General features: G+C 31.3%; 2 protein-coding genes and 1 pseudogene across 2 annotated transcripts; 2 read left to right on the forward strand and 1 right to left on the reverse strand.

Moving 5' to 3' along the window:
• The first annotated feature begins 17180 nt into the window (after window positions 1-17180).
• On the forward strand, window positions 17181-19848 carry LOC114746464 (probable glucan endo-1,3-beta-glucosidase A6). Its single transcript, XM_028934681.1, has 3 exons — window positions 17181-18016; window positions 18113-19411; window positions 19599-19848. Exons 1-3 carry the CDS (start codon window positions 17962-17964, stop codon window positions 19637-19639), a joined length of 1395 nt encoding a protein of 464 aa, XP_028790514.1. The 5' UTR covers window positions 17181-17961; the 3' UTR covers window positions 19640-19848.
• A 12093-nt stretch (window positions 19849-31941) lies between these two features.
• Window positions 31942-33302, reverse strand: LOC114746468 (2-oxoglutarate-dependent dioxygenase DAO-like). The gene is made up of 3 exons (XM_028934689.1): window positions 32950-33302; window positions 32526-32850; window positions 31942-32211 (listed from the first exon to the last, which is right to left on the reverse strand). Exons 1-3 carry the CDS (start codon window positions 33300-33302, stop codon window positions 31942-31944), a joined length of 948 nt encoding a protein of 315 aa, XP_028790522.1.
• Window positions 33303-39469: 6167 nt separating this feature from the next.
• On the forward strand, window positions 39470-47875 carry LOC114746469 (alpha-L-arabinofuranosidase 1-like; annotated as a pseudogene).
• Window positions 47876-72089: the final 24214 nt, after the last annotated feature.

Below are 72089 nucleotides of genomic sequence, written 5' to 3' on the forward strand. Positions count from 1 at the left end.
AGATTTATAATTATAATTAAATATTTTTAAATACTTATTTTAAAAATAAGATGTATAATTAATTATATGTGATTAGAAAACTTGACATAATGAATATAAAAAATTTGATCTAATTATTGTTAAAAAATTTATTTAATGGGATACATTACTTAGTTTATATGGTTTTTTTAGCAGAGAATTTTATTAGGTTAAACAAGAATATTTTTTTATTTACAAATAATTTTTTTAAGATGAAATCCTCCCAATATATCACTGCATCAAAGACGAGATTGCCCTCCATTCCCCCTTTTCTTTAATTCAAGGCTTGGGATTTTAGAGCCACTGCACATCGCTTCCTCTGCTGTTTATCCGCAGCGGAGGGTAATGGTAGAGGAGAGAAGCTGAGCCTGCCAGAAAAAGGAGATCGCACAGAAGAAATAACAAGAGAATGGAAACAAAACAGAGAGCTGCAGAAAAGGAGATGGCATGGAAAAAAAATAACAAGAGAATAGAAACAAAGTAGAGAGCTGCAAAAGAAGAATATGGCACATAAGTAGTAAATATTTGTATATAATTACACTTTAGATTAATTTGAGAATTTTTTTTTTACAATTTATGTAAATATTCAAGTTATGAACCAACTTTATTTTTCAAGAGCCAGCTAAAACGTGCTAATATGTAAACAAGTGAATATCATTCAGTGTTTGATATAATCTGCCAATATGTCTAAGGACAGTCATGATTTTTTTTTTGTAGGATTTTATTCAACATGGCTGATGAAGAGAATTATTAGATAGAATTTGAAGAATTGAAGTTACGTATTTATCATACCACAACTTTTAATGTGGTGAGGAAAATTTGATAACCTTATAGTTTTTGTTAAATTGAATAAGACAAAATGTGAAAGAGGAAGTTAAGTATCTAAAGTTATTCAAAATATACCCAATACCCAATAAGTATCTAGTTTTTATACTGATGTGTATGATATTAATAGAAAACAATATTTGGTTCTAAGAGCTTGATTATACTTTAGATTACTTTGTCAAAAAAAGCAATATGGAAGAGCTTTTTCTATGATGACAATCCCACAAGGTTACTGTTAGGTTTAATAAAGGTGTGTATGAACTTTCTATTATTTAAAAATCTTATGAGGGCATACATGTATGTGCGTACATATATTATTTACTCTGGATTTTCTTTTTTTTCCCCTATGTAGGGAATTCAAGGTTTATATGATATGCACAAGTTAAGGATAATTCATAGCAACATTAGGATTAAACATCATTGTGGTACCAATCTACGACATTGATGGTGATGATGAGCCAATGCAATTTTCTGTAAAAATATGCAACTCAGAGAAGTCAAAACAGCTTAGAAGAAGAAGTACTCATCTTCATCCAAATAATTGTATTTGTAAGTAGTTTAATAAAAAAAAAAATTTAAACATTCATTTATACTAGTAATATGAAGTTTTTCATTAATATTATTAACAGAGTTTGAAGCCAATGAACGTAGCTATTACTGGCAATGTCCGAAGCAGAGATTTGGGTCATACGGCTAAGAGCTAAAATGGATGTTTTTAATTTAGGATGCATATTCTTTTTTTACATCATGAAGAAACATCCATTTGGATCATCGCCCTTAGCTGTGCTTTTCCTTAAAGGATGTCTCTGTGTTGTTGCTAAGCCAAATGGATGTTTCTTCATGATATAAAAAAAGAATATGCAATTAAAAACATCCACTTTTAGCCCTTGGTCGTATAACCAAAATCTCTGCTCTGGACGTTGCCAGTAATAGCTACCTTGGCTTCAAACTCTATTAATAATATTAATGAAAAATTTTATATTACTAGTATAAACAAATGTTAAAAAAATAAAAATTTTATTAAATTACTTACGAATACAATTATCTAGATGAAAATGAGTACTTCTTCCTCTAAGCTATTTTGACTTCTCCGAGTTGCATATTTTTACAGAAAATTACATTTGTTCATCATCAGCATCAATGCCGTAAGTTAGTACCACAATGATGTTTAATGAACTAAGGTTGTCGTAAATTATTCTTAACTTGTGCATATCATATAAACCTTGAATCATATCCTTGCATAGGGAAAAAAAGAAAATCTAGAGTAAATAATATATGTACACACATATGTATATCCTCATAAAATTTTTAAATAATAGAAAGTTCATGCATATCTTATTAAACCTAACAGTAACCTAATAGTAAATCTCTTCCATATTGTTTTTCTTTGACAAAGTAGTATAAAGTATAATAATTATAATGCTCAAGAACCAAATATTGTTTTCTATTAATTTCATACACATCAGTATAAAAATAAATGATATTGGGTATATTTCAATATAATTTTAGATACTTAACTTCCTCTTCTATATTTATCTTATTCAATTTAACAAAAAAAACTAGAAGATTATCAAATTTCCCTCATGAACATTGCTAATATTAAAAATTGTTGTATGATAAATACGTAATTTGAATTCTTCAAATTCTATCTAATAATTGTCTTCATTGGCATGTTGAATAAAATCCTACCAAAAAAAATCATGACTATCTTTAGACATATTCTAAATTATATCAAACACTGAATGATATTCACATGTTTACATATTTTATATTCATGGTTTAATAGCACGTTTTAGCTGGCCCCTTTCAAAAACAAGGCTAGCTTCGTAACTTGAATATTTACATAAATTGTAAAAAAAAAAATTCTCAAATTAATCTAAAGTGAAACTATATACAAACAAATAAATCTATATTGATCTAATTGTTAAAGAACTAATAGACGTGTAGAATTATTTAGGAGTTTGAAAAAAATGTAAAACCAAAAAGATCATACACAGTTTTTAAAATAAGAAAAAGAAAAAAGATCCAACTAGAGATTACTATAAATAAAGAGAGAAGAGTAAGACAAGAATTATAGTTTAGAAACATCACTAATCCTAATATAAACTCAAAGGTAAAGGTCACTTAGATCTAGAAAATAGAAGCATGTCAAGAAAATATTTCGACTTACAAACCAACCAGTTAGGAATTTATTTTTATTCAATATATATTTTGTACCTGTTAACATAATTTTTTAAAATCTAGATCATCCACAGGAAGATTTATTACTTATCACTTGGTGATGGGGGAAGTTTGAAGGGAGGACAACAAGTGTAAAAATCTTTAAATTAACAGTGTCATGAAGGTTAGATAGACGTCAGTTGGACACATTTATTATCATGTAGGTTACGGGTAAACTTTGCTAGATGCCAAAAAAAAAAATATTTTTTTGGTTGGACAAACAAATATTCAAGAATCCACGCACATATAGCAAAAAAAAAGGCTATGAAATTAAGAATAACGAAGAATGGAGACAAACTCAAGAGTCGATAAGAAGAACAAAGTGGTGCAAAGGGAGGGAGGACCGGTGAGCACAGATTCAGTCACTAGAGAGAGACAATGGTGCCAACTACCATTGCGGAGGTGGGTCTGGTTTTTTGCCAACTAGGGCCAAGGGCGGGTTTGAGGGTGAAACGTTGAGGGAAGAAAGTAGGGTTGAGGGGGAGACGTTAAGGTAAGAATGAGTTTGAAGGGTAGGGTTGAGGGTGAGGGGTTGAGAGAATAATGAATTTGAAGGTATAGAGAAGACGACTTTTCTAAGAAGAAAAGATTGTAGCCTTTGACTTCTTTATTACTCCCTCCGTTCCTTATTATAAGAGACAAATAACCGAAGTACGTTGATCAAAAAAATAGTTAAAATTAGTTAAGAACAATTAATGTGTAAAAAGTATAATTTTTTTTTTCAAAAATGCCATCATTAATAAGGAGAGAGAGCATGAGAGAGAACAATTAAATTATTAAAAGAAAGAGAAGTGGGAGGGAAAGAGAGTGTGAGTTGGAGATAATAAATATGGGTAAAATAGTAAATCAACACGAAAAAGTAGAGACAACTTGTAAGTGTCTCTTATATATAGGAACATGCCATAAGCATCAAATGTCTCTTATAATAAGAAACGGAGGGAGTACTACTTTTGTGCCATCTTCTTTTTCTGCCACTTTTTCTGTTCCCATTCTCTTGTTATTTCTTCCATGCCATCTCCTTTTTCTGTAGCTCTTTGTTTTGTTTCTATTCTCTTGTTATTGCTTCTGTGCCATGTCCTTTTTCTGCGAGCTTAGCTTCTCTCTGCCATTTCTGCTGCCCCTCCGCTACGGATAAACAGCAATGCGTTTGGAATAACTTGTGAAACGCAGAGGAAGCGATATGCAATGGCTCTAAAATCCCAAGCCTAAGAAAAGGAGGAAGCCAATCTCATCTTGGATGTGGTGATTTTTAGATGTATATTGGGAGGATATCATTAGCAAATTCTATTTTCATCTTTAAAAAATTATTTGTAAATAAACAAATATTCTTGTTTAACCTAATAGATATCTCTGCTTAAAAAAAGCCATATAAACTAAGTAATGAATCCCATTAAATAATTTTTTTAACAATAGTTAGATCAAATTTTTTATATTTATTATGTCAAGTTTTCTAATCACATATAATTATACATCTTATTTTTAAAATATTAGTATTTAAAAATATTTAATTATAATTATAAATCTACATAAAACAAAAAAAAACATATAATCATATATAATTGTAAAAACTTGAGATTATAAGAAATTTGATCTACATTTTCTCCATTTTTAAAAAAAAATATATTACCTTTCAATTCTTAATATAATAGCTAGTTAAAGATTTAATTTGATTTTAGATATAACACCTTAATTCACTTTATTTTTAATATTTATCTATTTTATCCTAAGTAATTATTATGATAATAAAATATTTAACTACATTAGTCAAAATTAATTGATACACATATGAAATCAAATTTATCAAAACTATAAAAATTACTTTAACACAAAAATTCGAGAAAAAAAATAGAAGTTGAAAGATATGATAAGTTAGGTCAATAAAATATGAGATATTATGATTTATTAAAAGATAATTACATTTATTAATTTCATATTTTCATTGAGAATTTCAGTAGCTACCAAATCCTTAATATAAAAACTAAATAACTAATTTGTGAATATTAAATAAGTTTGTTACTAAGTTAATTATTTATAATATATATTGTCTTTTTTAAAATACATAATTAATTATGTATATCTAAATTACCTTTTAATAGTAATTTCTTAATATGTTCAATTATTATAAGGATTATTTGAATGCAAAATTAATAAATATTGAAGACAAAGTAAATTGAGACATTATATTCAAGACCAAATTATTTCTTCAACAAGCAAGTATAAGATTTCAATGTTTAATTTTGTTCAATTTATGTTAGGGATTTTTTGTGACTAACCTATGATGCTTTTACTTGTGAGCTTTTTAATAAAGTGTTTTTATTAGGTATATGAGGTGTTATATTTTTTGTATCAGAACTAAAGTCTTCAAAAAGTTCAAAAAATTAGGTTGTTAAGTGACCTAATATCCTACATAGGAGAGGAGAATGATGAAACACTCAAAAGATTAGTAACTCGACCCTAGCTCCACGCCAAGATGCTCTTTCTCATTAAGATAACATTATTTGGCAAGAATTACGAGATTGCATCATGATGCTCCTTCTTCCTAAGATATTTTGCAAGAGTTACACGATTATATTGTGAGTATTGATCAGAGAGTGAAGATGAAAGCTCCTATTGAAGACAGCAATTGTCAACGTCAACGTAATAGTCATTAAGAGGAAAATGGCCCTGTTGATAATAAAGCTCCTAGTGATCGAGTAAGATGATAACCTTAGAGGCACTAACTTGAAAGGTGGTAGCAGTGCAATTTCTCAAAACAACCTCACACATATTACCTTGCTCTAAAGATGTTGATGAAGTTTGATTCTCCTAAATTTGAAGGCAACTAGAATCCATTTGACTATACTTAGAATTATAATTTACACCTCACAGGAATCTGAGCACCTACTACCAAAGGCGGCAACACTGTTGCCTTCATAGGCAGGCAGGTAAGAGACGACATGTCAAATTGAAACATCTTAGTAGCAGAACATCTTTTGTCGAGTTTGCACAATGAGCAAATGATGCGCATCCATTTTCTAGCCTTAGTAAGAAAGACTCAAGAGGCAAGCAAGTTTGCAAGGTTCCCTCTTCTCTATTCTCCATTTCACCTTCCATCATATGATTAAAATTGAGATTATAAGTGGCCATATTTTATATTGTAGTACACATTTCACCTTCCATTGCCTTCCATCCCATCCGATCAATATCTGATTATAAATGATAAATTAAATCAAATTTCAACACGGACCGCTCGATGGCCTTCCATCATATTGGATTATTTGGCCCATTGAATAGCTCATATCCGATAAAAAAATTGAGGTTATAAATGGGGCCATTCATATTATAAATTAAATAAGTAAATCAAATTTCAACGCATCTTAATATTGACAAGTATTGAGCTACCTCTTTATGAATTATATTGAGTATTAAGCCTTTACCTCTCTCCTTCTTACTTTCTCTTCCCCTTGGCTCTTCACTCTTCTCCATCTTCCCTCTTTTGCCAGAATGTCACTGCATCCAATTCAAGCCCCAGTTAAAGTTAAGCTATAATAAAAATTGAGTTGTAGTAGTAAACTGAAAGTTAGAAGAGAAGGTAAATCAAATTTCAACACATATTCCCATTTTGTAACGTAAAATGAGTCTTACATTTAATACTAGATGGAGTATAATATTGAGTGTTGAGCCTCTTTTTTACTTTTCTCTTCCCCTTCTTTCTTCGCTCTTCTCCACTACAATGTCATTCATCAAACTTAAATTCATAATAAAAAATAGTTATAGTTTTACTAAACAATAAGAACTCACATCCTGTTTTTAACTTGTTTACTACCCCAACTCAGTTTTTATAATCCAATCATATTTTGAAATCTCTATTTTCATCACTTATTGGAATAATTAAAATTATTAAGAATTTATCATTTATCAATTAATAATAACAATATCTTCCATTTATTAAAAAACGCTCAATTTAAAAAACTTAAATATATAGGAAAAAAGACTTAAATAATAAAATAGCAATTCTACCGTCAGTTACGCACTGGATAATTTGTGTATTTGTCCTTGTTAGCTTTGCTAGTTGTTTTTTTTCATTAACAAAATGTGTTTGTTTAAAAAAAACACTTAAAATAAAAACAAATATTTCATAATTTAACATAGCCCTCAAAATTAAGTTGTCAATTTTAAGATGTGTTGAAATTTGATTTACTTATTTAAAACTCTTTTAAAATTCAGAGAATTGGACTAAATTTATATATTTTTCCCAAACAAAATTTTCATAATAAGTAATCATAATAAAAAAAATTTAAAAAAAAACTTTAAACAACTTTATTGGTTTTTAACTAAGTCTCTTTATTTTATCCCACCTAAATTTATTAATTTTTGTCAAATCTTCTTTTTTTATTGCCAGCAATTTTTGTCATTCCTCTAAAATTATAATATGAAATTAACCTACCATAATATAAAATCCAAATGCACCTGAGTATGAAAGACCAGAGACTGCACCTTTGCCTCGCTCAGTACACTCATTTTGCGAGATTGTAACACTACCTCTCATCTTTACGAACTTCCTCCGCTACCAAATTTGTGCCTCTCTTCGTTCACCTTCTGCTTCGCCTTTAACTTCTGCATATATGTTGCCTCTCAATCTGTCATACTAAGAAAAAGCTTTGATTTTCCCCCTTACACTAGTGCCTAAAATTAAGTCCAGGATTTCTAAGGTTTAATTATCCTTCGCACACACAAACATGTTTGTCTCTCTCAATCTGTCACACTAAGAAGCAAGGATACCAGTGCCAAGATGACTGGGGTTTCGAAAGTCATAAGTGACTTTAAAGGTCAAAGGTGTCCTGGATTCTAGGTTCTGGGTGACACGCAAGGGAAAATTCCTTACTTTCCTCCTAAACCGTATATAGGTTAGGGTACCAAACCAACTCATTTCTCATTTTTATGAGTCAAAAGTTTGTCAATCTTTTTTTTTAATTGCGAGCAATTTTTGTCATTCTTCCAAAATTAGAGTTTGAAATTAACCTATAATAATATAAAAGCCAAAATGCCTAAGCTATGTAAGTATGAGACGAGACTGCACCTTTGCCTCACTACCCTCATTGTAACGCCACCTCTCATCTTTACCATCAACTTCCTTCACTATCGAATTTGTGCCTCTCTTTCTTCACCTTCTGCTTCGCCTTTAGCCTTTGCACATTCATTGTCTCTCTCAATCTCTCTCATACTAAGAAGAAGATTTGATTTTCCTCACCCTAGTGCCAAGTCCAGGATTTCTATGGTTTAATTATCATTCACACACATACATGTTGTCTCTCTCAATCTGTCACACTAAGAAGCTGCCTCGTCATAAGTCTCAAAGGTCAAAGGTGTCCTAGATTAGAGAGAGTAAGTTCAGGGTACAAACCAACCCATTTCTCATTTTTATATGAGTCAAAAGGTTTGGACCATAAAGTGTTGCCAGGCAAAGTGGTAAGGATACATTCTCTACTTTCTTTCCTAAACCATAGATAGGTTAGCCCAAAAGGGAATTCTTTATATATGTGAATCACCCACAACAGAAAAAAAGAAAACAAACATTCTAGTCTAGCAGCTTAGATCACTCACCTTCTCCGTAAACCTTCTCCACTTTCGTGATGATCCCACTTTATCCCATGTGCCTGAAATTAGATTGCCATGAAAATCAATGAACCATCACAAAGCTAACTTGCAAGACAAATCCATTTTATATTCATTGAGCACTAGATAGCTTTTCACGGAACAACTGTCACCAGGATAAGATCACGCAAGAAGCACAGAACAGATCTAACTACCAAGCACAAGGGCCAAAAGAAGAGATTCCTACAATAACAGAATCAGAGCCCAAGAAATTACAATATTAATATCATTACAAGCCCCAGAAATTAGAGGATCTGCGGTTTATGAGCAAGAGTTGATGATTGTCCAATGCCAAGAACAATTAGAAATGAAACTAACCTGCTTCTTCAATCGTGAATCTTAATCCTATATTACTAATAAATAAGCAACCCAACGAAATTCATGCTGAGGCGACAAACCGAGATAGACAACGAAGATATATAATGTGAACTATATTCTGAGAAACTATTGGCTTGCACCGAGCAACCCAGTAAAGAGTATAAAAATCATTTAGCACTGTCGGATAAGAGCACCCAAGAAGCACAAAAGAAGACAGAGAAACGTACGTGACGAGCACTTTGGGATTACTCTTCTCTGTGCCCTCTTCAATCTCTCTGTTCCTCATACTATCACTCTTGCATGGTAACAAGCAATTTGATGTCCCTTCGTTTTATAACAGAGCAAAACGAGCAAACTGAGATTGAAAACGTACCTTTCAGATATCTATTTCAAATGAACTTTCCTCACGGTAATGACCCAAAAGAAGGCGATGAACGAGACTCCTTGGGTTGCAGAGCTTTCTTGCAATGGAACGAGGCGTGATCCGAACTCGGAGAAGAGAAAGGAGGAGACGCAGTGAAGAGGGATAGAATTGCGGGATTGGAGGCTTTGGGGCAATGTTCCTTCGCTGCACACCTCTGTTACGGGAATCGAAATTGCCAACGGCTACCTGCAATTTTAAGTTCTGTTCAGTTGAAAAAACGTTGACGACCCAATGCCACGTGTTTCACTTTCATAGGCATATACCCCAACGGCTCCTTGCCTAAATTTAAGTTTATTTAGGAAGATTTTTGTCATTTCAGTTAATGAGTAAAATTAATATCAGAATATTTTTATGGTAAAAAAAATATCGGCATATTTTTAGAATCTAACGCACCAATGGTCTAATACTCTAATTAGTTACTTGTAAGCTGTAAGGTGTAAGGAGATCATTAAATATAAAAATTTTAAAATAAAAAGAAATCAGCAGTGACTGAAACCTAAGGAAACAAATAATTAAATTACAAAGAACTAAAAATTCAGTTAAGAGTAACAAAAATTTGTAAATTTATTTTTTTACAAATTAGTTATCTAATTTTTATACTAAGTATTAAATTAAGGAATATATTTAAAAAGAAAGTTATAAGATTGTGAGCCCGAAAAAAAGTTATATTGTTGAATATGTTAAACAATTTAAAAAATTTCCAAAAGTCAACACTACATTAAACAATTCACAAAAAATTTCTAAGAACTGTAAGAGGTTTAATTTTATATAAGGGAAAAATATGGGGAAAATATTAAATGTTATTGATGTGAGTATTAAATTAGACTCATATTTTGGATCAAGTGAAGAGAAGAGAAAAAAACTTGTATTTTTTTTTTTGATGTCCTAAAAAAAGACTTGTATAGTTGCAAGTTGCAACCATTAGTTAAGTCAGTATTTTCCGTTTTTTGAAAAGAAAAGATTGGCAAATAAATGAATAAAAAAGAAAAGAAGGAAAACACAAACATAAACAACCCTGGGAGCTAACAGTATCCGAAACTAACGCAAAACTATTTTAAAATTCATTTTTAGTTTTTAACACGAAAATGATTTTCTAATCATACATGCAAATTATTCCAATATTCCATAACTTCTTTGTTTTTATAAGAAATAACTATCAAAATCAAACAGTTCAAAATAGTAGTAACATTTAGTTAAAAACAATAAATGTATGAGATATATATATTTCCAATTATATCCTTTTTTTAGGGAGGACACATGAGAGACTATGTGTGAAAATTTATTGTAGAGAGATGATAAGTGGCATATACTTACTGGAGGAAAAGTGAAAATACTACAAATTTTAGACAAAAAAATTTGTTTCTTATATTTAGGGACATCACTGTGAAAGAAATTATTTTTTATAAAAAGGAATAGAAGGAGCAATCATTAAGAGTTAATGTGTAAATTTATCTCAAAAGTTTTCACTCTGAAATGCTGGACACCTAAATTTTTTTCTGTGCAAATTTGTCTTGACAATTTAAAATTATAGCAGGGACCCTACTGTTGAAAATGTTAACAATTAATATTATTATTTTAACTGTCAATGTTAGTTTTTTAATAATATGGGATAATATTAATATGATTTTAAACTTTCTGGACAAATTTGTACTGAAAAACTCCTAAGTGCCTATCGCTTATGAGTGAAAACTTATAAGATAAATTTGCACCTTAACTTAATAAATAATCCAATATCAAGGCAACAAAAATTAGTTCAATTCTTATGAATTCAAATATACATGCTAATTGAAATGTATCATCCAACCAACAGATTTAGTCTTCATGTACATGAGGATTTAATTTGGAGGTGCTAAATTGTATCATCCAATAAGGAATTTAAACAAAATAATACTCCATCTACTCTTAATGTAGGAGCTAATAAGGTTTTTACCAAAATACTGAACTTCACATCAAGCTAAAAAGTAATAACATGAAAAGTTTGCTAGCATGATCCATACATCCTGTAAACAAGTAATGCAATTTCCAGGGGATCATGCTCTACTGATTAAGTACTTTAATATGAGATGGCTGACACATTTGTACGTAATAACCAACAAATGAGTTTGTTTTAATTTAAAATAGAGTTAAGATGTAAATTTATTTTAGAAATTTTCACACAAAAGGGCTACACATCTGAAATTTTTTAGATACAAATTTGCCTAAAAGTTTGAAAACGTGACAGTTTACTTCTATTGTTAAAAATGTTAATGGTTAATGTGATTTTAACAGGTAACGTTAGTTTTTTAATAGTAAGGGACAAAATTGTTACGATTTTAAATCGTTGAGGCAAATTTTCATTTAAAGAAACTTTTGGATGCCCAACTTTTGAGTGAAAACTCTAAGGACCAAAAAAAATTGCATACTAATTCACTTTGTTTTTAAATTTATGTTTTTTCAATTGTTTTATTAATTACGCATATTAAAATATTTTTTATTAATAGAGTAGTTTCCACACAAATTATTTAAATGGATATTTTATGAAGAGTAATACTCAATTTTTTTTACAAATATTAAAATGACTAGTTTTTATAATATACACAAATAAATTATTTAACTCATATATTTAGGAAAAAAAGAGTCAGAAAAATTCACGCTTTTTTGTTTTTGTTTTTAATTTTTTTATTCTCAAAACATTTTTATAAAATTATTTTTTAAAATTATTTTTGAGAATAAAAACAAAAAAATATGTTTGGATGATTATTTTAAATAATTACATTTGAAACAAAAAAAAACATTAAAAAATCACATGTGGCAAGCAGTGGTTGTCATTGGCTATGATGTGTGGCCAAATCTGAATTAGAAGAGAAAAATATTTCTCCTATTTTTCAAAGCACAAAATAAAAAAAGGAAAAATGACATAAAAAGAAGTTAAAAAGTGCAATATTCTAATTTAGGTATCTAAGATGTCAAAATCTCACGAAAGGAAATGGTGTCTGATCTGATATTTTGTAAATGTAGTCAAATGACTAAAATACCCTTATATTAGATTTAAAAATAAAACTATTAAACTTATCATTGTCAGTATATTTCTCATTATTGATTGTTCAAAAGTTGTCATTATCAGTTTATAACTTATTAATAAATAACTTGTCATCATCAGTGTATTTCTTATCATTTATTGTTTAACACTTGTCATTAATGGTTAGCAACTTTTAATAAATTTTGTGATATAAAAGCATATTTATCATTTAACTACCTTTACAAAATACTTAATTAGGCATCACTTCCTTCTATGAAATTTTGACTTTTTAGGTGTCTAAATTGAAATATAGCAATTTATAACTTCTTTTTGTCATTTAACAAAAACAAAAAAAATTCAAAAATTGTTTTGATCCTTTAGTTTTTAAAAAATATTATTACTTTTTTGTTTTTAAAATAACCAATGAAAAATAAATTACCAAACAAATTGTTTTTTTTTTTGTTTTTAAAAGTAACTTTTTTGAAGGTACTGCCCAACTAAAAGTTAAAAGGAGAAGGGATCAAATCGAAAAACAAGAAATTGTTTTCAAAATAAGAAACTGAAAAAGCCTATGCTATCGGACGCTTCCAAAGAAAAATCCTATGCTACCCAAATGTAAAGAATTTTTTTAAAATAAAAGAACATATACTATTCATAATTTGTAGTGAAGGAAGTGCTGGATTGAGGATGAAGTTGGCAACTATCATAGTAATATAAATTAAAATGTGTACTCTTAGTAAAAATTTGTAGTCTTCATAATTGATAATATTTGTGTTGTTCTATCTAAAAGTTTCAGCTATGATTATTTTTATCAATAAAAAATGTAAAAAAATATTTATCTATTGAAATTCTAATTTTTTGGAAAAATCTCACAAAAAAAGTTTGAAATTATTAAATCCCAAATATTTTTTTTTACAAAAATATATTGTTATGTGCAAATTCATTGTTATCAAAGCCTATCAAAATATTAATACCAAATCTGATTTGAGATTTAATAACTCCAAATTTCTTTCTATGAGATTCTCCCTACTTTTTTAAAAAATAAAATTTTCAATTCTCGAATGATAAACATTTTAAAATATAGAGAACATTTGGGGAATATAAATATAAATTATTAAAATTATAAAAATAAGGTTATTAATGTGCTCTTGTTTGTGAACTGGAGAACACAACGTGGCCACTTCAAGTTTTCCAGTGACCTCCGCGTGCAGCTCCCATATCACCACACCCACTTCTTGGAAGGTGAGACTGTCTTTAGACTTTACTGCTTTCTTTGTTTCTTCCTTTTCGTCTATTTCTTTTTCTGCCAACCCTTTTTCTTTTATTTTTCTTCACTAACACCCTTGTTTGTCCGTATGATAAGAATTTTTTCAAAAATATTTTTATTCATTTTATAAGACGTTTTATAGTTTCAGCCCATTGAGAACAAGCTGTAGATCCCCTGGTCCCCGTCAATATGGGCTAAATGAGCACGTTAATTAGTATACTCTCACTGTTCCATTCATAGAGCATAAAGAGAATACTATTACTACAAGCTACATGGTATATTTAGGACCGAAAGTAGTATTTATCATAAATAATAAATTTATTAAATTCAATCATTGAATGATAGGAGTGTTTTTTTAAAAAAATTACAAATTTCTAAATGCTTATTAGGAATGATAAACTTATCAATTTGATTATTGCATTTTACAAATTGGTTAGAAGGTTCTCATATTGGACAGAAGGAAATATTATCTAAAGTCAAACACCTTAAATTTAATAATAAAAGTTATAAATAAGTAAAAGCATTGTGGTATATATGAATAGTGCTTAGCTTATACTCATCCTAGTCAGATTATTTTGATCACGGCTATTTTGAGATGGGGCAAACTCATCCCAAATAGGACCATGACGAGACAATCTTAAGATAGGGACAAGAAAGGGATTGAGACCGGGACGGAATACAGGATTGGGTTGTCCCGTCTCAGGATATTTAAGTTTTTTTTTTAATTACTTCATGTGTTTTATTATTTAATTTATAGATATTAAACCTAAATCTTCTACTCTGCGTTGCGTTCTTATTTGCTCAGCCTCAATCATCTCGTCACAGCTCACGCCTCTATCCTAGCTCCCTCGCTCATCACCAACTCATAGCCTTGCTCTTGGCTTTCGGCTCATTCTCCCTTGTCTAGAGCCGTCAAAACGGGTCAAGCCCGTCGCGCCAGCCTTTTTAAGCCCTTTTAAGTGAAGGGTCGGACTTTTATTTTAGGTGGTTTAAAAGAAAATTGGGCTTAAAAGGGCTAGCCCTATAGGGCTCAAAAATAAAAGGGCCAACCCTTTAGGGCCAAGGGCTAGCCCTTTTAAGCCGATCTTTTTTATTATTATTATTATCAATATATTTACAAAGTTATAGATTAGTCTTTTATGAATAAGTTTAAATTAGAAAAATACTTAGAAGAATTAATATTCAAGCTAGATAATTGAAAAGAATTAGATGTCTTGGACTTGTGGAAGAACAATTAAAATCAATTTTCAATTCTTTCAAGAATAGAATGGTAGTTGATATTCTTAACATTTTAATCACCATAATAGCTAGTAGATCTTCATTTACCATCAATTTACATATCTTAACAAAGTGTAAAACTTTTCTTATTCGAACAAATGTTCAGGCTTTTATTTGTACTTATAACTACTGCATAGTTTTATTTTAGATAAGATAAATGAAGACAAAAACCTTAATATTTTTTATCACTGAAGAAGAGCTCACTTGTAGTAAAGAACAATCAAATATTGCTGATCTTGATGATACTGATGAAGATGAAGATGAAGATAATAATGATGTTGATATTATTAATCTTTAACTACTAGGTTTTTATCTTTTTGTTTTTCATGTTTTGTTAGATTTTGAATTTTTTTTATTTTGAACAATAGTTTATTGGCATTTAATTTTTTTTTATACACCACTAATTTATTTTACTTATATTTATAATTTGAATAAAAAATCTTAGAAGTTTTATTGTTTTATTTTTCATTTTAAAATAATTAAAAAGAATTTAAATTTTAAAAAATAATATAAAAGGGCCGGCCCTTTTAAGCCCTGAGCCCGCATGTCTAAGGGCCGGGCTTTGATAATTAGATAATTTTAAGATATGTGGACTTTAAAGGGCTGGCCCTTTTAGATCCTGACCCTTCAAGGGCTAGCCCTTTAGGGCCGAGCTGTCCCTTATTGACAGCTCTATCCTTGTCCCATAGCTAGAAATATATTGCGGAAGCCTCACTCGTCTCATTTTTATGCTTGCATCGGAATTCCCTCACAAGATTGGATTGAGATAATTGCTTCTTTCTCTATCTTCTTTGGAGCAGCTATTAATTTTTTACATTTGTCCTTTCCCCTTGGGCTCTATACACTCTAGACATCATTTTTTGTTGTTGTTGTTGCATACAATCTGAAGGTTTGTTCTTCTTTTGCATGTAATATTTTCCCTGTAATTCTTCCTTGGTTATTGGTGTAAATGGCTAATGGATCTGTATGTCTTCACCCCTCAAGTTCCTAATTGATTTGGGGTTCAGCATGCTATCGACATGAGTCGATTTGGGTATTTTTTTGCATTGGCTTGAGCTCTTTTTCTTTGTTCTTTTTAAAAAGGTTTGTCCTAGTACGATCTTAGTCTTATTAAGGGCCGGGACACTTTTGGGACGGGACAGGATACAGGATGAAAATGCCATTTTGTGCCCGTGTCGTGAGTACCCCTACCTATAAAGGTTAGGTTTTTCTACACCTAACATGCTACTTTTAAATAATATCATCTCTTGTTTTAAAAATAAGAGGAATTATAAAGTGAATCTTATATTTAGAACCAACTTTCTTTTAATTATATGAGTTTAGTATTATTACATAAAATAAAAATCAACTGACTTATTAATAATATGTTTAACTTAAAATTAAAATAATATAGTGTATATGATGTGAAATTCATAACTTAAGAATATTACACAATTTATAAATTATACATACAATACAAAATTTATGAAATTTTAAATATTAGTATTAACTAACTATAATTTGAGTGGACTAACAATCTAGTTACACCATGCATAAAAACACATAATTCATATCATACATAATTCCTTTTTTCCCCTTTTTAATAAAACCTAAAATCAATATGTATCTAAAAAGATGACTATATCAAAATGCAATTTTAGTTTCCTTGATCAACCTCTCCCTGCTATAAAAGTGGGAGCGGATGATCTGTGATACAAAAAGTTGCTAAGAAAATAATAAGAGTACTTTTAACCAACTCATTAGTATTGGTTAAGGACCCATTTTGAATGATTTATATACAATCTTTTTAATCATGATTTACAAAATATAAGGTAAATATGTGAAAAGAATTTTATCTCCGTTTATATGAATCAAACAATAGCAAATGGGGTATGAACCTCCCAACGAACATGAGAAACCACACTATCAATGTTTGTGCATTAAAAGTCTAATTTCATCCCCTGCATCTTTAAATGGATAACCTCTAGAGGCAAGTTTACAGCTTCTATGCAATCATCAGAGTAACAAAAGACTTTTCCTAATTCCTTTTGAACAGCATAATTTCAAACCTGTTTGAAGTCGAATAACTAGCCAATGTTAACTCCCTACAACACCCAACCATCCCCCTCTAATTTGATGAGCTTTGCAAAGCAACCAATCTTATTTTTCTTTAATTTATATAAGTATTATTTGATAACATTGAAATGTGGGTCAGGTGTTATCGTTTCTAAGATGTCAAAATAGAACACAGATATACTAATAAATATTTACCCTCTCGTCTAGGGTGGAGAGTATCAGAGTGTTGAAATCCCTGTCGACATAGAGACGACCCAGCCTTGTCACTTCATTCATACTCAAACGGCTATCTTCAGCTTTATGGCAAAGTACGTAAGTTGCCCACTTTTTCCTCAGTCACCATCTCTCCCTCTTTTTGCCTTTTCCCCCCTTTCCTCGAAACTCATCAGTATTCTCATTACCTCACAAATCATCACTAAATTTCAACCAAAATCCCATTATTACCAACAAATGCAAACTGACAAAGCTCCAATCAGCGGCAAACGGACCCCACTTTTTCCTCCGGAGAAAATTAGATTCCCCCTTTACTCATCTTTCTCCTTCTCTCTCACACGTTTTTTAGTTCTTTAATTATTGTATTTTTACTAATCTTTCTCCCCCAAAGACAAAAGACGGAAAAAAGAAAAAAAGTTTATATTCCCAAGCTGCTCTCCTTCCTCAATCCTCACACACCATCAATCCTTCGTAGAATAGTCAGCGGAACAGTCTAACCTCAACCTCCTTGTCATTTTTCTTCCTTCTTTATTCTTTAGCTGCTTCTTCCTCTTGGATCCAATCTCTGCTTTGTTCAGTTTCTCATTCTTCTCTCCCATTAAAAAAATTCCTCTTTTTTCGCTCATGGCACAACTTGTAGCTTTTAGTTTATAGTATTCTAGTGCTATAAATAGAAATAGTGAGCTGAACAAGGAAACAGACCTGGTTACAATGGCTATGGGGTTTCTTTCTCTGTTCGTGCTGTTCTTCTTCGTCTCTGTATCAAGTAAGTCCTGCTTTCAGATTTCTTCTCAAAATCGTTAATTTGGCGATCTGCGTTTGTTCGTTTTGGGTTTATGCATGACCCCTTTTGGTTTTGCAGGTGCAGAATTCTCGAGCATTCCAGGGGTCAACTATGGCCAAGTGGGGAACAATTTGCCATCGCCATTGAAGTCGGTGGAGCTCATCAAATCTCTTAAAGCCAAACGCGTCAAAATCTACGACGCAAATCCAGAAATCCTAAAAGCCCTAAGAAACACAAACCATCAAGTCTCAGTCATGGTCCCCAATCAACTCATCGTTAACATCTCCTCCAACCAAACCCTCGCCGACGAATGGATCAAAACCAATGTGCTTCCTTTCTACCCTAAAACCCTCATTCGCTACCTCCTCGTCGGCAACGAGGTCATCAGTAGTGGCCCGCCGGAAGTCTGGGCGGCGCTCGTACCGGCAATCCGACGAATCAAGCATTCTCTCAAATGCTTCGGGATTCACAAGGTCAAGGTCGGAACTCCGTCAGCCATGGACGTGTTGGAATCGTCGTTCCCGCCGTCGAACGGAACTTTTCGGAGTGATATTGCCGATCGGATCATCAGACCAATGTTGCAGTTCTTGGATCGGACCAAGTCGTTCTTTTTCCTCGATGTGTATCCGTATTTCGCGTGGATTTCAGATCCTAAAAACATAAATTTGGATTACACGCTTTTTGAGTCGAAGAACATAACGGTTACGGATCCCGGCACGGGTTTGGTGTACCACAATATGTTCGACCAGATGGTTGACGCTGTGTATTTCGCGATGAAACGACTCGGGTATCCGAATATTCGGATCTTCATCGCCGAAACGGGTTGGCCCAATGGAGGGGACGTTGACCAGATTGGCGCGAATATTCACAACGCTGCAATTTACAATCGAAATTTTGTAAAGAAGGTTACGACTAAACCGCCGGTAGGCACGCCGGCTCGACCAGGTTCCATTCTCCCGTCATTCATCTTCGCTTTGTATAATGAGAACCAGAAACCGGGTCCAGGCACGGAGCGCCACTTCGGGCTGTTGTACCCGAACGGGTCACACGTGTACGAGATTGATCTGTCCGGGAAGACGCCGGAGTCGGAGTACAAGCCGTTGCCGCCGGCGGAGAACAATGAGCCATACAAAGGGAAGATATGGTGTGTGGTAGCTGAGGGAGCCAATAAGACGGCCCTGCCGGCTGCGTTATCGTACGCTTGCTCGCAGGGCAACAAAACCTGCGATGCGATCCAACCCGGAAAGCCGTGTTTCAAACCCGATTCGTTGGTTTCTCATGCCAGTTATGCCTTTAGCTCATACTGGGCCCAGTTCAGGGCATCAGGTGGGACCTGCTTCTTCAACGGCCTTGCCACGCAAACGACGAAGGATCCAGGTGAGTGTCAATTTGAATTAATCATCAATCATTAATCATTAATCATTTTTTTCAAAACAATTATTTTCCTCATTTAGTCAATATTCAATCTTGTATAGAAAATAATAATTTAGTCGGTTATTTATTTATTTTTTAATAAAAATGATTGCACTAACATTTTTTTCCCATTTGAAATTTATTGTGGAAGGTCATGGATCGTGCAAATATCCAAGTGTGACGCTGAAATAGGCAAGTGGGAATATTTTACTTTTTTTTGGGGCAAGTAGGAGTTTCATTACTCAACAATTGAATAATTATTGGTGGAATATTTATGGAAGGAATCATTCAATTCCATTATGATTCATATGGTATGGTCAAATTTCAGATGGGACACCACAAAAAAAAAAAAAAAAGGATTATCCATTTGATATTTTCAAATTTCAGATGGGGACTTAAAGGGGGAAAAAAGAGGCCTTATTTTGTTAGAGATCCGTGATTGACTTATTGTTGATTTATTAGTTTTGGTGAATGTATATTTCTCCTTTGGGTAGCATTATGTTATTAAGTTTTCTTTTCACGTCATTTTTATGTCAATTATTGTTCATGCACAATAATAATAAATCCTTGGCCACAAGTCTATCTTCTTCTATTCCATTTATGATTGAAGTTATTTATTGGCCTCCACTCCCATTTTTTTAACACGCTCCCTTTGCTTCTTATTATAGGCTGCTTCCTATCGTATAAGTGTTCTTTTATCTTTTTCTTTTTTTTTTTGTGTGTCATTTGATAATTTTAAAGAGTATTAAATAATTAGATATTTTATATATATATATATGCACATATTTAATAAGGATAATGAGATAAATAAAGATTATTATAACATTGGGTCTTAGCATAATTGATATGATTAGAATTGAAAATCACTTTAATTTTGATGAAAAGTCAGTACCTTCAACTGATTTATTGGAACGAATGAATTGTTTAAATGACTTGTATTTTGTGATTGAAAATAATATAGAATTGGTTTACTAACAATTATTAATATTATCATTAAGGATTAAAGTCTAATAGAAGGAGTTAGTCCTTCATAACTAAGAAATAACAAATGGGACCTGTCAATAAACTGATTAACATGCTAGTTTAAGAGTTAGTGGGCCAGATTATGGATATATAGAAATTAAACTGATAATAATTAAAATAATTTAATTTAATTAAAATATGCAAAAAAAATTCATATTCTAATTATGAAAAATACCATTAAATTTTTTTATTTCTTTTCTTTTTTTTTAATTCTCTTTCCTTTTCATAATCCATTAAATTAAGATTTAAATTTTTATTTTTAGTAAAACTTTTAGTTCTCTTTCTCCAGGAAAAAAAAAAATTCTCTCGTCATAAAAAAAGAAATGAGAAAATGACCCAACGCCGCGTGTTTGTCTTTCCTTGACATATGGCAGCGACTACTTGCCTAACGGCTATTTGTCACATTTTCCGGCTGGCCCATATACCTTGCTTTCCAGTTTCCATTGTCTTTTAATTTTTTATATATTAATATATCATTATTTCAAAAAAAAAAAAAAACTTGGTCAAAATTCCCTTATTAAAAAATTAATTATATAAAACTAAAGTAGCTATCAATCGAAATCTTTAAATAGATTAAGTAAAAAAAAATCTTTAAATAGGTAGACATTTTTAGCAATTGTAACTTTTTTCGGCTGCATGTAAATATATTTTATTTTGTATATTGCATAGAATTGAAAAAAAGTTGCACTTGAGGTATTATCACTTCTTTTAAGTTTTAACTTATATACCATCTATCTCTTTTATTAATGTTATTTCTTTTTTTCTCCCCTCTCAAACGAAAAAACCAATTAAATGAAAATGCTTTAATTATTCGTGGTTTACGCGAATTAATTATTCTTAACCTATATACATAACTTCACACGACAAATATAGAATTGAGACAGTAAAATTGTATGAACTAAAATAAACAATTAACAATCTATTTTATAAATTTAATATTTTTCATATTTTATTAGACATTTAATTTAACTCTTTAATAATGCATGGTCTTCGGTTCTTTTTAATCAATCAGTCAAAAAAAAGTTTTTTTAGAAAAATTAAAATTAAAAAAATAGAATGAAAGAGATGATTCCACCGATACAATATCTTTTTAGTATTCTTAGACAAAAGGACTACTGGTAATGATAATCAAACTATAATAAATCATTATCTTTTTTTTTTTTTATCTTTGCAAAGGAGAATAAATGCGCAAATTGCTTTGCATTATAGCCTAATGATATAAAAACTTTCTTATAAAGGAGAAGTGGTGGGTTTGATCCCATAAGTTACCTTAAGCTTAGTACCTACCTCTCTTAACCAAAGAAGGATAAAGGTGCATTCAATATTGGGATACTGGATGCAATATAAATAAAAGGGAAAATGATACTGGAGATTTATAGAATACAAAATACAGCAAAAGAGTCCCAAGAAACTTAATATTGAATTTGAAGTCCCAAATGAACCTGAGTATAATTTAATGAAGTGTGAAAAGACCTCTCTGTCCAGGTAAGATGCACCCAACTTGCTCCACAATTGCTCTGTTTCAACTTAAAAATCAACACCCTATTTGCAGAAGGCAAGAGGAAAAAAATACTCCAAATTCATCATGTTTCTTTCTTACTCCCATCTAAAAATTTTGCCTACTCCACTAACATCAATCATTGGTAAAGACCGCTTCTGTTTTTGGTTTAGTGTGTGTTGGTCATCTAATTTAGGGTTTTATTATGAGTGGGTAGGGTGATGATGAGTACTTTTTCTTGGTATATTGGGGGTTGAGGATGAGTTTGCTTTGTTTCAGCATGGTTCAATAGGAACTAATAAAAAAAGATGAAGTTTGATGTAAGTAGAAATCTTTATTGTGAAATATAAGAATATGCTGTCAATATTAACCACAATAGTTGTCAATATAGCTCCTTGACTTGTCAATGATCACTATGTCATGTAGGTGTACATTAATTGGTTTTGTCATGTTTATAACACATAAGTCATGACTTTCTATACCCTTAACTCATTAGCAAAGGTTACAAAAAGAGAAAGAAGAGACAATGAAGAAGGTTGAGCAATCAAACGAGACAAAAGGAGAAAAAGGACAAAAAGAAGCACCATTTGAACATAAACAAATGATAGCAAAATGTTTCTTTTTTTTAAATAGAAGTGATGACATGAATTTTTTTCTTTTTGGTAAATATCATAATATACACAAATAGTTAGTTTGATATTAGATATATATAATTGTATGCTTTATTTTCAATGGGTTATTACGTGTATATAAAGTTATAAATAAAAGTTAGCTATATATTATATTCTGATGCACAATGAGTTATCATTATTTGTACCCTTCATTGTCAAGACATACCTTGTCACTTGTTGCTCTTGGCATTAGTAGTTGTCAATTTATGTGCTGATATAAATTTTTAAAAAAAATGTAATTTCAAGTTACATAATACTCCCTCCGTTCCTTATTATAAGAGACGAATAACCGAATTACGTTGATCAAAAAAGCAGTTAAAATTAGTTAAGAACAATCAATATAATTTTTTTCCAAAAATGCCCTCATTAATAAGGAGAGAGAGCATGAGAGAGAATAATTAAATTATTGAAAGAAAGAGAAGTGAGAGGGAGAGAGAGTGTGAGTTGGAGACAATAAATATGGGTAAAATAGGAAATCAACACAAAAAGTAGAGACAACTTTTAAGTGTCTCTTATATATAGGAACATGGCATAAGCATCAAATGTCTCTTATAATAAGGAACGGAGGGAGTATTATATAGTATCATTAATTCTTCTAAATTACTCCTCCCGTCCTAAATTTAGGACCGGAGAAGTAATATGTTTTGGTTATATTATGACATAGAATTGTTATTAAAAGTCAATTATTATTTATATGAAATTATAAAATCACTTATCATTAGTGACACATTCACCTGTCAATGGTTTTAGTGGGACTTGTTAATGATTACATTATTACTTGTCAATCTACTTGTTGATATAAATTTGAAAAAAATGTGAGTTTAAGTTACATAATCTCCAGAGTAATAAGTGAGTTTCTTTTTTTTATTTTATTGGGCTAGCCTAGGTTATTTTGTTTGCTATTGTTCACAATAAGGATAATCCGATCCTTAAATATTGATGAATTTCCTTTTACAGTGATTATTGTGGTGTTCATGTCTTGTCGTAGTTATATTGTTTATTTTCTTAAAATAAAAAGTAGACCAATTCTTAAAATCACATATATAAACAGGAAAATTACCGAGTTATAATGCTTACTATTTACAAGTCAGAGTGTAGATATTAACAACTGACGCAAGGAATGTTAATTCAAATTTACAATTCTATTATATTTCACTTAAAGTAGAAATATTATATTATCTTATATCACATTATAATGAGTAAGTATTACTATAATTTATATTACTTAAATGACATTTTTTTCAAAACTTATGTAGATTCATATGAACATATAAATTGATAGGCCATAATTATGTCATTGATAAGTTATTATGTCACTATTAACAAATAAATGTGTTGTTAATGACAAGGGATTTCATAATTTATATAAGTGATGATTAACTTTTAATAACGATTTTATATCACATTATAACAAAAAGATGTATTAGTTTAGAGGAATTTGTGATATTATATGATGTTGTATAGTATTATGTAACTTAAAATCACATTTTTTTTAAACTTATATTAGCATATAAATTGACAACTGATAGTGCAACGAGTGAGAAGTGATGAAGGATGTATTGATAATGAAATGTGCGAATAATGACAACTAATTATGCATCAGGATGTAATATATAGCCAACTTTCATTTACAATTTCATATAGATGTAATTACACTAATTTCACAACCCATTGAAAATAAAACATACAAGTGCATGTATCAAATATCAAACTAACAATTTGTGTATACCATGACATTTACCAAAAAAAAAATCCGTCATTACTTCTATCTACAAAACAAAATTCTTTTTCCATCATTTGTATAGGTTCAAAATGGCTTTTCTTTTTGCCTTTTTTCTTCTTTTGCCTCATGTGATTGCCGGTCCTTTTTCATTGCCTCTTCTTCCTCCTTTTTTAACCTCTACCAATGAGTTAAGGGCATAGAAGGTCATGGTTTATGTAAAAAATGAGAAAAAACCAGTTAGTGTACACCTACAAGACATAATGATCATTAACAAATCAACGAGTTATATTGACAACCATTACAGCCTATATTGACAACATATTCTCCTATGTCACAGCAAGGATTTCTACCTATACCAAGTTTCATCTTTTTCATCAATTCCTGTTGAATCATGCCGAAATAGAGCAAGCTCCTCAACCCACTCACAATATCCCCATAAATAGAGCTTCCATCATCACCTTACCCACTCATAATAAAACCCTAACTTAGATGACCAGCACACACTAAACCAAAAATACAAGTGGTTTTTGCCAATGGTTGACGTCATTAAAGTGGGCGAGATTTTCAGATGGGAGTGAAGAAAAAACATGATGAAGTTTGGTTTTTTTTTCCCCTCTTGCCTTTTGTAAATCAGGTTTTGATTTTCATATTAAAACAGAGCAACTTTGTAGCATCTTTGGGTGCAAAAGAGGCCTTTTCACACTTCATCAAATTACACTCAGGTCCTTTTGAGACTTTAGATTCATTACTAAAGTTTTTTGAGATCCTTTTGCAGTATTTTGTGCTTTATGGGATCTCAGTGTCATTTTTTCTAAATAAAATTAGGGTATTGGATGTATTTAAAAAATAAGATCTCATTTACCCTTCAAAAAATGATAAATGTAATCCTATTTTGGGTACAAAAACTAAAAATCTCAGTTGAATTGACCGAACCAAATGAACAAGCCAACCCAAAAGTCTCGTTAAGGTGGCCGGGGAGGCGGGGGGGCGGGAACAAGTCTAGTTTTGTTTAAATTATTTTCCAAGCGCTTAACTAGATTGACCGCAACTAAAAGGAAGTTTTGAGATTGCTATGGGTTTTTTATTGTCTAATGAATGTTGAAAAATGAAAAATACTCTTATATATGAGATAGGGGTGTTTGGCATCCTTAAAACACAATTAAAAAAATGTTTTTGCACAAATTGATGTAAAACTTCTCTTGTATATACTGTAAAATTATTTTTTAAAAGTTAACCCAAATACCCCATAATATAAAATTAGGTAACATGATAAGTTAATAAGACTTTAATAAAAATTTATTAAGATTGATGAATTATTAAAAGCTGGCTGTCATCTAGATGCTTAGTTTTGTTTTTTTTCCCCCCGGTAATATAGATGCTTAGTATTTTCATTTATGCTTCATCTAACCCAAGCTTTTTACCTTGCGTTTATTAACATTTATTCATGAATCACTCAAGTGCAGTAACTACGTTCTTTTTCTATATTCCTTAATCATTATAACGTTATAATATTAACGTGTAACCTCCTGTGCCTAATATAAAAAATAATTGGGTTAAGGTTAGTTTAAATATAATGGTCCAAAAAAAAGTTTAGTTTAAATATCAGAATTAAATTTATTTTACCTCCCATACTTATTACTCCTTTCGCTTTTTTTTTTATTTTTTATAAGCAATCACTATCATCCCCTTCTTGTCCCCAAATATAAGCAACATTTGCAAGTGATAAAATAAATTACTTATTTTAATATTCAATATATCTATTGTCTCATTTCCCAAACTATCATCTTTCTCTGTCACATATTCTCTCTCTTCTCCATAAATAAGGGTATTTTGGAGAAAAAACTTCCAATTTTTACCTATTTATTATCTTTAACCAACTTTTTAATTTATGTAATGGAGTCCTATGTTGCTTATGACAAGGGATGGAGGGAGTATTTTTTAAAAAAAAAACTATTCTCATTAATTATACATGTGAGTTTGCATAAGTAGTTTAAAGACAAATGATTTAAGAGGTTGTTTTGAAAAAAATAATACATATTTTTTATAATTAATTTTCTTAATCTATCCAAATTAATTAAGAATTGGATGTGATACTTCTCAAGAAATATCGAGCTTGTTTGTTTTTGTTCTTTGTTTTCTTATTCTCAAAACAATTTTATAAAATTGTTTTTAAGAACAAGTTTTGGAAAATAAAAATTTGTTTGGAAAATAATTTTTAAAAAATCACATTTGAAAAAAGATAAAAAATTATACTTTGACAAGTGGTAGTTATTACTGATAGTGATAAATAGTAAGTAGTAGAGGAGAAGAGAAGAAGATTTCTCTAATTTTTCAAAACAAAAAAACTAAAAAACATGTAAAAGTTGTTTTAGTTTTTCAGTTTTTAAAAACATTTGTTTTTGCGTGGCCTAAGGCTTCGTTGAATATTGCAGAAGGGATCAGCTTTTAGTCGTCTCCCCCCAATTTTGCTATTAGTTTTCTTTTGTCTGATTTAGCACAGTAGTTTCTTTTCTTGCTTTGTAGGCCGGAAAAAAAAAACACATGTTTTTTTTAAAAATAATAAACTAAAAACAAATTGCCAAATAAGTTTTTTTGTTTTTCTGTTTTTAAAAACAAAAAATTGTTTTCAAAACAAGAAACCAAACAAGCCCATCACATCTAAGTGTGGTGGTGCACAAAGATTGTGAAACTCACCACTCACGAGTCATAAGTTTACGATAAGAATTTCAGATTGTGAATTCCTAAAAATTCACCCTAATCAATAAATACTTATTTAAAGTATATGATTAAATAATTAAAATACAAAAAAATGACAACAATTTGGTTTTAATATAATTCAAGTTCAAGCTTCTTCCCATCTCGGTCTTTTATCTTCTTCTTGAGTTCCGACTCTCACTCACTAATGAAGAAGATACGACTATACAACTTCAAAATGGGGCAATTTCAAAATGGGTGGGCAGCATCCATATTGGACCTTAAGCCATAGATGAATTTTGACCCAGGTGGAACCGCAATGCATTTGACTGCAGCAAGCAACCATAAAATATTGAGGCAACATAAACTGGGGCAAGCATGAAATGTCTAATCTTAGTTTTTGCCCAATTCTCTCTCGCGCTACATCAGATAACGTAGCAACAAACAAACGTAACAACAAATCACCCAGATAGACCAGAAATGAATTTTACTAAAGGAGTGTTTGTGTAGAAACCAAATACCAAATCATGATTTTAAAAGTAATTACACGATATACTAAATAAATATATTAGAAGAGTTTTATCTCAATTTATATAAAAATACTTTTTAAAAATGTTTTTTAATTTAGCCGAACACTCCATAAAAAGGAGGAAGTTTGGTTAGTGGGGGAAAAAATGAATGTTGGTATTTTAAGTTTTGGGCTCATCAACTTTCGATATCAAGTTTTTAGTATTGTACTACCTACCTCTGATTTTTAACTAATTTGGGAAAAAAAAGTTAAATAAATTATTTTTAAAGTATTATTTTCTCGGTCCTTAATATATGATCTAATTTGAGAGTTGATGTTGGTTTTATATGTAGGATGTATTTCACATATTTATTAGTTTTTTTCTCAAATTAACTCTGTTAATATTTCCTTAACAATAATTAAGTGGGGGAGGAAGGAAGGGACTTAAGAAAGATGATTAAGTTGTTTTAAAAAAAAATCATATGAACTAATTTAAGTAATATTCTTAATCTACTTAAATTAATTAATTTGATCTTACATTAAGAACCAAAGAAACATATTTATTGTTTTTTTTTTTCAAATTAATTTGCTCGAATTAGTAATTTTAGATAGATGACGTAACATATATTATAATTAAGTAGTTTTTTAGCTTCTTTAATTTTCTCGGATTAATCAACTAGATCTTATATTAAAACCGAAGTAGTGTGGGTCTATCACTACAAAAAAAATAGTGTTTTGTAGCGGTTATTTTGCAACAGTTCCAAATAACCGCTACTAATATGCAACAGTTTGACAGTAAAGATAGCATTAGTAGCGGTTTTTTGTGCATCAATAGAGGTTTTCTTAAAACCACAACAAAATTATGGCGCATAAGCTTTGCACCACGTGGCGGGAAGCAAAATTTTGCAGTAGTTTAAGGAAAAAAAGAAACAATACTAAAAATGTAATGTATTTGCAACGGTTTTCTTAGAATCGCTGCAAAGTTCAAAAACGTTTGTAGCGGTTCTGACAAATTGCTGCAAATGTAATAGGTTGGGAGTGATTTTCTTAAAACTATTGCAAATGAAAAAAGCATTTGGGTTAATCAAAATATTTTTTAATAAAATATTACATTTATAGCGGTTTTGAAAAGAACAACTGCAAATGCAAATAATTTGCAGTAGTTTTTTGAACCGCTACCTAAACCGCTGCTAACGTCACGTGCTTATTATAAATACCTCTTCCGCTACTTCCCAGTTGTTCTTTCCTTTTCTCATTCTTCTTCCCCGTTTTTCCTCTCTTCATTCCTCCCTCTCTATTGCTTCATTGGTTTATTAGAGGTAAAAAAAAATTATTATTTAATTTTGTTTCTTGTTTACATTATAATCAATGAACAAAAAACCGGACCGGATCGGCCGGTTCAAACCGGAAACCGGTGAACCGGTCAGTTGTCCGGTCTGGTTTAACAACAAAACCGAAAGAAAATCTAACCGGAAAGAACCGGTGCAAACCGGTTACAACCGGCCACAACCGGCCAACCCGCTGGTTTTGATGGTTTAGCCAGGTTGTTTGAAAGAAGAAGAAGAAGAATCTGAGATTGTTTCCCGCACACAAACAAAAAAAATTGACCGAAGAAGAAGAAAAACAGAAATAAAAAAATGACTGTTTTCTTCAGTTCCTCTGGTTCTGCATGTTCGTTCTGTAAATAAAAATAAAATTTATTCTCACCCTTCTGGTTCTGCGACTACATCTGAACGGAGGTAAGGAAGGATGAAGGTATGAAAACGAAATAAAGAAGAGGGGAACGTCTGAACGAAGAACGAAGAACGAAGAAGAAAGAAATACTGAAATGGAGAGAAGAAGGAGAGTAAGAGAGAAAGCTATAAGAGCACGTGAATGCCTGATCCATCACATACAAGGTGTGAAAAGACTGAATGATGAAAGGAAATGATAAAAAATGTGAAGTGGTTCAACCGGAGAAGCAGATCTTGAGAAATGTGAAAACTTAAATTGAAAGTTGAATAAAAAATTAGATTTCCACGCGGTCCAAGTTTCCCACGCAAAACCATCGTACAGGAATAGATGGATTTGACTAATGAGTACTTCTACCATATTATTTACTATATATATATAATTTCTTAAATATATCTTTTATTTTATATATTTTTCTTCATATCTTTATTTTAATTTCTATTTAAAATAGTTAATATATAATTTAAAACATAGCATTTTAATTATTACCGGTTTGATTACGAGTTGATCCCGATCTAACCCATTAACCCTTAACCCAGTATCTTGACCGGTTTAATTACCGGTCCGGTTTTTTGTTCCTTGATTATAATGCTTATATATTCTTCTAATTTTTTTTTTAAATCTCTCTTATGGATTTTTACTACAAGACAAATATTCATCTTTCTATCTTTTGAAAATTTATTACTCAATTATAGAGATTTAAAAATTATTTCTCACATATCTAAATAATTTTTTATGGAAAACATATTTAAATAAATAAATCATAATATGGAATTACATATATTAGTAACAAAATGGATAAATAACAAATTATAATTTGACAATACATATTTCTAAAAAAAATATCTGCGTTTACAGTTATTTTGACAACTACTGCAAACTCTGAACGAAAAACGCTGCGACCGCCAAATTTTCAAATTTTTGTTGAAAATTCTGGCAGCATATAAAATTAAGTACTTTACTGTCACCTCTGACTAAAATTTGTAGCGGTTTCTGATATGCGTTTGTAGTGGTTTCTGACAACCACTGAAAAATTTTGTAGCAGGTTTGGCCATATTTGCAGCAGTTTTTTATAACCGTTACAAAGTATTTTTTCCATACCCATTTTAGTAGCAGTTCGAAAAACCACTACAAATGCATTAGTAGCGGTTAAAATTGTTGCAAATGCACAAAAATAACCGCTACAAAATACTACTTTTTTTTTTGTAGTGTATATATGCTCCATCCGATCCTATTTATAAGCTTCACCCTAAAGGTTGTGGTCCCTTTTATAAACTTTAATTTGGTATTTATCTTAAAATTTAATACATTTTTTCGAATTTTTCTCTTAATTACTTATTCTATCTCCTTGCTATAGTCTCTTTTATTGTATTTTTTCTTATATTTTTTTTATCTTTTTTCTCATTTATTATAAGAGTATATTTAAAAACAAGCAGCTCTATCTCACTCCTAATACAACTATTTATAGGCAATTCAGGAAAATCTAAGAACCACAAAAGAAAATAGAAACAAAATGTCAAAAGTTGACCACACACATGCAAGCCACCTTGAATACCACTGTAGCCCTGAAAATCCCAAAGTATATAGAGACAACAACTGCAAGAGAACCTCAGAAACTTAAGAGGAATCAAACTTCAGCCTTGCAACGTCACGTACTAAGAAGCCATATCAAAGATAACACCCGGAACCGACAACAAATCGAACTAACCCTATGTTTAGCATGAGAGATATAGAGGGTGGGAAAAATTTTAGTAAGTTTCACTTTAAAAAAAAATTAGAGAAATGAGATTATAAAATTTTAATAAAAAATTTTTAATTACACTTATTCAAATTTTTAAACGCGCCCTCCTTTCCAATTTCAATTAAAAAAACATAAATCGGATAGTTTAAAATTTTCTCTCCCCTCCACTTCATTTTTCCCATACAAAATATAAATAAAATACATTATATCAATTATAAAGCAATTTTTCATTATTAATTGATGATTAGGTTTTCTGGTAATCATGCAACATTTATTTTGGAAACTTGAATATATATGTATATATGTATGTGTGTACATACGTGTCTGGAAAGAAGAAAGTCCCATCTTTATCTTGAAAGAAGCAATTATAAAGCACACTCCTTTCTTTCCATTCAATTATATATACATATTTGTAGTTCATTATTGAAACATGCTTTTTCTCATGGATTAAGGATATTATGGCCGGAAGTCTACTAGTTATTTTATCAAGTTTTTTTAACATTACAAATTGCGGTTCCTTAGGGCTAAAGAACAGTAAGGATTGTAGCTAGTTAAAAAAAAAGATGGATAAAAATAAAACATAACAATTGCAAAGCAAGACTACATTTTATTGATGGACTCTTATTTTAGAATATAAAAAGAGATAAGAAGAAAGAAGTGGGTCTTATCCTATTTAGCACCGAGTTGAACAAAGGCAGAGCCAACTTCACTCCTCCATCATAGAGTACTTTAGGCGACACTAGAAACACTAAAAAGAAACTTATTTTGTTGATGTTTATTACTACCTCCAGGCCTGTTTGTAAAAAAAAGTTATAGTTAAAGCTTAACTATTACTTATTTCTAATAAATAGGCTCAGGAGGGAGTATTTATTTATCTTTCTCCATCTCATTTGGCCTTAAACACATCATGCTGAAACACTATTTGAGGGGAGATCCACACGCAACAAGTCAAGGGCTTCGCCATTTCTGATGTTTTTGGTCCATCGAGACTCTATGTAACGTTCGAAATTGAAAGGCATGAAGAGAGGTGGGTGGTCACTGTCCACAAACTCTTTTGCAACTTCAACATCTCCATGCCTTGGTGCTTGCAAACTTGTCACTATTGAAATTCTAGTCCGTCCTTCCTTGCATTGCACACGATGAATCACATCTGGAAACCTTCCATTGCTCCACACCTACATCATTCATTAAAAAGAGACAATCATTTTCTAATCAAATCTACAACATACCGAAGAATGTCAATAAGGTAATTGTCTTGTGGCCTAGTGGCATGTAATCCATCCTTCATGGCGAAAGGTCACTGGTTCAATATGATCCTCACCTTAAGTACTTATTTGCCTTTCGTAATTCAAAGAGAAGCACTTTGATAAAAACTTATATGTCACAAACATGAAGTGTCATGCATTTAAAGAGAGAGAAAGAGAACAGAGATCAAAGGCATGAAAAGAGGAAATATACGGATGTTAAATGAAGAGGGAGTTAAATTTACATGAGCAACATCCCCAAGATTAATAACAAAGGTTCCAGATAAGGGAGGGACTGGAACAAAGGAACCAGAGGGAGGGTGCAAGACTTCAAGACCATCCACAAGGTCATCATCCTGAACAACTGAGAGAAACCCCGGATCAGTGTGCTCATGGATTCCTACGTGCCCTACAGTCTCAGGGGTAAAACTGTATTTGTTCATCTTGCAATTGCATCGCCAGTCTTGAAAATCCATGGCTTCTGATAACCCCACAACACACTCCTTTATCTTTCTGGCTATATCTACCGCTAGTTCCTGAACTGCTTCCCCATATGCCCTGATTATCTTCCTGCATGCATGCATTCCACCGTCATAGAATTCAAAATGAAGATTATTTATCAACTTTATATGCAGTAATATCTACATCTATATACTAGTATATACTAACTTATCATGAGGGGAGGCATCCAGTTGAGAGCAAAAGTTATCGATGTCAAGAGAGGATCCAAAGTCATGGAAACCCATATTTTCAAAGACTGGATGTAAAGGAAAATAGGTATAGCCACTTCCAATAACAGTATCAACGTTGCGCTTTTTGATCTCTCTTGGACGTTCATACAAACACGTTACCACCTTCTTCATCTCCTCCATTAAGTTCTTGGGTAAGCTATGGTTCATCACTCTGAAACATCCCCATTCATCGCATGCCTCTCTTAGCTTCTTGTACTCCTCTTCATCTGGAAACTTTTGCATGTCGATAATTGGGATGCTCAAGATCACGCTTCCACTCACGTTCTCCATTTCTCTAGCTTATAAGGAAGAATAATGGTCAAGGTGTACTTGTGGTTGGTTGAGACATGAGATATCTTTCTTATTTATAGTTGAATACTTCTGTAAAACTTTTAAGAGATTTTGACAGATGGTGCCAATGAAATGATTCAATGTACATCATTAATGATTCAATATACTGGAACTTAAATATGATGTGCCTTTCGGCTTCAATTAATTAAAGGGTTTTGGTTACTATATGTGTGGTTACTATGAGATTTCCATAGATAAGATAGATACATGCTTTTGTAAATTTTTTAAGAGATGTTGACAGATGGTGCCCAATAAAATGATTCAGTGTATGTCATTAATTCAGTATATATTTAAATTTAAAATACTATTAAAAGATGAAATGAACCTTCCAAGGCTAAAAATAAAAGTGTAATGGATCTTCCTAGAGTAGCCAAGACCATGAAAATGACACGTATATTGTCAGTTTTAGAAATTCAAAACAGCATTCAGTTATATTTGTCAAATTATATCATTATTAGCTCAGTGTACCTCACACAGTGAAATAAAACTGATTGTTGTTATATACCATTATTAACTCCAAGAACTTTATTTGTCGAGTACTCCTCTAATCTTATTTATAAGTCACTTCCAATATATTTCACATAGACAAAAAAAAAATTTAAACTTCATTAACTCTTATTTACAAATCAATAACTTTTTAATATTATCCCTATTTAATATATATTATATCTCATATAAACAAAGTCAACATAATAATAAATAAAAGGTAAAATTGTTCATCCATATAAAAAATTTCTCTCAATGCCTTATAAATAAGACCAGAAAATATATTCTCTCTCTGTCGTATAAATAAAATTAGAGGAGTATATCGCATCATTTAATAAGCTTTAAGAAAAATTTGGAAATGTAATAAATATTTGCATATGCATTGATTCTATTTTTTTGAATAGATATACAGATGGACTAACAAGTAACAACCATTATCCTTATGGTTAAAAAAATAAGCATCAAATCTTTAAAAGGTCTTGGCTTTTTTCATAAGCTAAAATTTAGATTTGTGTAATTATTTAACGCATTTTTTTCATTTTACCTCTAATTTATTATATGTCTCTCTCATCTCTTTTTTTCCACTTATTATTTCCATTATTTTTTCCCACTTATTCTCTCTTTTATTTATACCTCTCCATAAATAAAAATATTATCTTAGAAAATAAGTGACTTTTTTTATATATTTATTGTTTTTTATTAAGTTTAACTAACTTTCTGAATTTTATAATTTAATTTATATTTTGAATCAGAAGTAGTATTTTGTAGACCAATTGTTATTAATTTGCTTAAAAAGCAAACTTCTTCTTAATATATGTGCTGTTTGCCCCCTAAACCCCATTGGAATACTTAAAAGCTCATGCAATATATTATATAAATTCAACAGTAAGTCTAGAAATTCCTAATTCAATTTAAAGTTTGACTACATATATATTATTCAGTTGATATTTTCCAACTATTCAATATTCTAAAAATTCGAATAAATAACATAAGTTTTTTTTTTGGAGTGAAATAACAGAAGGTTCTTTAATATATGTGCATGACGACAAAAGGGAACAAGAGAAGGCACTAAAATACGCTGAAAGTTAATACTTCTCCGGTCCTTAATGTAGCATATAATTGTTGAGTTGTTTTTGATCCTAAATGTAAGACTTATTTATCATATTTAACATTTTTTTCTAAATTATCTATATTGATACTCCCTCAATGATAATCAAGTAAGAAAGGGAGGGATATTAAGAAAGATAATTATGACATTTTACCAAAAAAAACATGTCATACTTTAATCAATTCAAATTAATTAAATATATCTTACATCAAGGACTAGAGAAGCATTACTCTTTCAATTCCATAAAAAAACACTAATCATGAAGAAATCAAAGTTAATACTAATTGCCAGATTATCCCCTACACTAGTTGCTAGGTTCCTTTAAACTCCAACTCCACCTTACCATTTGTTTATCCTGATAATCTATCCCCACACTTCATCCTTACCTTACCTTTTCATTACCCCTTCTTAGCTATAATTACAACAAACACAATGACTACAAATTGGAACCAGAGGTGGACCCCATAGACTTTTTTTTTTTGGCAAAATAGGTGGACATATACGAAAAGTTAAGAAAATTATAACTTTTGATCCGTGTTTTTTTCCCCTTTAATTATAAACTTAGGTCTTAAGCTATAACTCAAAACAATTCAATTATTATAGTTTCTTGGGTTGATACAACTCAGTCCTTGTAATTTATTAAGGCCTAAATTGTTTCTAAGTAAAGAAACTATAATATATGTTTTTAGCAAGAGCTAAATCGATAATTGAGAGATTTCAAAAATTTAAAGCTATATTTTTCTTTAATTTTATTCTCCCACTTAATAGTCAAAGACTAATCCTTCTTTAGGTGAAAACTAAACGCCATACCCCATGTGTTGCACGGTTGGCTCATCAATGGAGAGCAACATTAAGATGGGACATTTGATATGGAGTTGGAAAAAGAAATTAGACCAGTTCTATATTAATTTTTTAAAAAATAATTCTCCCTCATTTACTAAAATTTATTTAAAAAATATATTTTTATCATTTATTGGTCAGAATAAATTGTGCAAACTCACAAAGTATATTGAAATATATTTTACTATGATAAGAAAGCTGAATGCATAACTTCGGGGGGGGGGGAATCTTACAACATAAAGAAATAATTATTAATATGAAATATCGTTTGGCGTGCATTTCCCCCCCTAAATGGACCGAATTTAGTATGTGTGTGAAGTGCGGGCGTGTGGATCCTTCCCTATAAGGAAAGGGGTTTAAAATTGTCAAAATTGAAATAAATAAATAAACATTGGTATGAATTTGATATGCATATGTTATGAAAAAATTGATACATATATAGCGAAGAGGCCATTATATCGAGGTTGTAAAGAGGCCCTTAGCCTCATATCACCACAGGAAAAAAAAACAGCTTATTACTAACGAAATTAGCAACAAAAAATTATTTTATTGCCAATTTCTGACAAATTACTAATAGAAATTATGTCACTCATCTGTCAAAAAATCCGTCAGTAAATATCTAATACGGAATTTTTTTCGTTAAAAATTTCTGTCACTAATTTTAATTACAAAATTTTTAGCAACAAGATTAATGATGAAAAATTTTTGTCACTGAATTGATGCTTCCAATATGGTTAGAATGAAAAATTGAAAGCAAAATTTTCGCCCTAAAACTAGGGGTGTTCAATTTGTTTCGTCTCAATCCCGATGAGTTCAGGATGGGACCAAAAAAATTTTAGGACGGGACAAGTATGGGACAAGATAGGACAATAACAAAAAATTTTATCTTTAGAAGCCCAATGAAAAATAAGCATTATAATATAAAAAAATTTATACAAAAAATTGTACTATTTTTTTTTTAAAAAAAGGGAAACAGGATGGGACACGGGACAAAAATCTTGTCCTATCCTTGTTCACCGGGACGGGTCTATCTCTGTCCTGTCCTATCCTGTCCTATGAACACCCCTACCTAAAACCTATATGTTTCAACCAAGACTTGTTCATAAGGAAAGAGTTGGATTTTGTCAAATTTGATCTTAGAAATGAATTTTATATACAAAATTATAGGAGAATAATATGTGAAATTAATTTTCAAAAGATTGAATTGAAAGTCCAAAGGTTTGAGGTTAATATATGTTAAAGAGAGCAAAGTACGAATGTGTCTTTTACCACGGCTCTCATAACTGAATGGTATGATTTGTTAATATAATTAGGGTTGTGTGATATCAAGGACAATGAAAGGGAAAGGTTAATCAAGCAATTTCAAAAGGTGGTTACAAAGGGAGCAAGAGAAAGAATGTGACAACTTAAATATAGCAAAATTTTTCCTACTCTTATATACTTGGTATTTGCCTGTATGTATGACATGTTTGTTGTGTTTATATGACTTTATGAACTCATGGTATGTGATAATACTTGAAGTATGCCATACACCTATGTGATTTATAAATAATGCATGATAGTTTCCAAACATATTGTTATGTTATGAAAATGTTAGGTTTACAAGCATGTTATGAATGCTAAGTTATGCCATATATGTTTAGGTAGTAATTGTTTGCTATTGAGATTTCTTCCAATCTCACTTTTCCTTAACCAGCAATAATAAGTGTTATTTGCAAGGATGAAGAATGCATGATAAGGATCAAAAGAAATAAGAGAGGAATTGGAGAAACATGTTTACGTATTGTAATGTAATATTTCTTCTTTATGTTGATGTATTCATGAATATGCCTGTGATGAATGATGAGAATGGCATGTAAGATTGAGCATGATAATGTATGAGAATGATTTATGAAATGTTGGACTGGTTACATTTATGTAAAGAAATATTTATTACATGTCAATTCAAAGTAACAGGGTGAATATTCCAATATAAAGTGATGAATTTGAGGTAGAGTAAGGGAAAAGCAAATGAATAAATCTGCTAATAATGTTCTGTGAGTAATAAGAACACATTCTGAACTTTAAAATAAGTGGTAGATCACCTAAAATGGATAAGTCTCCTAAAAGATACAAGTTTTCAAAAACCAAACAAAAAAACTATAAAGTACTATTTTGATAATATGAATAGTATAATTTCATAGTTTTTTTCATTAAATGATCAAGTAAATAACTCAATAAGTATTTTTTCTGTAGAGAACTAAAAAAGCTTTAAATGAAGAATTGAATCTCCTTAATAAGATTTTTTTATAATTAGTTATGAATTTTCATAATTCGACTAAAAATCTGAAATTACCACATAAATAGTAACCCGATAATTAAAATGCAAGATTTTAATGTACGGGCTTAATCCATGATTTTTCTGAATCGTAACACTTTCAAATGCATACTCAAGAGGGTGAAATGATAGATGTTTCATGTGCAAGTTATTTTTAAATTCTGTATTATTTTATTCACACCCAATGTTGCACCCTCTTTAGCATCAATCAATCTAATAGTTATGATTTGTCACAGATAAACAAAAAATCTAAAAGCACAAAATGAATAACAAACCAAGAATAAAAATGCAAATTTTTGTTTCTAAACTTTCATTAACGATTTTCTTGAACCGTAGTGCTGTCAAATATGCACTAAATGTGTATAAATGTTAGACATAACATATACTAATGACATTGATTTCTCTTACAATTTTGAGGCGCTCTGAAGCACGTAGGTTATCTTTTAGTAATATAGTTGTGAAATATTTTGGAATTTTCTTTTTTGTTTTTCTAAAGATACATTGGTGCTATACCATGAACTTTGCTAGGCAATGCTAGTAAAATACTTAACCGAATCTATATTGAACATTGTAGGATATGTTATGTGACATATATCATTATAATGTTGAAAGAATCTATTATTTCATTTGTCACAAAAATGATGCAGAAAATGTTTATTACTATTACCATTATAAATAAAATATTATTATCTATGACAGTTTCAAATGTAAAACCAACATATACAATGAAGTTGCTTGCTTGACGTTACCAAATGAAAACAGCATACAACAGGAAATTCTACGTCAATTTTGAATCATGACATAAAATCACATGATTACTAGGTCTTTGTCATCTAAATCTCTTAGATAATTAATAATATAAATAGACTTATAAACCCATTGGTCATGCTTTCTAATCCTGAGCGGGCAAGATATAAGACAAATGCCAAATAGGGTAGTTAAGATGAATTTACCTATGTAGTTATTCTAAAGTCATTTAAATTTATGTAACACCTTAACAAAATTCACATCGTAATAATAAACTTCACATTTTCTTCCGTAGTTTTTCATTAACTATTGACCTTTATTCAATTAGTATATTCTAGATTCACAATTAATTTTTTTTTTTTTTGAATTTGTTGGTAATACCGAATTCATAAATTTGCATACAAAATTGTTGGATTTTCCATAAATAATTGCAAGAAATGTATGATTATATCTCTTAAGCATGCTTGAAAAACAATATATATATATATATATATATATATATATAACCTGTCTCTCATAACAAGTCCATACTTAGTCATAGGCCTTGATTATAAATACTTATAGGCACAAATGGAAAGAATCAGAAAAGTTGTTAAATATTTCACAAAAATGTCGTTATCCCAAGCTTGTGCTCTTCTTCTCACACTATTAATCCTTGCTTCTCAATGTAATGCCCTAAATGCAATCCTAGATATAGATTTTAGTCCTAGAAGGCCTATTCCTAAACATTTTCTTGGTGTATTTTTTGAGTTGAATGTGACGATGCTGTGCAATACTTAAGGTTTTGTGTGTTTATGTATCATGCATATGGTTGGCCGTTTGTTTTGCAGGAGATTAATCATGCGAGTCTGGAGGGCTGTGGGAAAAACTTGGAAATAATGGAGGTGATCATGCAAAAATTTACCTTTATTATCTAAGTTGCTTTTTTTCCCCCCCAAATACTGTAATAGGATAACTAATCTCGAATTTATATTAATCTGTTATGGTTTTGAAGCTGGGGGTATGATGGTTCCATCAAGTATTTTTCTATGGATAATTATTGGAAATGAATCAACTATACAAGTCACTACTGAACTTGCTTCTAGCTTTCCTCGCAATAAGGTCGTCATGAAATTGCATGTTCTTTGTCATTCTATCAACAAATGCCCTCAAGGAGTTGGTCTCTCTAACCCTGGGTTTTGGCATATGGTATGGATATAAATTTTTAACTCTTGCATGTATACTACTGATGATTGCACTATTTTCAATCTAAATTTATGAACATTATTCCTTTAGAATATTGAGCAAGGGAAGAAATACAAAGTGGTCTTCTTTGTTAATTCATCAAGATCAATCAATTTGAAGGTTTCGTTTATAAGAGCAAACGGACAAGAATTGGCTTCCACTAATATTAGGTCACTAATTATGGATCATTTCCCCAAAACATTTACTATTTTTCTTATATTTAATATTGTGTAAGTAAGTAGTTAAATATTAAAACTATAATGGATAATTTATACATGTAGGGCTTCCACAAAATATGTTTCAAAGTGAAGGAGGATGAAAACTATTCTAGAAGCCCAAGCATCAGACTTCAATTCCAGCCTTCAGATTACGACAACTCAAAAGGGAGTGATTTGGATAGACCAAATCTCAGCTATGCCCATGGATACTTTCAAGGTCTGTATTTGAAATGATAATTATTTTAAACCATATGAAAAGGGTTTTCACTTAAGAAATGATCTCTTAGAGGAGGAAAGGTATTCCTCGCCTTTGTGAGCCGTACCTGGATGGAGTGGGGCTTAGTTTCTTTTTTCCCCTATCTTAATCTTAAGCAATCCTCAAGAAATCTTGGTTCTTTATGCTCCCTTCTTTTACTTACAACTACTAGGATTATATATTTCTATTTTATATTAGGGACATGAATTTCAAAAGAACCTTTATCAAATGGCAGCGGACTTGAAACCAAATTTTTTTCAATTCCCAGGTATGCATAGATCGTATAGCATATACTAATAGGAATCTTGAAAATAATTATTCATTGATCTCCTAACAATGTAGTGATCCATTTATCAATTGTTTCAGGTGGTACTTATGTTGAAGGAAATCATTTGAACAATGCATATAGGTGGAAGGATACCATTGGACCTTCGGAGAAAAGACCAAGTCATTTTAATGATATATGGGGCTATTGGATTAATGATGGTTTTGGTTTTTTGGAATTTCTCCAAGTATGTGCTTTTCAATTACTTTTCACATAATTGAATTGATTTTTTTGTATGCGCATATTAGTATTTCTTACGCTTCATCATATTTGAATAGCTTGTAGAAGACCTCGGTACATTACCAGTATGGGTATTTAATGCCAGTATTAGCCGTCATGAAGAAATCAATACAACTAACATATGGCCTTTTGTACTAGTATACTTTAGCATTGACAAATTCTCAAGATATCTTTAAATTAACCCTTATTCTTTTTCTTGTTGGATTAATCTTGTTTTATATCAATGTTTGCAGGAAGCTCTCGATGCGGTTGAGTTTGCAAAAAGTCCTCTCACATCAAAGTAGGGCAAGATAAGAACCTCTTTGGGACACCTTGAACCCTTTGATCTATAATATGTTGCTATTGGGAATGAGGACTGTGGGATGCATAACTACCTAGGAAATTACTTAAAGTTTTATAATGCCATAAAACATTACTATTCAGATATTAAAATCATATCAAATTGTGATGCCACTACTTCTCCCTTAGATAAGCTAGCAGACATTTTTGATTTCCATGTCTATACAAGTTCAAGGGGCATCTTCTCAATGTATAACAAATTTGATTCTTTGAATCGTTTTGGTCCAGAAGCTTTCATAAGTGAGTATGCTGTTTGGTAAGGAGATGCCGGGTTTGGAACCCTCTTGGTTGCCTTACATGAAGCTGTATTCCTTATGGGATTAGAAAAGAATAGGTCTATGATTCTCTTAATTACTAAGTTTTTACGATTTTTCTTCTTTTTTATTATTACTGGTATAATTTCAACTGATATCATCTATCCCCTAACTACACAGTGACATACACCTTTTATTAGAACTCTACATACATACTTTATAGTAATCTAATTATTTTGACTAAAATCACCATTGTTATTAAAAAGGTTTGTCTTTGTATTTAAGGTCCACATCTTAGGAGTGCATGTCTTGGAACCCATGGGTCCACCAGACAAATTGAAAGGCTTCCAAGCGCTAGGTCAAGTGCAACCCAGAATAATGGTGAGCCAAAATTTGTAATCAGCCTAATATTTGATTTAATATGCTATTCTATCTTTGGCCCCTATATTCGTTGACTATATAATACTAAAATCTTATATAAAACTTATTGTGCAAAATTTCGCCCTCACTATCTATTTATGCTGTTAGATTATGCAATCTGTGCTCATCTAGGTGATCAAACCTTGGTGTACTCACATTGTCATGCACTCATGTGGTACAATGAGCAACTATGTAAAGACAGGAACGAGGCTATTCTCCAATTTGGTACGTGTTTCCTCCAAGGAAAAGTCAAACTTCCGTCACTTCTAAAATGTTCCCCTCTATTGAGATCTTATTTGGATGGAACACACCTATATAGTAAGAACTTTTGTTCCAATATTCGTTCTTATAGCATGATGTTCCCGTTCACATCTATGGGAGGCAGAATAGATAGAAACATCAATGATGGACAAGGTGCATATGTTTACAGAATGAGTGGTCAAAATATTCATCTAATTGGAAGCATCTTACCAGTTAATGGAGTGGCTCCTAAATTCGCGCAATTGTATATATATGACACTGCGAATGAAATTTCCAACAAAGTAGTAGCAGTGATGTACCATACAAAAAGAATTGTGTATCTATTATTATGTAGCAGTGATGGATATATTATGCTTGAAATTCAACTAAAGTAATGACTTAAGGCATAAATGTGATCTTTCACTAACTATTTTGTGGTGATTCAATGTTTTATGCAATATAAAAGACCATCAATTCATACCAGTACATCGCACAGGAATTGTACTAGTTATTAGCAAATGACAACATATTCTTTAAAAATATTTCATGATAGATATTTCTATGATCTAAATAATAAGTAACTACTTTTTTGATCTTATTTATAAGTCATCTAACATTTATAAAGACTAAAAAAGATCTTAAAGTTTATCAACTCATTTAAAATTCAAGAAATTTTTAATTTTATCTCTATTTATTATACATTATACCTCGTGTAAACAAAGTCAACACAGTAATAAATGAATGGTGAAACTATACATCTATGCAAAAATTTTCTCTTAAAACCAAAAAATGTCTTCTCTCTTTGCTCTATAAATAAAATCAGAGGAGTATTATTTTTAGACTAAAGTATATTTTTAGTCCTTTAAGTATACAGGAAGTTTCATTTTACTCCTTAAAGTGGATTTTTAGTCCTTAAAATTTAACACCGTTAACGTTACTAATGTAAAATGCTGACTAAGCAAAGTTAAATAGTGATTGTTGTAAAATGCCTCGCTTTCCTAAATAATCCCCAGGACATTGTTGCTGATTGTCGGGGGATTTTTTAACTGTCTTGGGGGATTGAAGGAGACGAGATTGAGACTGTGGTCGTGGCGGGTAACAGTGGATAATGGACTTGGACTTTGTATGCATATGAAAAATGGCATCGCATTGTAAGCTTTTGATTGGAGTCATTGAAGACTTTGAAGCAAGCAAATCTATGAATGTTAAGGAAGCTTCTTTTTTCTTCATACAACCAGGGAGAATTAATAATGGACCGCAATATCAACGTTAAGGATGTTTTCCTTGGAGTCGATAGTTTATATATAAAGAAGGAGATTAGATCATGAGATGAAATGGTTTCTCAACATCTAGAATTAACAAGGTTGTAATTTTACGGGATTGAATTTTAAATTATTTCTCAATATATAACTCATGAATTAAAATCAACAGCCAGTGCGTTGGGAGATTCATGGAGGAAGAAGGGCATTGGTAATAGGAGAAGGGTTTTGATGGGGAAGGGAGAACAGATGAAACAAATGGATCAGATTAAAAATTAGGGGTTTTTTTATATTAGTATTATTATTTTGATCTTGTTTCATCAGCAATACAGCTCCCGCGCATCGGAAGGATGTGGATACAGGGGTGAACACTGATGTGGCATAAAAATAGTTTGGAACTTAAAAATAAGGCTCAAGTATACTTTTAATTTAGTTAAAATATACATTTGGTCCTTTAACATTATGTAAGATTTTAATTTGGTCTCTTAACTTTAAAAAATATATTTTTAGTCCTTTAACTCCAAAATTATTAATCTTAAATGATTTTTTTGTAACAATCATAGTTGTTTTGAATATTAAACTTAATATGTTACCATTTATTAATATTTTATCAATATTCAAAAGCTCAATATCATCAATTTTTGTTAACAGTTTTAGGGTTAGAGGACGAAAAGTTTATTTTTTAAAGTTAAGGAACCAAAATAAAATATTGTGTAAAGTTAAAGGACTAAAAATATATTTTAGCCTTTTAGTTTTTTATGTGTACATGAAGTTTCATTTTAGCCCTTTAAGTCTATAAAAGCACAATTTTAGTCCTTAAAATTTGGGAAAAACAGAAATAAAGAGCCCTAAATATGTAAAATTGTGATTTGGGACTCTCAATTTGAAAAATAGCAGATAAAGATCTGGTCCCATATCGCAAATATGAAATTTTAGTAAAATGTCTGAAATGCCCCTCAACTAAATGACAAGTTGACTATGGGAAATGACAAGTTCACTTTAGCGAATGACAACTTCAGTAGATCAAATCACAACTTGATTGAGGATATGCCAAATGACAAGTTGACTATGGGAAATGACAAGTTCACTTTAGCGAATGACAACTTTAGTAGACCAAATCACAATTTGACTGAGGGTTATTTTAAACATTTCAGCAAAATTTTATATTTGCAATCTAGAACCGGATCTTTGTCCGTTATTTTTCAAATTAAGGGTCCTAAATTGTAATTTTACATATTTAAGAATCTTTATTTGTAATTTTTCCTAAACAAGTTTAATACTATTAGCGGAATATGTTGACTAAGAAAAGTTAAGCAATGTCTGCGTAATACTGAATTGGAACCAGATCCCCCTCAGCGGCACTTTTTCTTAGTATCTCTCAGAAGCTCAAAATCCTATCCGCCCAAATGATCGAATATCTCATAATGCGCCACATCATTAGACTATCATGAGATGCATCTGAACCGTTTGTTTCAATTAAACCGCAGCCGTTCATTTTCAGATCCCTTAAAACATTTTTAGACCCCTCAGATGCGAGTAGAGCAACGGCCTTTTGCAACTTTGTGGCTGAACATGGCGGGAATAAAAAAAACTGCAGCTTTTTGATGAAAAAACTCTTCTTTTTTCAAAAAAAGAGGACATCCTTTGCAACTGAGCTTACATTTTATTGCTAGAATATATAACTTCTTTGTTTTAAGATGTTCTTCATTTCATGCATAATTTCTGTGTGCATTTTGCTTTTAGTTCGTCATTCAAATACAGAAGACGGAGAAGAAGAAAGAAAGAAAAAGGATTTAATTATATTTATTTTCAAATTATAAATTATTTCCAAGTGACTTTGTCTTCATTGCTAAGGTAAAAGGGTCCTTGAAAATCCCTTTATCAAATTAAATTTAAAATTTTCTAAGTTGTGAAAAACGTTGTTTGGTGGTGGAACTCACTTTCAATTGAAGGGGAGATCAAAGGAACATATAAATCAATGACTGTATTGAACATATAGAACGGATCAGGTTCTGAGAGTACTCTCATCAAAGCTTTCCTCTACCAATGATGGCTGGTGAAAGTATCAATCTCAAAGGAACACAATCCTATAATAGCTTTTTTGTGCATTTCTCCCTCTGGAAGCTCTCACCCAATGGGATAATTAAATTTTGAAAAAAAAAAACAACTTAATTCCTCCCCTTCGTTTTCCTTCACTAAGTAGCAGAAGGCTATCATTACCTTTAAGCAGCCCAACTACCCGCTACATGCTTGGCCGTTTCAATAGAAGATCAGCCGTGCAAAGATAACTAAGCTTGATGGCCTCCTCCATTTGTTCTGCTGAAACCGTGTCGTAATCTTGGAGCTTCATTCATTCTCACCATTCACCAGTCCTCTAACCCAAAATAACCAAAGTTCCTTCTTTTTCATCATGATAATCATCCCCAACAGGTTTCTTAACGGTCATTAGCTCAAACAGCATAATCCCAAAACAGTACACATAAGTTTCTGTGTGGGGGAGTTCTGTTCAGGTTGGGAAAACTCAAGTGGAACATAATCAGGCAAGCATCAACATGTTTGAAAGCTTTAAGGCACTCTGATTCAGAAAAAAGAAGCTCCACTACAAACCCAGAAACTACATTAGGTGGTAGAGCAGTTGATGCTTAGAATATTATACAATCATCGTTACTCATCATCCGATTCAATTTCTCATAAAAATCGCTCCAATACAATCACCTCAATATAAAATCGCCCCCACTACAATCACCATTGTTTTTATTTTCTCCATCCACAACAGTGTTCATTGACGATAAGCACTCGCTTTTCAATTGCGGACTGCATTCTTTAATGGATAAGAATTTAGCCGAAAGAAGGAATTAAATGGACGGTCGTGATTACAACAAAGCGGATGATTGAGAGACAGTTTTTGACAACCACATGATGTGTCCCCTTTTAAACGCTTAGATAAATTTAATGAATAGGATTTATAGATTCTAAGAAATACTGAGAAAACTGATACTGAGAGAAACAGCACAAGACCGAATTACTGATGTTTATTAGAGCAGGGATATTGCCCAAACGAAATTAATGGGTACAATAAATAGCAACAAGTACATATTAAAGCCACGCACCTCAAAAAGCTGCCGGCCTTCTTCCACATTCACACTCTGCCATTAATGACCCCATTGTCCTCTGTCTTCTAATCACACTATGCCCCAACCCACCAAACCCTTTCTGCACAGGTTTTTAACTTTCACATCAGCCCTTATGTTTAAATGTAGCCCCCTACAGCAACCTGCCCTCTGCCCCTGTCACTGTAAGCCAATAACTTAAACACATTGATCAATCTGATATGTCGAAGGGAGAGAAAGTAATAAAGCTTCTGGGTGCATGGACGAGTTCCTTTGTGCACTATGAGTTTCTTAAGGAGACTTTGGGATTCAAGAGCCTGCTTCGCCTTTAGTCTAATCCTATTTATAAGAAAATCTCAGTTCTGATTCATAGAGATAAGCCTGTATACTAATCTCTCATTATTGTTGAGTACGTCAACAAAAAAAAAAAACCTAAAAGGTCAATAGCACTCACCAAAAGAAAGGATTTGAAAAAATTACTCTTTTGATATACAGTACATTTAAAATTTAAAACAAGTACTAGAAATAACAAGAGAATTGAAAAAAAATAGAGAGCTGCAGAAAAAGGAGATGGCATAGAAGCAATGATACGAACGGAGGAGGGAAGTCTTCGTGGAGTAAAAGGGATAGAGAGACGAATAGGTTCAAGGCTGTCAGGATTTCACTCATGATGTGGCAGTATCTTCTTACTCGCCTTCACAAATAGTATCTCACTTCCGTCATAATTGTACCGGCTCTGATACCACTGACAGAGATTTCAAGAATTGATACTGTGATACCACTGAGGTGCTGTTATCAACTCCCCTCTAGCTTTCAACTTGAAAACAAAACAGAGAGCTGCAGAGAAAGGAGATGGCACAGAAGCAGTAATAAAGAAGCTGAGGCTCCAATCTTCTCTTCGTAGCATCCCATATCCCACAGTCCCACAAAAGTCGTCTGCTCCAGACCTTCAAATTCATTCTTCTCTCAACCCTCCCCTTCAAACTCATTCTTATATTAACGTCTCACCCTCGGCCCTGCTTTCTTTCCTTAAAGTTTCACCCTCAAACTTGTCCTCCGTCTTGGTAGGCATATGGCCAGGCCCACCTCAGCAATGGCAGTTGGCACCACCGTCTCTCTCCGGTGACTAAATTTGTGCTTACCCGGTCCTCCCTCCCTCTACGTCACTTCGTTCTTCTTGTCTATTTTTGAGTTTGCCTTCATTCTTCTTGTCGACTCTTGAGTTTGTCTCCATTCTTCAATATTCTTAATTTCATAGCATTTTTTTTGGTTTATATGTGCGTGGATTCTTGGATATTTGTCTGTCCAACCAAAAAATTATTTATTTATTTATTTGGTAAACTTTACCAATGGTATCACAGTTAGATCAATATAGATTTATTGGTTATCGTTTAATTTGTATATAATTTCACTTTAGATTAATGTGATAAAATTTTTTTACATGTTATGTTAAAATTCAAGTTATGAAGCCTGTCTTAGTTTTGAAATCGGCCAACTGAAACGTGCTATTAAACCTTGAATATAAAATATATATAAATATGTTAATATCATTTAATGCTTGATATAATCTGGAATATGTCTAAAGATAATCATGATTTTTTTGTAGGCTTTTATTCAACATGGATGATGAAGAGAATTATTGGATAGAATTTGAACAATTCAATACCACTGAGGTGCTGCTATCAACTCCCCTCTAGCTCCCAACTTGAAAACAAAACAGAGAGCTGCAGAGAAAGGAGATGGCACAGAAGCAGTAATAAAGAAGCTGAGGCTACAATCTTCTCTTCGTAGCATCCCATATCCCACAGTCCCACAAAAGTCGTCTGCTCCAGACCTTCAAATTCATTCTTCTCTCAACCCTCCCCTTCAAACTCATTCTTATCTTAACGTCTCACCCTCAGCCATGCTTTCTTCCCTCAACGTTTCACCCTCAAACTTGTCCTCAGTCTTAGTAGGCAGATAGGGGTTTAGAAGAGATAGATCTGTTTCCTGAATTCTAGCATTTCCAGGAAGACGATCAATTTCAATAAGATTTTCTATTCTTTTAGACAGATTTCTACGAACGGAGGAGGGAAGTCTTCGTGGAGTAAAAGGGATAGAGAGACGAATAGGTTCAAGGCTGTCGGGATTTCACTCATGATGTGGCAGTATCTTCTTACTCGCCTTCACAAATAGTATCTCACTTCCGTCATAATTGTACCGGCTCTGATACCACTGACAGAGATTTCAAGAATTGATACTGTGATACCACTGAGGTGCTGTTATCAACTCCCCTCTAGCTTTCAACTTGAAAACAAAACAGAGAGCTGCAGAGAAAGGAGATGGCACAGAAGCAGTAATAAAGAAGCTGAGGCTCCAATCTTCTCTTCGTAGCATCCCATATCCCACAGTCCCACAAAAGTCGTCTGCTCCAGACCTTCAAATTCATTCTTCTCTCAACCCTCCCCTTCAAACTCATTCTTATATTAACGTCTCACCCTCGGCCCTGCTTTCTTTCCTTAAAGTTTCACCCTCAAACTTGTCCTCCGTCTTGGTAGGCATATGGCCAGGCCCACCTCAGCAATGGCAGTTGGCACCACCGTCTCTCTCCGGTGACTAAATTTGTGCTTACCCGGTCCTCCCTCCCTCTACGTCACTTCGTTCTTCTTGTCTATTTTTGAGTTTGCCTTCATTCTTCTTGTCGACTCTTGAGTTTGTCTCCATTCTTCAATATTCTTAATTTCATAGCATTTTTTTTGGTTTATATGTGCGTGGATTCTTGGATATTTGTCTGTCCAACCAAAAAATTATTTATTTATTTATTTGGTAAACTTTACCAATGGTATCACAGTTAGATCAATATAGATTTATTGGTTATCGTTTAATTTGTATATAATTTCACTTTAGATTAATGTGATAAAATTTTTTTACATGTTATGTTAAAATTCAAGTTATGAAGCCTGTCTTAGTTTTGAAATCGGCCAACTGAAACGTGCTATTAAACCTTGAATATAAAATATATATAAATATGTTAATATCATTTAATGCTTGATATAATCTGGAATATGTCTAAAGATAATCATGATTTTTTTGTAGGCTTTTATTCAACATGGATGATGAAGAGAATTATTGGATAGAATTTGAACAATTCAATACCACTGAGGTGCTGCTATCAACTCCCCTCTAGCTCCCAACTTGAAAACAAAACAGAGAGCTGCAGAGAAAGGAGATGGCACAGAAGCAGTAATAAAGAAGCTGAGGCTACAATCTTCTCTTCGTAGCATCCCATATCCCACAGTCCCACAAAAGTCGTCTGCTCCAGACCTTCAAATTCATTCTTCTCTCAACCCTCCCCTTCAAACTCATTCTTATCTTAACGTCTCACCCTCAGCCATGCTTTCTTCCCTCAACGTTTCACCCTCAAACTTGTCCTCAGTCTTAGTAGGCAGATAGGGGTTTAGAAGAGATAGATCTGTTTCCTGAATTCTAGCATTTCCAGGAAGACGATCAATTTCAATAAGATTTTCTATTCTTTTAGACAGATTTCTACGAACGGAGGAGGGAAGTCTTCGTGGAGTAAAAGGGATAGAGAGACGAATAGGTTCAAGGCTGTCGGGATTTCACTCATGATGTGGCAGTATCTTCTTACTCGCCTTCACAAATAGTATCTCACTTCCGTCATAATTGTACCGGCTCTGATACCACTGACAGAGATTTCAAGAATTGATACTGTGATACCACTGAGGTGCTGTTATCAACTCCCCTCTAGCTTTCAACTTGAAAACAAAACAGAGAGCTGCAGAGAAAGGAGATGGCACAGAAGCAGTAATAAAGAAGCTGAGGCTCCAATCTTCTCTTCGTAGCATCCCATATCCCACAGTCCCACAAAAGTCGTCTGCTCCAGACCTTCAAATTCATTCTTCTCTCAACCCTCCCCTTCAAACTCATTCTTATATTAACGTCTCACCCTCGGCCCTGCTTTCTTTCCTTAAAGTTTCACCCTCAAACTTGTCCTCCGTCTTGGTAGGCATATGGCCAGGCCCACCTCAGCAATGGCAGTTGGCACCACCGTCTCTCTCCGGTGACTAAATTTGTGCTTACCCGGTCCTCCCTCCCTCTACGTCACTTCGTTCTTCTTGTCTATTTTTGAGTTTGCCTTCATTCTTCTTGTCGACTCTTGAGTTTGTCTCCATTCTTCAATATTCTTAATTTCATAGCATTTTTTTTGGTTTATATGTGCGTGGATTCTTGGATATTTGTCTGTCCAACCAAAAAATTATTTATTTATTTATTTGGTAAACTTTACCAATGGTATCACAGTTAGATCAATATAGATTTATTGGTTATCGTTTAATTTGTATATAATTTCACTTTAGATTAATGTGATAAAATTTTTTTACATGTTATGTTAAAATTCAAGTTATGAAGCCTGTCTTAGTTTTGAAATCGGCCAACTGAAACGTGCTATTAAACCTTGAATATAAAATATATATAAATATGTTAATATCATTTAATGCTTGATATAATCTGGAATATGTCTAAAGATAATCATGATTTTTTTGTAGGCTTTTATTCAACATGGATGATGAAGAGAATTATTGGATAGAATTTGAACAATTCAATACCACTGAGGTGCTGCTATCAACTCCCCTCTAGCTCCCAACTTGAAAACAAAACAGAGAGCTGCAGAGAAAGGAGATGGCACAGAAGCAGTAATAAAGAAGCTGAGGCTACAATCTTCTCTTCGTAGCATCCCATATCCCACAGTCCCACAAAAGTCGTCTGCTCCAGACCTTCAAATTCATTCTTCTCTCAACCCTCCCCTTCAAACTCATTCTTATCTTAACGTCTCACCCTCAGCCATGCTTTCTTCCCTCAACGTTTCACCCTCAAACTTGTCCTCAGTCTTAGTAGGCAGATAGGGGTTTAGAAGAGATAGATCTGTTTCCTGAATTCTAGCATTTCCAGGAAGACGATCAATTTCAATAAGATTTTCTATTCTTTTAGACAGATTTCTACGAACGGAGGAGGGAAGTCTTCGTGGAGTAAAAGGGATAGAGAGACGAATAGGTTCAAGGCTGTCGGGATTTCACTCATGATGTGGCAGTATCTTCTTACTCGCCTTCACAAATAGTATCTCACTTCCGTCATAATTGTACCGGCTCTGATACCACTGACAGAGATTTCAAGAATTGATACTGTGATACCACTGAGGTGCTGTTATCAACTCCCCTCTAGCTTTCAACTTGAAAACAAAACAGAGAGCTGCAGAGAAAGGAGATGGCACAGAAGCAGTAATAAAGAAGCTGAGGCTCCAATCTTCTCTTCGTAGCATCCCATATCCCACAGTCCCACAAAAGTCGTCTGCTCCAGACCTTCAAATTCATTCTTCTCTCAACCCTCCCCTTCAAACTCATTCTTATATTAACGTCTCACCCTCGGCCCTGCTTTCTTTCCTTAAAGTTTCACCCTCAAACTTGTCCTCCGTCTTGGTAGGCATATGGCCAGGCCCACCTCAGCAATGGCAGTTGGCACCACCGTCTCTCTCCGGTGACTAAATTTGTGCTTACCCGGTCCTCCCTCCCTCTACGTCACTTCGTTCTTCTTGTCTATTTTTGAGTTTGCCTTCATTCTTCTTGTCGACTCTTGAGTTTGTCTCCATTCTTCAATATTCTTAATTTCATAGCATTTTTTTTGGTTTATATGTGCGTGGATTCTTGGATATTTGTCTGTCCAACCAAAAAATTATTTATTTATTTATTTGGTAAACTTTACCAATGGTATCACAGTTAGATCAATATAGATTTATTGGTTATCGTTTAATTTGTATATAATTTCACTTTAGATTAATGTGATAAAATTTTTTTACATGTTATGTTAAAATTCAAGTTATGAAGCCTGTCTTAGTTTTGAAATCGGCCAACTGAAACGTGCTATTAAACCTTGAATATAAAATATATATAAATATGTTAATATCATTTAATGCTTGATATAATCTGGAATATGTCTAAAGATAATCATGATTTTTTTGTAGGCTTTTATTCAACATGGATGATGAAGAGAATTATTGGATAGAATTTGAACAATTCAATACCACTGAGGTGCTGCTATCAACTCCCCTCTAGCTCCCAACTTGAAAACAAAACAGAGAGCTGCAGAGAAAGGAGATGGCACAGAAGCAGTAATAAAGAAGCTGAGGCTACAATCTTCTCTTCGTAACATCCCATATCCCACAGTCCCACAAAAGTCGTCTGCTCCAGACCTTCAAATTCATTCTTCTCTCAACCCTCCCCTTCAAACTCATTCTTATCTTAACGTCTCACCCTCAGCCATGCTTTCTTCCCTCAACGTTTCACCCTCAAACTTGTCCTCAGTCTTAGTAGGCAGATAGGGGTTTAGAAGAGATAGATATGTTTCCTGAATTCTAGCATTTCCAGGAAGACGATCAATTTCAATAAGATTTTCTATTCTTTTAGATAGATTTCTACGAACGGAGGAGGGAAGTCTTCGTGGAGTAAAAGGGATAGAGAGACGAATAGGTTCAAGGCTGTCGGGATTTCACTCATGATGTGGCAGTATCTTCTTACTCGCCTTCACAAATAGTATCTCACTTCCGTCATAATTGTACCGGCTCTGATACCACTGACAGAGATTTCAAGAATTGATACTGTGATACCACTGAGGTGCTGTTATCAACTCCCCTCTAGCTTTCAACTTGAAAACAAAACAGAGAGCTGCAGAGAAAGGAGATGGCACAGAAGCAGTAATAAAGAAGCTGAGGCTGCAATCTTCTCTTCGTAGCATCCCATATCCCACAGTCCCAGAAAAGTCGTCTGCTCCAGACCTTCAAATTCATTCTTCTCTCAACCCTCCCCTTCAAACTCATTCTTATCTTAACGTCTCACCCTCGGCCCTGCTTTCTTTTTTAATTTAGGATGCATATTCTTTTCTTGCATCATGAAGAAACATCCATTGGATTGGCAGCAACATAGAGACGTTTAGACAATATTCGAAAAGGTGTAATGGCCCATGAAGGTAATCTCCCTGAACATCTAGATTTACAACATTAAATTCTTTCCATGGTTGAGCACATTGTGTCAAAGAGGTATGTAGTTTTTTTTATATCATTTAATTTTTTATTTATAAATTTATTAAATAAATTTTTTATTTTTGTCTAAGCTTTTGGTGATTGAAAAAGTATATTTATAATTTTTAGATATACATAAACGAAGTAAAGGCACATCCGCTGTTTTGGAATGTCAAAAAGGAAGAAGTCATTTATTCAAGAAACCAGCGACTTCTTAGAACGGTTTGCACAGACCAAACATGATTTCAACAAGAAGATCTTAGATATTATGGGTGGAGATTGGCATTACCACCGCGTCTGGCCTACACACAAAACACCAAGGGAGAATTGTGAGGATAACGCTACGCAACTTGTTTGTTTAATGAGGAATTTATCTGAGCATTATGCTCAACGGTGATCAAATCTTAAAGTATAGATTTTACTCCTCCGATCCTTAATATAAGACTCTTATACTAGTGTGTATAATGGTCTTATATGTAAGACTAAAGGAATAGATTTTTTTTAGAATTAATTAATAATATATGTTAATGTGTGTGTACATATTCATATCTAATATTTCTAAAAAGGTTTTATATTTAAGACCGGAAGAGTATCATTTTACCTGGGTGATTTTTTAGGTAATATATAGATCAGTGGATAAGCTTATAGAATATTTTCTCGGGTGTTATCCAAAGCTGTTAAGAGAACTCTATGAAGTGATGGGGCAGCATCACAAAGGGCACGCAAATTTGAAGCCTTATTACTCTTTATATGAAAATATTTTAGATTTTGCCATGTTATAATATTAAATGTTTTGGTCGTAATAGAATAACTAATAATGAGTTGAAGGTTATCAACACAGAATGCCAAAGCATGATGAGTCGAAACTGGTTAGTAGATTCGGTTCTTTGTGGACGAGAAAAGAGAATGCTAAAGCACACTATCTAGCTACAAGCGGCCTGAATGGGAATCGATGCTCATCACGTTGAAGAACACCATAAATTTATTATATTTTAACCGTCTATATCTAATTTAAACAGTCTAGATTTAAAATCTTTAATTAATTATTTTTAAATAAAGAAACTATTTTTTTGAAAAAAATAATAGTTAAGAGATCATCACTATTTTAGATTTTATACATATTAAAATAATTATTTTGAATAGATAAAAATAAGAAAGAAATCAAATCTGGACCATCTAAATGAGATATGAATGATTCAGATTTGATGAGTTTATAGTGCATCAAAACTGGTTCCGTCTGAATGTTGGTCCACTTTTCACTTGGCGCCTCCTGCCGGGTATTCAGTAGCGCAATCTTTCATTTCTTTTGTCATAATTAAAGCTCATGATACTTAAATGTTATCTAGTGACATTGCCCATTCAAACGTTGTTTAATGAGTTGAAGTGAGCACATGGCTACTGGAAAAGGATCCCTAACCTTTTTCCCCCCTTTTTTTTTTATTAGATCCTTTAATTTTACACTGCTAAGTTAGTATTTTTTAAAAAATAAGGTTAGTGACTAGTAAAATTCTCCGTTAGAGTGCTGTAGGACATTCTGACAGAAGCATCTGAATATCCTTCACCAAAACTCAACGTCCCTGGTCACCCAAAAAAAAAAAACCAATGTCTCAAGCCACCTCCTTCCCCTGCTCATGTCCCCAACTCAAAAGTAAACCTCAATGTATGTGTATTAAGGCCACAACATCTGCAAAATTTCAAAGGGTAGACCTTCTAGATTGCAAATTGGTTCCTGTCTGCTGGATTTCCTTGATAACCCTCACCTTCACCCTCTTGTCTCTTTTCTCACATTGTACAGAGCAAAAATTGAAGGAGTAGGCCATTCCTTGTCTTTCATCAGTGTAAGAAAGAAGGGGATGAGTGGACACTACAATTTGTGAAAAAATAAAATTGGGAGAGTCTATCGGTGGCTTGCAGTTGGGTACACTAACAAGCTTTGGAAGCAGTAAAAAAACCTTTTTTTTTAATTCATACGTATAGCTAAGAACAAGTTGTTCTGTCCACCTCTGTTTTTAATATCCAAAAATAGAGGCAAACAGAGTAACATTCCACTGCTGAAGGTAAGTAGCAAAAGATCAACGTGTTGCAATCATTTTTCTTATAGCATAGATTTGTCAAATTGACATCACAACATGTGTGTTAATTAATTTATCTCCAAAGAATTTGTAGGGTCACATATCATCTCCCACGAGTAGTTTAATCAAAGAGGCACTAAGGAAAAGGATGAAGGGGATAAGAAGGGACGGGGGAAGTGTAGTGGGTACTGGGTAGGGAAACCCAAAAGAAAAAAAAAATTGGAAAAGTAGAAGAACGCAAGAGAGTAAGGGTAGAGGATATTGGGCGCTTCACTCAGAGCAAAGCCATGATGGAGCAAGCTTCTCACTTCATGAGCCACCACTTCAACAAGCCACGACGGAGTCAGACAATAGGAGGAGCGATCTTTTGCTTTCTTTTCTGTTCGCATGGCCCTTACTCTTTACCTGCTAGCCTCTTCTGTTCTCTCTAGCTGTGCTTTTCCTTTTTCTGCTTTGTAAATGTTACAAACCAATAAATACGGTTTTTAATATAAAACTAGAAATTTGTTCACGTGCAATGCACGGGTAAACATATTTGATTAAATTTAAAATTCTAATAAATTGTATTATCTACTGCAGCTTAATATTACCTTTTATAGGAGTAGTATTTTTTTATTTATTTAAATAGAACTTGAATTAAAGATGCCAAATTTAAGAGGAATAGATAAAAAATTTAAAACTAATTATTTATTTCTCTATTTAAGTATGCAATTGACGTACTATTTAATTATGATGCTCCACATTTAATGCAATATATTCATATCTCAATTAAAATATTATTCAAATTTAAAATTTATTATTAATTTCTTCATTTGAGCCTCCAATCGAAATTTCATTTATTTATAATATTTCCTATTTAATTTAATATATTCAAATTTCAATTAATATGTTATTTAAATATCATTAATTGAATATATTTGAATCCAATAATGTCATACCCGACCCATTTTCAAATGAATCGGGTATTACAAGTTTTCAAGAATATAATGATTTAATTAATCAATTTAAAAAATTAAGAAAATTATTAAATTAATTTAAAATATTTATATTTATCATTTTTCTTCCAACTAATTTGCCTAACTTGTAAATTGATATATAATCTAATATACACTGAAGTACTTTTGAGAGATCATGTAACATATGTTATAATTAAATAATTTAATATCTTTCTTAATCATTTCAAATTAATCACAAGGTCTTATATTAAAGAGAGCAGGTAATATGTTATTTGTCAATATGTTATTTGTCAATATCGATCTGCTAATAAAAGAAAAAAAGTAAAAGCATCTCTATCAAATCTTTGTCGGATTTTTTTTCTTCCTTGCGAAGTTTCAAACCCATCAAAGCTTCATGTGAAGAAAAGAAAAGTCCATTTATGCTTGTCTTCTAATTTTTTTATAAGACGTAAATAATCAAATTTTGTTGCTTCAGAAATAAGTTAATTTAACTTAAAAGTTAAAAATAATAAATAGGTGGAAAATATAACTTTTTAAATATGACTTTATCTATAAAAAGGTAAGTGAGAAAAAGAAATAATGAATAAAAAATGAAAGAGAGTATTTGAAAATACTTAGGCCCCTATACCACTTATTTTAGGCAATGAAATCTATAATGTTACTTATTTATTTATTAAAAGTACATTAATAGCTAACATAGTGACGTTGATCATAAGTATTTTCAATATTTTTAGGTAATAAGATCTCTAATATGATATTTTTCAGCAATTTACCTTTGAACTTATTTATTTTTTGTTGCTTGTTGTTTTTACTTGTTTTGAATTTTTTAATTTAAAATCTTAAAATTATATGTATATTTGTCACAATAAAAAAATTTTATTTCTGAATTTTGCCAAACATACTGTATTCATAATTTATAAATCTATAACCTGTTTGGGTAGGGAAAGAGAGCCAAAACGGCTAAAATGCCTATTACGGTCTTTTAAGGTATAAATTTATTTAAAAAATTTTTACTTAGGAGCATTGGGTTTTTGAAATTTTTTGGGACCATCAAATAAGGCCTCATTTTTTTCCTGTTATTTTCAAATGTTAGCTATCTGAAATGAAATTTTATATATCCATATTTCCTTAAAAAAGATTTTAACGTTGTACCGTTATGCTCTTGATATCTACACAAAAAAGTAAAGATGTAAACAAAAAAATATAAAAATACTGTAGGAGAGTAAGAAGGGGAACCAATTTCGGTGCTCATCACTTTGATGAGCATTATAAGCTCATGAGATTTGAATATCCATACCTCTTTTAGGTAGTCCAGATTTGATTTTTTTTATTTTTATTTATTTAAAATAATTATTTTAATACGTTGAGAATCTAAAATAGGAATAATCTCTTAACTACCATTCTTTCCAAAAATAGTTTTTTCTATTTAAAAATAATTAATTAAAGATTTTAAATCTGGATCGTTCAAATTAAATATGAACTGTCCAGATCTGATAAATTTATAGTGCTCATCAAATTGATGAGCATCGAAACGGGTTCAGTTTCCAAGAGAAGGAGGGGAGAAGACCAACCTCTTTTTGCTTTTCAGCTTTACCCCTTTCGTCCCTTTTTTCTTTAAATATTTGTTATAATTTATCAGGTTAAGTTTCAATAATTTAACTTTATTTATATAACATTATAATAATGATTTTATAAAATATTAAGCATCAATTGTTAAAATTTTAATTTAATAGCAGTGAAAGGAAAAGAAAATAAAAAAGAAAAACTCCCCAAAAAAATGATTGTTAAATTTTAAAATTCCAAATCAGTATTGATTACTACATTCGTAAAGAAAATAACTACACTCAAAAAGCAAATAATAACACAATTTTGTAGTAATTTCTGATTTGGAATTTTAAAATTCAACCATAATTTTGTTTGAATTTTCCTAAATTAAAGAGAGAAAAAAAAAGAAGGTTCTTTTTCTGAGAAGGAGCAATAGCAAATGGACTCGTCCTTGAAAAAAGATGATGACGACTTGCTCATGGAGCAAAAGTGGCACTGATGCCATATCAATAGCAGAACCGTAGATAGATAGATATTGTATCTATGAGCACAAACAGCTGGTATAACGAAAGCCGTAAAAATATGAATTGGTGTGAGAAGAATGGATGAAACTACCTCTTCTTTTATTAAAAGGCAGTGAGGTGGAAATCATCAGAGTCCTAATAGAAGAGACTTCGGTGGGCCAAGTATGGGGTAAAAACTATTTTTCTCACTTGGTTTGCTTGCATGCATCGAGCTAATATTTTACAGTAACTGATGCACGGAGACTATATTCATGGAGTGGAATACCAGCAATCCATTCCTTAGCTGCAGCTCAGAATAAATTATGAAGATAGATATTTGGGAATTTTTCTTCTCTCTTACAAAGAAATCTGGAGAGATTGAGCATCAACGTGCACACAACCATAAGTTGATATTAAAACAAGTATAAGAGAGCATAGTAAGCAACTGAATTAGTACGTTATTTCATCTCTAAACCCACATAAAAGAAAACGACAGATCAACCAGAAAGAAACCTCAGAACAGGAACACACAGAAAAGACCAGAACAAGAGGACAAAAACAAAAAAGACGAGTGCCACACATGATCGATGCAGATGTTGATCTGGCTAATTAATTTTGTCATGGAAGTTTACCGCGCAAGCCATGAAATTAAGCCTTCGGGTTTGCTTCAAAGGCAGCTCTTGCTATGAACTCGCCGGGTTGACCAGGTGCTTTCATAAGCTTTCCAACATTACCACCAGATGAACCACATCTGAATAATATGAATCTGCAAGCAGCATAAGTAGCAGCAAGTACAGCTCCACCACCTTTGATAAGCAAATTCTTTTGCTCATCACCTTTTCCTCTGGCTCTCATATCCTTCCTTCAGCCCAACCCTTAGTCTTTTCCAACCCATTTCTGGCCCCCTCAGAAGCAGCACATTTTAAAATGAACGCGAGGGCACCTCCAAATCCGTCCAGGAAGCCAATAGCAGGAATAAGAAGAAGACTTCCACTGTTCTTGGCGACCTCAAACTAATTCCTTCCAGACGGATTCCATTCTTGGTCTTCTCCAACCAATTCTTTCCACTCTTAGACTGACTCATGGTTTTAAAGTTCTCGGACAAGATTTTTTTCCCACAGGAGACAATTCTCCTTCTTTAATACCCTCCTGTGCTTAATATAAAACCTAATTGTTGAGTTAATTTTGGTTTTAAATATAAGACTTATTTTTCATATTTATCAAATTTTCTAAATTACCTATATGGATATTCCTTCAATTATAATCAGATAGAAAAGGACGGAGGATATTAAGAAAGATGATTATGGTGTTTTAAGAAAAATATGTGATATTTCTTATAATTAATTAACTTACCTAATTTTTTTAATCTAATCTAATTTAGTTAAATATGTCTTATATTAAGCACCGAAGGAGTACTTTACTATCTTGTATATATAGCGCATGCCTTTTTTAAATATTTTTCCGAGGTATAGGCTCCCAAAGAGATGTGTAGGAAACTGCCTCTTTTCCTTGAGAAATTTCATAAAGTGTCGAGATTCCAATGAATAACTTCTTTGTCCACTACTAGTGAATATGAAATGAATAAATTCTATGGCAAAACCAAGAAAACGAATAAATTCGATACATAAGGAATTTATGGTTTTTCATATAAATGGGTTCGAATTCAATGAATGACACTGACGATTTTAGTGTTTGCCCCATGAGCAACTCCTCGTCATCTTTTTTTGCTCAACACTGTCTTCTTTCAAGGACGTGTCCTATTGCTCTTGCTCCTTCTCAGAGGAAGAGGAACCTGCTCTTATTTTACTTCCATTTTCTTTTCTTTTCATTTTATTACTATTAAATCAAAATTTTAACAATTTATCATTTTTTACCAGCTAAAATTGATCTTTAATACTTTATAAAATCATTATTATTACTGTTATAATTCTATATAAATAAATTAAAATTTTTAAAATTTAATCTGACCAAATTTTGACAATATAGATAAAACTTTAATAATTTTAAACTGTTTTGAAAATATTTTAATTAAAATTTAGTAGTTTAATTTCTTTATGTATTTTTTGTGAAAAATTACAATAATAAATTTTAAAAATATTAATTCTAAATAGTGAAATATTTTGATAAAAATATTTTTTTTAAAACAGGAAGAAAAGGGTAAATGTATAAACCAACAAAAATAAAGGTTGGTCCATAACCCCCCTTCCTTAATTATACTTTTGCTTTTATGTTTCTTTTAATATTAAAAAAAGCATAGTACAAATCCCGCCATTTGCTAAAGGAGTGCTTAAAAACAATCAAAATTATTTTTTTCAGTATTATTCTTCAGCTCAAAAAATGTAGTACATAATATCCTTAATTAATTAATTTTAGTATATTTAATATTTTGAAATTTTTTTTAGTAGTACATCAAACACTTTAAATATTTTTCACTGACACTCAATATCATAAATTAATTTTTAATGCATTCAATACCGTAAAATATTTTTCTAGTAGCACTTAATATCCTAAATTTATTCATTTTTACTACATCTAGTATCATAAATTAATAGGTATCAAGTGCTGCTGAGAAATTAACTCAAATTAAAAAAATTAATAACAAAAAAGGTCTCGTCCTTCAAATGTTGCCGTGGGATGAGATGCCCTACTCAGATTTAATAAGCAGGTCATGCGGACTCGGTGGGATATTGGTGTTTTTTTCTTTTCTTTTTTTTCTTTTTTCTTATTTCAAGGTGACTTATTTTGTTAATCAGTGATTAATATATGGTCATTTCCGTTAGAAAAACAGTAACAAGTGTATCAGCCATTTCAGTTCTCATTTCCTACCCATAACGATTTATAAATTTATGAATTATGAGTACAGTATGTTTGGTAAATTAAGAAATAAAATTTTTTTATTGGGAATAAATATAGATATAATATTGATATTTAAAAATTTTTAACAAAGAAATTCAAAAAAGGAAAAAACAACAAATAACCAAAAAAATAAGTAACATGTCTGATTATAAAACGTATTACTTAAACGTATCTGAATTTTTTTAAGGCCTAAATATAATATATTTTTAGTAGCTGTAACTTTTGTTAGCTATATGGTAGTATAATCTATTTTCAACAATACATAAAACAAAAAACTATTTTTTCATGGCTGAATATATATTATCCATAGCCTAGCGATAAGTTTTGTAATGGACAATCTTACAGTAATTTTGCCAAGAAAACATTAGATTTTAATAAAAAAGAAATAAATAAATTTAAATAAAAAAGTTACATTAATTTAATTTAATATATTTTAAATTTTATTTTTCTATCTATCTTTTTGTTATTTTCAAATTTCAAGTATTCTCACGTTTTTCAAATTTTCTTCATTTTTTTCTTATTTTCTTCGGTCATTTTCCTTTTGCATTCTTTCTTCTTTCTCTATTTCCTTTTTTCTATTTCTTCCTTTCAAGATTTACTACTTTGTTCTTTCATGTTTGCATACACATAAGAAAATCCTAAGTTATGAGTCAAATAGTAATTCAAAGTAATAAAAGCTCTCATTGAGAAACTACAAAAATCATAGATATGCAAAATATTAATTTATAAATCAAAACTACTAAAAATAACTCGTAAGGCTACCCCCAATATTACTCTAGAACTATCTTAGAGATTTAAAGTTACTCTAGAGCACACAAAATAAATATCATTAAATTTTTATAATTAAACTTTCTTTCAATATTATTAAATTTATCCATAGACTGTTATAAAATTGCTCTTTATTTTTTTCTCACCTTAATTTATATACTCCTCCGGTTCTTAATATATGACCCAATTCTTGAGTTGGTTTTGGTCCTAAATATAAGACCCATTTCTCATATTTATCAATTTTCTCTAAATTACCCCTATAGATACTCCCTCAACCATAATTAAGTAAAAGAGAGAGATGGGGTATTAAGAAAGATGATTATGGTGTTTTAGGAAAAATGTGTCAATTTTCTTATAATTAACTAACTTACCTAACTTCCTTAATCTAATCAAATTAGTTAAATGAGTTTTATATTAAGAACCGGAGGAGTATTATATATAAGAGGCTATTATAACTTTTTTTTCCCCTTTTTGCAGTGTTAGAGCTTCTCAGTAGTCAATCATCCTCCTTACAAGAAGGAGGGGCGTTCTTAACATGCTGTTTAAGAGCATGCTATTTTTCCTTTTCTTTAGAAGGTAATTGATCCAATCATGGAAACATAGATTTTTAAACCTATTTAAAAGCCTACCTTTGCGACTCAGGCATTAAAAAAAAAAAAAAAAGAAGCCATATATGCATACTCACGCTTTAGAAATTTCTTGCCGGCCTACTTAGCTAAGGCATAACCTAAACTAGCCTCTTTCCATCCCTATTTCTGGGAAAAACATCCATGACTGAATTAACTAGACAGCTAAGAGAACAAAAATTCGCTAGTACATACATACACCATAAAATATTCTAAAGATGTATAGAAGCATGCAATAAACCATCAATTTTTAATTTATTCTAAGTTGCAGTTAAGAGGTAGATCATTAATATTCCATTCCATGCATCAGTTCGCCGGCCACTAGGAATTAAAAATATATTAGCATGTAAGCACACTTTAACTGACGAGGCAAAGTTTCTGGATTGTTGAATCGAATAAAACATTACTCTCCATATACATAAATGTACAAATTTTTTAATTATCTAATTCACTTTTTTTGTTGCCATCTTTTACATCTTTTTTTTACAGCAGCCATCTTTTATATCTAATTCACAATTTCACACATATATTACAAAAAGAAGGTAGGATAACTTTTTTAAATTAATATGTTAACAATTTATAACGATTTTTCTACCTTTCATTTAATAAGTCTATTAACTCTTAATTATTTAAATTTTAGAAAAGTGACATATTGGCTGAGGAATTTTTGGGAAAAATAATTAGCTAAAGACACACTAAAATATAATATTCTGATAGGTATAGCCATTTTTTTTTTTTTTTGCATAAGAACAATCCCTCAAGATGTGTAGAATATCTTCATTAACTGTTTGGCACCAATCACATAAAGGTGAACATTGATCCCACTGATTTCTTCACAAGTTAGTCGGCAATCTATTATGACAAAGTTGCCATAAGAAAAATCTGATTCTCTCAGCTCCACCCCATCTCCAAATACTCTTGTAAATGATATTGTAATGAATATCATCATTACTTTCAATCATAAAGTAAGCACTCTTATTGTGAATTGACCAGTATTAGTTTTATTCCAAGCCATAACGTCATTTCTAAATTAAGGATTAGGAGGTATAATAGCCAAAAGTTTAGATATTACCTCATTTGGAATCAGTCCAGTAAGATGAGCAAGGTCCCAAACTCTATTTACCACCCAATCTGCTACAGTAGTATTTTGTTCGTCACCATTAATAGGCCCTAGACATAGATTCTTGATTATGGTATCTTTTGAAAGCCAGCAATCTTTGAAAAACCTCACACACGGTCCATTCCTTATTCGCCATCTTGTTTTAGCTTCCACAATGTCTCTTTACTAGCATATAAATCACCATAACTGAGAGTCTTCGGGTTTGGCTGTGAGAAAGTTATCTTCTTGTTTGTGCATGTATTTATGATACAATATATCTGACCACAAAGCAACTTTCCTAACTAATAAATTCCAAGCAAGCTTAGCTCTACAAGCTCTGTTGATCGATTGTAGGTGTTTAATTCTAAGACCACCAAAGTTTTTAGGTCTAGTAATTTTCTATATGTTGATTAGTTCTTTAACAATTAGATCAATATAAATTAATTTGTTATCATTTAATTTGTATATAATTTCACTTTAGATTAATTTGAGAAATTCTTTTCATAATTTATGTAAATATTCAAGTTATGAAGCCAAACTTAGTTTTGAAAAGGGCTAGCTAAAACACCATATTAAACCTTGAATATAAAATATGTAAACATGTGAATATCATTCAGTGCTTGATATAATCTGGAATATGTCTAAAGATAATCATGATTTTTTTCTGTAGGATTTTATTCAATATGGCTGATGAAAAGAATTATTGGATAGAATTTGAAGAATTCAAACTACGTATTTATTATACCACAGTTTTTAATGTTACCAATGTTCATAGAGGGAAATTTGATAACACGATTGGTACGATGGTAAAGGCTATAAGGACTTAGAAGAGGTATATCTATTTCCTAAATTCTAACATATTCAGAAAGATGATCTATTTCAACAAAAAATTTTATTTTTCTAAAAAGAATTGAACAAATAGAGGAGGGAAGTCTTTGTGGAGTTAAAGGAGTACAGAGTCAAATAGGTTCAAGGCTATTTGAGGTTTCACTCATGATGTGGTGATATCTTCTTACTCACCTTCATAAATAATATCTCACTTCAGTAAGAATTGTGCTGGCTCTGATATCACTGGTAGAAGTATCATAAATTGCTACAGTGATACCACTGAGGAGATGTTATCAACTCCCCTCTAATTGTCAACTTCCTAACTAGCCAACGTCACCCCCCTCAGTCATATCAGAGCAAACAACGTTCCCACAGAAGTGAGATATTATTTGTAAAGGTGAGTAAGAAGACATCACCACATCATGAGTGAGATATTTGTATAGAATTTGAAGAATTCAAATGACATATTTATCATATCACAATTTTTAATGTTACTAATGTTCATGGAGGGAAATTTGATAATTTTCTAGTTTGTGTTAAATTGATTAAGACAAATGTGGGAGAGGAAGTTAAACATTTAAAATTACGTCGAAATATGTCGAATATCATTTATTTTTATATTGATATGTATGATATTAATAGAAAATAGTATTTGGTTCTTGAGCATTTTGATTATGTCTTAGACTACTTTGTCAAATAAAACAATGTGGAAGAATTTTATTATAATGACAGTCCGACAAGATTACTGTTTGGTTTACTAAGGTGTGCATGAATTTTCTATTATTTAAAAATTTTATGAGGGCATACATATCTAAGTGTATACGTATATTATTTACTCTAAATTTTCTTTTTTCCACCCAATGTAGGGATATGATTCAAGAATTATATGATATGCACAAGTTAAGGATAGTTCATAAAAACCTTAGTCCATTAAACATCATTGAAGTAACAATCTACGGCACTGATGGTGATGATGAATAAATGTAATTTTTTGCAAAAATATGCAGCTTAGAGAAGTCAAAACAGCTTAGAGGAAGTACTCGTCTTCATCCAAATAATTTTGTTCGTAAATAATTTAATAAAACTTTTGTTTTTTCTTTTTAACATTTGTTTATACTAGTAATATAAAATCTTTCATTAATATTATTAACAGATTTTAAAGCCAATGAAGGAAGCTATTACTGGTATCAGAGCCAACACAATTCTGACAGAAGTGAGATATTATTTGTGAAGGTGAGTAAGAAGATATGATCACATCATTAGTGAAAAATTATTGGACAGAATTTAAAGAATTCAAATAACATATTTATCATACCACAATCTTTAATCTTACCAATATTCATAGAGAGAAATTTGATAATCTTTTGGCCTGTGTTAAATTGAATAAGACAAGTGTAGAGGAGGAAGATAAACATTTAGAATTACGTCAAAATATGCCTAATATCACTTATTTTTATACTGATATGTATGATATTAATAGAAAACAGTATTTGGTTCTTGAGCATTTTGATTATACTTTAGACTACTTTGTCAAATAAAGCAATGTGAAAGAGTTTTACTATGATGACAGTCCCACAAGGTTATTGTTCGGTTTACTAAGGTATGCATGAAATTACTATTATTTAAAAAAATTTTGAGGGCATACATATCTATGTGTATATGTATATTATTTACTCTGGATTCTCTTTTTTTACCCCATGTTGGGATATGATTCAATATTTATATGATATGCACAAGTTAAGAATAATTCATGACAACCTTAGTCCATTAAACATCAGTGTGGTAGCAACTTACGGCACTGATGGTGATGATGAACAAACGCAATTTTTTGCAAAAATATACAGCTTAGAGAAGTCAAAATAGCTAAGAGAAAATACTCATCTTCGTCTAAATAATTGTGTTTGTAAGTAATTTAATAAAACTTTTGTTTTTTCTTTTTAACATTTGTTTATACTAGTAATATGAAAACTTCCATTAATATTATTAACAAATTTTGAATCCAATAAAGGGAGCTATAACTGGTATCAGAGCCATCACAATTCTGACAGAAGTGACATATTATTTGTGAAAGTGAGTAAGAAGATATGACCATATCATGAGTTAGATATTATTGGATAAAATTTGAAGAATTCAAATGACATATTTATAGTACCATAATTTTTAATGTTACCAATGTTCATGAAGGGAAATTTGATAATCTTCTGGTTTGTGTTAAATTGAATAAGACAAGTGTAGGAGAGGAAGAGAAGCAATTAGAACTACATCGAACTATGTCCATATGATTTGGGAAGTCAAAACTTTGGTTGCATGTAAAAAACTTACGATATGATATTAAACACTTTATACAAGTACATCCACAGATTGAGAAGGAAAAAGAAGAGAAAGAAGGAAAAAAATAGTAAGAGAAGTTTTACATGTATGAATCAATAGTGAATCCATCCAAAATAGCTTATACTAATATGTAAGACATTAATAAAAAATGCTATTTGGTTCTTCAATATTTTTTTATCACCTATGTAGGGATATGATTCAAGAGTTATATGATATACATAAGTTAAAGATAATTCATGACAACCTTAGTCCATTAACCATCATTGTGGTATCAACCTACGGCACTGATGGTGATGATGAACAAATGCAATTTTTGAAAAAATATGCAGCTCAGAAAAGTCAAAACAGTTTGAAAAATGTACTCATCTTCATCTAAATAATTGTGTTCATAAGTACTTTAATAAAAATTTTGTTTTTTTTAACATTTGTTTAATATTAAAACCAATGAAGGGAGCTATTACTGGTATCAGAGCCAACAAGATATTAATAGAAATGAGATATTATTTCTGAAGGTGAGTAAGAAGACATCACCACATCATGAGTAACATATTATTGGATAGAATTAGAAGAATTTAAATGACATATTTATCATATCACAATTTTTAATGTTACCAATATTCATAGTGGGAAATTTGATAATCTTCTGATTTGTGTTAAATTAAATAAGACAAATATGAGAAAGGAAGTTAAACATTTAAAATTATGTCGAAATATGCCCAACATTATTTATTTTTATACTAATATGTATGATATTAGTAAAAAACAGTATTTGGTTCTTGAGCATTTTGATTATGCATTAGTCTATTTTGTCAAAGAAAGCAATATGAAAAGGTTTTACAATGATGACAGTCTCACAAGATTACTGTAGGTTTACTAAGGTATGTATGAAATTTCAATTATTTAAAATTTTATAAGGGCATACAAATCTATTTTTATACGTATATTATTTACTTTGGATTTTCTTTTTTTTACCCTATGTAGGGAGATGATTCAAGAATTATATAATATGAACAAGTTCAAAATAATTCATGATAACCTTAGTCCATTAAACATCATTGTGGTTTCAATCTACGGCACTGATGGTGATGATGAACAAATGCAATTTTCTGCAAAAATATACAGTTGAGAGAAGTCAAAACAGTTTAGAAAAAATATTTGTCTTCATCCAAATAATTGTGTTCGTAAGTACTTTAATAAAACTTTTGTTTTTTTAATATTTGTTAGTATTAATAATATAAAATATTCTATCAACATTATTAACAAATTTTGAATCCAATAAAGAGAGTTATTATTGGTATCAGAGCCTATACACTTTTGACGGAGGTGAGATATTATTTGTGAAGAGAGATATGATTCAAAATTTATATGATATGCACAAGTTAAGGATAATTCATGACAACCTTAGTCAATTAAACATCATTATGGTTTCAACCTACGGCACTGCTAGTAATGATGAACAAATGTAATTTTCTGCAAAAATATGTACTTTAGAAAAGTCAAAACAACTTAGAGGAAGTGCTCATCTAATATTTATTTTCATCCAAATAATTGTGTTCGTAAGTACTTTAATAAAACTTTTATTTTTCTAACATTTGTTTGTACTAATAATATGAAATCTTCCATTAACATTATTAATAGATTTCTTATCCAATGAAGAGAGCTAATACTGGTATCAGAGCCTACAAAATTCTGACAAAGTGAGATAGTATTTGTGAAGAGGGATATGATTCAAGATTTATATGATGTACACAAGTTAAGGATAATTCATGACGACCTTAGTCCATTAAATATCATTGTGGTTTCAACCTACGACACTGATGGTGATGATAAACAAATACAATTCTCTACAAAAATATGCAGCTTGGAGAAGTCAAAACAATTTAGAGCAAGTACTCATCTTCATCCAAATAATTTTGTTCGAAAGTAGTTTAATAAAACTTTTATTTATTTTAACATTTGTTTGTACTGGTAATACGAAATCTTTCATTAATATTATTAACAGATTTTGAATCCTATGAAGGGAGCTATTATTGCTATCAGAGCCAACACAATTCTGACAGAAGTGAATTACTATTTGTGAAGGTGAGTAAGAAGATATGACCACATTATGAGTGAGATGTTATTGGATAGAATTAGAAGAATTCAAATGACATATTTATCGTACCATCGTTTTCAATGTTATCAATGTTCATAGAAAAAAATTAGATAATCTTTTAGCTTGTGTTAAGTAGAATAAGACAAATTTGATAGAGAAAGTTAAGCATTTAAAATTACGTCAAAATATGTCCAATATCATTTAATTTTATACTGATATGTAAGATATTAATAGAAAACATTATTTAGTTCTTGAGTATTTTCTTTTTTCCACCCAATGTTGGAATATGATTCAAAATTTTTATAATGACAAGTTAAGGATAAGTAATGACAACCTTACTCTATTAGATATGATTGTTGTATTAACCTACGGCACTGATGATGATGATGAACAAATACAATTTTCTGTAAAAATATACAACTTAGAGAAGTCAAAACAGCTTAGAGGAAGTACTCATGTTCATCCAAATAATTTTGTTCATAAATAGTTTAGTAAAACTTTTATTTTTTTTTTAACATTTGTTTATACTGGTAATATGAAATCTTCCACTAATATTATTAACAGATTTTGAAGCCAATAAATAGAGCTATTATTGGTATCAGGGTGAACACAATTCTAATGAAAGTGAGATATTATATATGAAAGTGAGTAAGAAGATATCACCACATCATTAGTGAGATATTATTTGATAGAAATTGATGAATTTAAATGACATATTTATCATGCCACAGTTTTTAATGTTGTCAATGTTCATAGAAGAAAATTTAATAATCTTCTCGTTTGTGTTAAATTGAATGAGACGAATATGGGAGAGGAAGTTAAGCATTGAAAATTACGTCGAAATATGCCCAGTATCATTTATTTCTATACTCATATGTATGATATTAATAGAAAACAGTATTTGGTTCTTGAGCATTTTGATTTTCCCTTAGACTACTTTTTAAAGAAAGTAATGTAAAAGAGTTTTACTATGATGACAGTCCCACAAGGTTACTATTTGGTTTAGTAAGGTATGTATGAAATTTTAATTATTTAAAATTTTATAAGGGCATACAAATCTATTTTTATACGTATATTATTTACTTTTGATTTTCTTTTTTTTTACCCTATGTAGGGAGATGATTCAAGAATTATATAATATGAACAAGTTCAAAATAATTCATGATAACCTTAGTCCATTAAACATCATTGTGGTTTCAACCTACGGCACTGATGGTGATGATGAACAAATGCAATTTTCTGCAAAAATATACAGTTAAGAGAAGTCAAAACAGTTTAGAAGAAATATTTGTCTTCATCCAAATAATTTTGTTCGTAAGTACTTTAATAAAACTTTTGTTTTTTTAACATTTGTTAGTATTAATAATATAAAATATTCTATCAACATTATTAACAAATTTTGAATCCAATAAAGAGAGTTATTATTGGTATCAGAGCCTATACAATTTTGACGGAGGTGAGATATTATTTGTGAAGAGAGATATGATTCAAAATTTATATGATATGCACAAGTTAAGGATAATTCATGACAACCTTAGTTAATTAAACATCATTGTGGTTTCAACCTACGGCACTGCTAGTAATGATGAACAAATGTAATTTTCTGCAAAAATATGTACTTTAGAAAAGTCAAAACAACTTAGAGGAAATGCTCATCTAATATTTATTTTCATCCAAATAATTGTGTTCGTAAGTACTTTAATAAAACTTTTATTTTTCTAACATTTGTTTGTACTAATAATATGAAATCTTCCATTAACATTATTAATAGATTTCTTATCCAATGAAGAGAGCTAGTACTGATATCAGAGCCTACAAAATTCTGACAAAGTGAGATAGTATTTGTGAAGAGGGATATGATTTTAGATTTATATGATGTACACAAGTTAAGGATAATTCATGACGACCTTAGTCCATTAAATATCATTGTGGTTTCAACCTACGGCACTGATGGTGATGATAAACAAATACAATTCTCTACAAAAATATGCAGCTTGGAGAAGTCAAAACAATTTAGAGCAAGTACTCATCTTCATCCAAATAATTTTGTTCGAAAGTAGTTTAATAAAACTTTTATTTATTTTAACATTTGTTTGTACTGGTAATACGAAATCTTTCATTAATATTATTAACAGATTTTGAATCCTATGAAGGGAGCTATTATTGCTATCAGAGCCAACACAATTCTGATAGAAGTGAGATACTATTTGTGAAGGTGAGTAAGAAGATATGATCACATCATGAGTGAGATATTATTGGATAGAATTAGAAGAATTCAAATGATATATTTGTCATCCCACTGTTTTTTATATTACCAATGTTCATAGAGAGAAATTTGATAATATTCTGGTTTGTGTTAAATTGAATAAGACAACAGTGGAAGAAGAAGATAAGCATTTAAAATTTAAGTCGAAATATGCCCAATATCATTTATTTTTATATTGATATGTAAGACATTAATAGAAAATACCATTTGGTTCTTCAGCATTTTCTTATCACCTTATATAGGGATATGAATTAAAAGTTATATGATATGCACAAGTTAGAGATAATTCATGACAACCTTAGTCCATTAACCATTATTGTGGTATCAACCTAC

Source organism: Neltuma alba, unplaced genomic scaffold, assembly GCF_004799145.2.
Source record: "Neltuma alba isolate B1F8T4 unplaced genomic scaffold, ASM479914v2 tig00005017_pilon, whole genome shotgun sequence".
Taxonomy (NCBI): Eukaryota; Viridiplantae; Streptophyta; class Magnoliopsida; order Fabales; family Fabaceae; genus Neltuma; species Neltuma alba.

Coding starts and splice junctions, on each gene's coding strand:
- LOC114746464 (XM_028934681.1), top strand. CDS start 17,962: ATGGCTATGGGGTTTCTTTCTCTGTTCGTGCTGTTCTTCTTCGTCTCT. Junction 18,017..18,112: donor CTTCTTCGTCTCTGTATCAA/GTAAGTCCTGCT, acceptor TTGGTTTTGCAG/GTGCAGAATTCTCGAGCATT. Junction 19,412..19,598: donor GCAAACGACGAAGGATCCAG/GTGAGTGTCAAT, acceptor TTATTGTGGAAG/GTCATGGATCGTGCAAATAT.
- LOC114746468 (XM_028934689.1), bottom strand. CDS start 33,302: ATGGAGAACGTGAGTGGAAGCGTGATCTTGAGCATCCCAATTATCGAC. Junction 32,851..32,949: donor GATGCCTCCCCTCATGATAA/GTTAGTATATAC, acceptor GCATGCATGCAG/GAAGATAATCAGGGCATATG. Junction 32,212..32,525: donor ATCTTGGGGATGTTGCTCAT/GTAAATTTAACT, acceptor TGAATGATGTAG/GTGTGGAGCAATGGAAGGTT.